Source organism: Mus musculus, chromosome 16 (genome assembly GCF_000001635.26).
Source record: "Mus musculus strain C57BL/6J chromosome 16, GRCm38.p6 C57BL/6J".
Classification (NCBI taxonomy): domain Eukaryota; kingdom Metazoa; phylum Chordata; class Mammalia; order Rodentia; family Muridae; genus Mus; species Mus musculus.
In genome coordinates, this window is record NC_000082.6 from 31,322,391 (window position 1) to 31,394,479 (window position 72,089).

Here is a 72,089-nt window from a genome sequence, read left to right on the forward strand (position 1 = left end):
GAACCATGCCTTGTTATGGTCTCCGCACATCTCTACACAAATGCACAAAGATCAACCTTAGTCACCTGCTGTAAATGCTGGTGGGTCCCCCGAAACCCTATCCCCTATACCCCCAGCCCCCCAACCTTCCCTTACCCCAGCACATTTCTTTACAAACAAGGCCTGTGGTTTTAAAGGAAAATAGTTCTCTGGTTAGGTGATCATTCGTCACACGGGTGATGTGTTCCCAGGATAAAACCCGCAGAGAAAATTATGAAATTGTATTCAGTGAGCACTTTGTGACAAGGAATAAAAAAAATCCCATCCCTCAAAAAGAATGCCTCCCTGATGGAAATATCTCCGCTTCTTAATAAGTGGGTAAGTGGCTTTCTCAGTCAGCGGAGTCTCCCTGTTTGTCCTGCTGAAGTGATTTTTCTTTCATCGGTTAAAATGTAGGCGTAGTTGTACTGTTCATGTGAAAGCCAGTCTGAGAGGTTCCTTTGTCGTCTTGGATCCCAACCTGTCCCATGCAGTGTCACTTTCTGCTTTGTGTTTCCACCACTTACCTTACTGTGGCCTCACGCCATGTCAGGCATCACCTTCATGCCCCCTCTTCCCTAAGTGTGACCTGACACATGCCCCGTGTTTGCTAAGTGTTACTGCATAGAGGATATAATGAGTAACAGAATGCTTAATTTGCAGTACTTGCAGGGTTTGTGTTTTAGGAAAGACAATGAAGTAATAAGCCAGATGTGATGATGCACTCCCAGATACTCAGGAGGATGAGGCAGGAGGATCCCTTGATTGAGATTGAGTTGAGATTGGCATGAGGAATATAGGTTTTAAGAAGATGAGGAAGCGTGAAAAGAAGAGGGGGAGGAGGAAGAAGAGGAGAAGCAAAGGAAGAGAGAAAGAGAGAAAGAAAGAAAGAAAGAAAGAAAGAAAGAAAGAAAGAAAGAAAGAAAGAAAGAAAGAAAGAAAGAAAGGGGGAAGGAAGGAAGGGAGGGAGGAAGGAAGGAAGGAAGGAAGGAAGGAAGGAGGAAGGAAGGAAGAAAAGGAGGGAGGGAGGAAAGAAACAATGGCTGTTTCCAAGTGAAGTTGGAAAGTTGGAAGATGACACTCACACTTACTGTGGTTAAACGCATTCACAAACAAAGCCAGTATCCTTTAGCTTTAACATCTCTTGGCTAGAGTGTCATCATTGCCAAGTCTAATCTACCCCCAGCCAAAATGGCAGTCCTGGTAACACTGTCCTAAATGGAAGAACTCTGCCAGAGTCAACTGAGGAATTATTACTGGGTAATCAAGCCTTAAGGTTTCTGGTTACTTGAAAAGACCGAGAGATGGCTTTTTTTTAAAGATTTATTTATTTATTATATATAAGTACACTGTAGCTGTCTTCAGACACATCTGAAGAGGGCATCAGATCTCATTACGGATGGTTGTGAGCCACCATGTGGTTGCTGGGATTTGAACTCAGGACCTCTGGAAGAGCAGTCTTAACCACCGAGTCATCTCTCCAGCCCCGGAGAGATGGCATTGGAAGTGTGATCTCAAATAAATCTTTCTTTTTGCCCATGGAGTGGTCTAGTCCAGTAGTCTTTCTATGCTATCAGTTACAATCAGTAATGAAAATGGGTTTGCAATTTAGGTCTTCACAGCCAATGAACTGCCTCCAAACCCGATGTGTGAGTCTCCTGCAAAAAAACCCAACCCCATGTTTGTCATGCTCAGCACAGTTATTCTCAGGGCTGCCCTAGCTCAGTATACTAAAACTGCAGTTTTCTGCTTCCCAGATCCCTGTTTCACTGACATTTGATCCCTGGTCTGTTGTGTTTTCCTTAGATACTTCATGATTTAATTTGTGATGTCTCTATCCTCTCCTTTATACCCTTTTTGGTCATTTCCTTTATGTGAAGGAGTTGAGACCAGTTGGTACCATGGATATCAAGTATGAGCAAAAACTCTGTGTGTGTGTGTGTGTGTGTGTGTGTGTGTGTGTGTGTGTTTCAAGGTGGGGATTCTCTGTATATCCCTGGCTGACCTGACTCATAGACCAGGCTAGCCTCAAACTCAAAGACTCTGCCTCTGCCTTCCAGTGATAGAATTAAAGCTATGAGCCACCACTGCCCAACTCAAAAACTTCTTTAAAGGATCGATGTTTGCAGAGACTGACTTAGAATCTCAGTGCTGTGCGGAGGTTGGAATGTTGCAGGTCTAGCAGGGACGTTGCCTTATCTTGGGCTAGTGTCAGCCCTCGGAACACCTGTTCCTTGCTCACCTCTGTGTCAGAATGAATGTCCCATGATGAACAGATAGAAAATCTTTGGTATTTATAACTGAGCAAACTGTTGGCTTCCACCAGCCCAAACTATCACCAGAAAGCAACTTAGACCTCTAGAAAAGCCCCCCCTTATCTGTCTCAGTGTATGTACCCAACAATGTAGTTTAAATTTGCCTTGATAGATGACATTTTTTTGTTCTGTAAAACTATAAAACAACTTCATGGATCTGATTCTACACTGGAACATGGACTTGATGACCCAAATCTGTGTTCCTAGGGCCATGGTCACTCAAAATGGCTCCAGCAGTAACTGTTTCTTATTCCCTTTAAGACAAAAACATCTCGTAAAACGTGAAGAAGCCATGCTGGCTCACAACCATCTGTAATGGGATCTGATGCCCTCTTCTGGTGTGTCTGAAGACAGCTACAGTGTACTCATATACACAAAATAAAGTTTTAAAAAGTATTTAAAACTATGAGACAGAATAAGCATGCCCTCCTACTTTATCACAGTGATTTGGAAAGTGACTAGCGTACCAACCTTGCTCAAATCCCCAAGACTGCTAGAGAAGCAGATGCGCATGCGTTCTGGTCAAGGCGGACGGCTGCTGTGAACGCATGCCCCTGGGTACAAGCAGCCGTTGGTACAAGGAGCTCTGCTCCTTGACACTGAACTAGTTAGAGCACAACCCTTGACTACAGGCCCCTGCGCCTCAGTGCTGGCTCAGTGCCTTTTCAATGTTGTCTCTAACCATGTCACATCCAGAAAGCAGGTTTGACGAGAGACGCTGCGAGGGGGCTTGATCACGTGACTTTTCTAAAGCGATGAAGTGAGAATCCAAGGCTGCGTCCACACTCACATAGCTAGCCATGTTCTGCAGGGAGAGAATTCATCACCCTCAGGTTGTATTTTTCTCCCGTTCTTTCTTTTTCTAAATACTACTTTAATACTTTGAGGGTTTCCTACAATTTTGATCATATTCACCCATCACCCCAACTCTTTCTGGAACCCCTCTCTCCATCCTCACCTCATCCTATCCATCCAACTCTGAATCCCACCCCATCAGGTCCAGTTTGTGTTACCAAACATCTCCCAGAAGTGGGGCCTGCCCTGGCATGTGGTTGACATCATTAAAGAAAACTGACTAGTCCTCTCCCAGCTGGTATCAAATATCAATAGTTCCTCAGCTCTTGGTGGGATTTTGAGCCCACTCCCTGTCTCCTGGAGTTTTGTTGGGCTTGTGGTCCCCTTTCTCAGAACAGTAAGGATGACACAAATCGCTTACTGAGCCTCCCTGCCCATTCTTTAATGGGAGCCAAGACTTCCAGCAAGCTAAATAAGTGCTCTGCCACTGAGCTATGTCTTCTGGCCCTAACCAGTTCCCAAGAGGGTTGAGCTGCCTGTGACAGACAAAGTCCACTTATTTGATGGCAGAAGTGAACCCATCCATTCAGGGCTTCCACCCTGCCCAGCATCAAGTTCCAAGACCCACGACTCCTGGAGCTAGCTACTGGTGCGCTGGCTGAATCCTCCGTTCTGCTACTACGGCTCTGAGTTTTTCCAGATGTTTTCTGGGAAATAGTACTTATCTGCTTTTGCAATTCTCTCTGAAGCAAGGTCACTGCCTGCATAAACACAGCTTCATGGTGGGTTACCGCACACCTTCCCACAGGGAAGTCTTGAAGGCTTTGCTGTGCAGGAAGTCAGGTGTGAGTTCAGTTTTGTTTTTCTGAACTTCCTAAAACAACAAACCAGTCGGTTCCTGACATGTCCAGGAGTAAGGAGATGGCTTGTTCTGGCTCTTTTACTTATCTGGGGTACCCGAGAGATGTTCTTAAGATTTCTGGGAAAGATTTTACTATTGTGTATTTATAATCTGAAACTCATGATTCCCACAGGAAGTTGGATAGAGTTTTGATCCTGTATCATCGTAGTCATTGTCGTCATTGACATCATCATCATCACAGATGCCAAACGAGTCCATGGTAGAGAAGGTACTGGAACCCTGCCAGGATCTTTAGGGTCCTGGTTGATTTGACAATTTATGATGTTCACTCCATCGTATCCTAGAAACTCAGCGGTTTGTTTGTTTTTTTAACCCAAGTCCTTCTGAGTGTGGAACTTACTTTCGTCCAAAAGCATGAACTTGACACTTGGATCCACAAGGAAAAACCAGGCCCGCCAGGCAGGAAGGTCCACTCCCTCTCTGATGGAGAGGCTCGTCCTGGAGCAGATGACCTTGGAGATTGCATTAGAATAAAAACAAAGAACACTTCCTGACCAGATGGCTCTCCTCGTGTGGTGACGGGATTGAGAGATGGGACCACCATGCAGCACCAAAGCCTTAAGAAAGACAGGCGGGATCTTACCCCACCCCAATACTTCCTCTGTTCAAGCCTAAAGCTCAAATCAGCATCCTGAAGATGACTGTAGACAGCCTTCTTCTGTTTCTTGTCTGTTTTAGCTTGTAATGGCTGCTGAATATAGGATTCTGCCCTAACACTCTGGTTACAGTGTCTCTGACTGACCAGCCAGCTGCTGGGTACTGGCTACTGTGTAGGCATGCATTTTCACACATTATATCTATTAGGGTGGTGGAGACAATTTTGGGTCGGTTATGTTATTAGCTGTGGAAGAGAGAACAGGCTCATCGAGGCTGTTGGTTGCCTTGTCCAACATGACACAGTGAATTTCTCTTGCCTTGGGATATCCTTTCTGTCCCCTCCCCAGGACTTCCAACACATGGTCACAGTACACATTGTACAGTACAGGAGTTCAGTAAATATTTGTGGAATAAACAAGTTTGCATTAGATATATGCTAGTCGAAGAAAGAATCGGAAATGAGGCCAGACTCAGTCGGTTCTTGCTAGATCCTGCAGGCCCCAAAATAATCCCAGGAAATGTCCGTTGGTGTATATCCAAGGAAGAACGAGGTTGCCCGTGAACCTGACCTTTGGAGGTCCATTCATTCTGTTTTAGGAAAAAATAATCACATGGTGTCACAGTCAGAACCACAAGGATTAGAGTCTTAGTGGCCACAGCCCCGACTGCCACTGTAAACTATCACCCTCACACAGCTGCTGCTCGACTGTGATTCAGGCTGTCTTTATGTTCCCCAAGAAGCTGTCAGTTTTGGGTCAAATGAACAAAGAAACATTCTGTCCACAAGATCATGGCTTTCAGGACTTCCCCTACATGGTACTAGAGAGGACATGCTTATTTCCAACTGTTTTGTGGGGACCAGTGGAGTCACACTTCAGTTGTGACAGTCACAGAAAGATGGAAGTGGAGCTGCCCTACTTTAATGTGAATGAAAGGGGACAGGAACAAGGAGAGATTGGCTTCAGTTAAGAACCCAGCCAATAGCACTCAAATTCGGCAGGGATCTGGGCTACTTAACGTCTTGTAGCATCCCTGAGATGAAGGTGTGGTCACTGCAGATGCTCACCTCCACCATCAGAATCCACATCCATTTATTGAGGTTCCTAAATTTCTACTTTCCCCACCCTGCTCTCCTGGTGGCAGTGCCTCAGCTCAGGCCACCATCTTGCTGGGTGTGAGTTGGACAGGTACCAATGTCACAAAGCTGGTACCAAATGTCACAACCATGGTTGGAATGGTATTTGACCTGGGTCTTGGATAGTAACTTTTTCTGATGAAACAAGGATTTTGAGACCTTCGAAGGTTCCCCTGAGGCTTCCCCTGTCTCATCAACCTCCAGGCCTATTTTCAGAATCGATGGCTACTTTAACAAGCATATCCCCTAAGAGCCAGTCATTTGCTAGACACCAGGAGGGTGTGCTGAGGTGCTCTGGCTTCCTCCTTGAAGATACACCCTCATTTCTTGCCTTCAGCATAAATAATGATCTTTCTCATCCAGTTGCCAAATACCCCTTATACCAGATGACATGGCCACCATCCAAGCTGAATCCTGAAGAGTTAGCAATTGTGCGTCTAAACCCACCCCGCCTAGAGAGCTCTGCTATCTCATCATACCTCAGCCACACAATGTCACAGTCTGGGTGGCTTGGGGCCATTGGTGAGTCTTGGTCTCCAGGAAAAAACAGAGCAAAACATAAAACCGTTTTACCTCAGGTAAGCCAGAGGCCCTTCTAATTTGGGCACATTGGGTTTTGAGCACACACAACTTACCTACATCTCCCTTGTAATGACCAATGGTCGTTTTCACTGGGACATGGTGTTTCTTTGAGTTGGACTGTTTCATTATGACAACAAACTAACTATAGGGCCAGGGGAGCTGAGGAGCCGTGGGGAGCAGGTCTGGAGCAAGAGTAAGATCAGGGTGTGTCCAAATCCCAGACATCTCATCCTGAGACCGGCCTTTGTGTCCTGGTGCACATAGATCAGTGCCTCCACCTTTGCCCCGCAGGAGGAGGTCATGTAGCCCAGTGGCCAGCTTAAACTTCCTTCCCCCTTATAAGATCACCTGTAGCAGCACCTGGAACTCTTCCTTATGTTAATGAGGCACCCCCAGCGCACCCCACCCCTCAAAGGTTTAAATAGGCTTTGTTCCCCTATTAAAAGGAGCTGAATCCTGTCTCCCAAGAGTCTGTTCTGAGGTCTCCATCCCCTCACTGTTGGCTGTTTCCTGCCTTGTTTCCCTCCACCACCACCACCCCTCGAAGGTGGTCATGTCATTATGGTTGGAGGACATGGAAGTGACAAGAATTAATTCACGGAGGCAAACACATTCAGCTTTTGGAAGAAAGCTTTGGCTCAGCAGAGCCGCTTCAACCAGGAGCATTTCAACCATGGGCAGACCAGTGGATTAAGTTAGAAGGACCAAAGAACCACCATTTTGAACCTGAGGGAGGATGGTCCAGGATGATGTGGCATAGGAGAAGGACTGGGAGGTAAATGACCATAGGGCACCTAGGAAAGCTCAGAGATAAACACGCGATCATGGACTTGGAACTCCACATGAGGAGCTGAGTGAAGAGTACAGCACAGGCTGCTCCAGGAGCCCTGGCTATCAGCTGCTAAATGAATGGATTCTACAGGTACCACGAACACCCCAGCTTGAATTACACAGCTTCACTGCTGACAATCAAATCCACGACAACCCAAGTAACTGCCAGGTTTTCCTGCCCCAGGCTTTCCCAACTGCTCTGCCTCCAACACACACAGCCTCTGGGCCCTCAGAGAGCTGACTCCATACCCTGGAGTACTCTTTTTCTCAGCATGTATAACTTTATAGTGGCACACAGCCAAGCAGGGCTAAAGACAAACAGCATTGTGAACAGCCACTGGGTGAGCAGCAGAGGAAGGAAAAGCTATAGAAATGAATAGAACCTGCCCACCAGGAGCCAGACTCTACACAGACTAGGTCATTGGTGATCTCTGCAAGATGACTAGGCTAGGCCCTGTTATGCCTTATTTTTACCTTTTGTGCTTTGGCAAGTCATTATTTACACAGAGGGTTGGTGTGATGGCTAGTTTAATGTCAACTTTAGACAAGCTAGAGTCATCTGAGAGGAGGGAGCCTCAACTGAGAAAGTGTCTCCCTAAGATCCAGCTATAGGCAAGCTTATAAGGCATTGTCTTATTTAGTGATTGATGGGGGATGGTCCAGCCCATTGTGGATGGTGCTATCCCTGGGCTGGTGGTCCTGGGTTCTATTAGAAAGCAGGCTGAGCAAGCCAAGAGAAGCAACCCAGTAAGCAGTGCCCTTCCACGGCCTCTGAATCAGCTCCTGCCTCCTCATCCATGCCCTGTTTGAGTTCCTGTCCTTTGATGATGAACACTGATATAGAAACATAAGCCAAATAAACCCTTTCCTCCCCAAGTTGCTTATTGGTCATGGTGTTTCGTTACTGCAATAGTAACTCTAAATAATAGAGTCATTGGCTCAGCTAAAGCATCTTTCTTTTAGGACTTGTAGAAGCACGCAGAGCTGTGAACCAAGACACAGTGAGTCCCAGCCAAGCATTGTTCCCACCTCGCCACTAGCCTGGGCAATGCTCCCTTCTTATACCTAATTCCTGGTGCACTCTCCTTCCATGTTGGTATCCTGAGGTATAGGAGGAACATGGTTCCTACTACAGGAGTAGGAGACAGGACCAAGCAAGGCAGGTATGACACAGGAAGCTAGAGGAGGGTCCTACCAGCTTGGGGACCATTAAACCCCTTGGGTCCCACACAGTTCAGCTGACACCGGTCAGTGCTAGGAGACCCCTGGCTGTTCCCTGCCTCCCACACTACCAGTTTCCACCAGGCCCTTGGGCCTCCTGGGGAGCAGCAGGACTCACAGGTCACCACTTCTTCTCACTGTGTGTCCCCACCACAAGGAAGGAGAGACAGAGAACCAGTGTGTGCAGCGAGGAGGGAGGGCAGGAGCCTCAGGACGCAGAGGGACCATATACTGGATGCAGGACATCAGGGACTGTCTTTAGATGAGGCCATTCATCCTGAGTTAGGAAATAGTGAACACAGCTTCTCTTCTGTGTTCTGATGGGAACAATATGAGCTGTGCTGCCCAGCGTGTGGTTATGAAATTCAAAGAAGCCAAGAAGCATGCGCTCCCCGAGGCGGGATTTGGAGCCATTTCAGAGTCCAAACAATTCCTAGTGAACTATGGTAACCCAGATCCAGGCAAAGGAGACAGTCATCCCCAACTGCATCCTGTCCTCACAGCTTGTTTTGATACAAGAAGAATTTCATCTATGTGTTGTTTGCAGGGTGTGTTCTCAAGGGCTCACCTATCACTCAGCCCAGTTTACCACTAAATAACTGGAAAACACCCCATGATTCTATGGAATGGCATAATTACCTGACCCAAGTGGTCCTATTGGCCTGATGAGCCTAACTCTAACCCTAACCCAACACAACTCTGTATGACCTGGGTCCAAGGCCTGTAAAATCCAATCATATCTCGAAAAGGAACCCATTCCTTTGAGTTCATTTAATTGTTGTTAGAGATTGGAGTCTAGCCAAGAAAGAATATGCTGAAATTGGGTCTTCTTAAGTAGACAAAAATCAAAGGTTTTAGAATTTCATTTTAAATTAACAAATAATTGTATATATTTATTGGGTATAATATAGTATTTTGATATATGTTCATGATATGAGATTATTAAATTACATTGGTTAACAAATCCATTACCCCCATATAATTATAATTTTGTGTAAAACATTTAAAAGGTGATCTTTTGGCAATTTTGAAGTATAAATTATATTATTATTTATTGTAGTCACTGTTCTATGCTGGATCATATCAACTGATTCCTCCTAATTGCGACTTCGTGTCCTTGCTCAACCTTACCATCTCCCTATATGTCCTCCCCATCTATTACTGCCCCGAATTGGTTATTGTATTGAATTGACCAAAATTCACCACTATATTTAAAGAAATCCAGTGGCTAGTCCTAAAATTATGGTAGGGTGATGTCCTGGCTAGTTTTCTGTCAACTTGACAGGAGCTAGAATCATCTGAGAGGAGGAAACCTCAACTGAAAAAATGCCTCCATAAAATCTGGCTGTAGGGGCTGGAGAGATGGCTCAGCAGTTAAGAGCACTGACTGCTCTTCCAGAGGTCCTGAGTTCAATTCCCAGCAACCACACGGTAGCTCACAACCATCTATAATGGGATCCGGTACCCTCTTCTGGTGTGTCTGAAAACAGCTACAGTGTACACATTACATGTATACAGCTACTCATATACATTAAATAAATCAATCTTTTAAAAAAGTGGCTATTTTTCATAATTAGTGGTTGATGGGAGAGGGTCCAGCCCATTATGGATGGTGACATCCCTGGGCTGGTGGTTCTGGGTTCTATAGGAAAGCAGGCTGAGCCAGGCATGGTGGCACACACCTTTAATCCCAGCACTCAGGAGGCAGAGGCAGGCGGATTTCTGAGTTCGAGGCCAACCTGGTTTACAAAGTGAGTTCCAGGACAGCCAGGGCTATACAGAGAAACCCTGTCTTGAAAAACCAAAAAAAAAAAAAAAAAAAAAAGAAGAAAGAAAGAAAGAAAGAAAGAAAGGAAGAAAGCAAGTAAGCAAGCAAGCAAGCAAGCAAGCAAGCAAGCAGGCTGAGCAAGCCATGAGGAAACAAAACAAACCAGTAGGCAGCACCCTTCACCCTTCAGTGGCCTCTGTATCAGCTCCTGCCTCCTGGTCTCCACACTGCCTGAGTTCCTGTCCTGACTTCCTTTGGTGATAAACAGAGATATGGAAGTGTAAGCCAAATAAACCCTTTTCTCCTTTTTGGTCATGGTGTTTATCACAATAGTGACTCTAACTAAGGCAGGTAGGTAGAAAACAACTGAGCAAGAAATGCTACAATTTCATTAGGTTCCTTAGAGAAACATAATGAGACATGGGCTAGCTGATTGGTGAAATAGCTTAGCACAGGTGTTTGTGGATTTGGGACTTAAAAACTCTGTAGGATCCTAACTTGGGGGTCGTGGTTCAGTTCTGGATCATGGCCCTGGTCGATCAGTCCTGGGCCGTGTGCTCACTACACTATTCCTGTCTGACTCAGATCGGCGTTTCTGTGGTTTGTGAGATGATTCCTGGACCCCAACAATAACGTTTGCTCCAATGTCACTGCAGTAATCATATTCTGAGAGAAGGAAATATGGTTTTGTTTTTGTTCCACTTTATAGCCCTGCGTATATCATATTGTATCTTCCAGAGACAGCCATAGAGTGGAGAGACACTTCTTGCTCACGGTTTCAGAATGGTTGGGAGGAGGTGGTGGAGCACCTCACACCACTATGAGCCAGAACCAGAGAAGTCACTAGCAATGGCCAGGGTAAGATGTGGTTCCCCAAAGCACTCTTAGAGACCTACCTCCTTCACCCAGGCTCTGCCCCCACACAGTTCTGCCACCCTCCCAATGGTATATTTAAACTTGGGCTCGATCAGTGGATTAAACCTTCCACTACGCTGGGACCATCACGCTCTGATCTCTGGAAATGCCCTAACGGGGCACCAGAGTGCACTTACTCATCTCCTAGGCATTCCGAGTCCAGGCAACTGATAATCAAGATTGGCCAGCCGAACCCTTTGTGCTAAATGTATAAAATTCCTCCTCACTCCATTCCCGAGATACCACACAAAAGAAACATTTTGTTCTGTCTTCTAATGGTCTCGATTAGGTTCCCCCAACTTTGAACAAGATCCATCAGTATTTACTCTATGAAGCCATGGAGTAAGGAAACATGGTTGCACCAGGCACCGTGCATCTCTGTGCTGGGAATGCAGCAATATCCCCAACAACCCTCATGGCATTCCCACATTAGGGGATGCTTAGATGAGTTGTGATCCTTGCAGTTGATCCAGTGAATCTATGTATTCACGGATGCATTCATCAAGCAGTACTGGATACCTACTGTGGTGGCTTTGCCAGTGGTCATGGTGGATGTTGTCATTGGGCTGCTGATAGGCTTTGTCGGCGTGAAACAGTGGGCTGAAGTGGCACTGGATGTAGACCACTCTGTCCAGATTTGGGCAGTCATGTCTATCATAGAGGATGCTGTGGTTTGGCTAGCTAAGCCTGTTAGCTCCTTCCCACTCTGCTCTCCTATCCCATCTTGCTGCACTGTGCTTTTCAGTTAAAATTAGGCAAGGCCACCGCAATGTACCACTGATCACGAATATTCTACTGCATGTATTCACAATGGCTGGTTTAACAATGTCCCTCTAGGCATGAACTCTGCTATGTGCTGCAGATACCATAGAGCAGCCATGGTTTCTCCCTGAATGCAGCTCACAGTCTGAAGTGGGTAGAACAGGTTAAAAAAAAAAAAACAAAAAAAACAAAAACAAAAAAAAACAAAAACAAAAACAAAGTCTGTAGGTGAATAAACCCAGAAATAAAAGCAGAATCTAAAATGCAAGAGGAATTGGGGTTCACTGGTTAAGACCACACACTGCTCTTGCAGGAAGACCTGATACCTCTGTCCTCTACAGGAGTGTGCACGCACACAAGTGCACACAAACACTTTAAAATAATAAAGAATCAACAAACAAGTGGAGCGATGTGAAATTTAAAGAGAGGTAGGGTGAGAGAATGGTAGAGCCTAGACGGATAAACTAGTCAGGAGAGGTCTTCCTTTCCAAATGCATTCTTAATTATTAGCATATTTAATGGACCCATTAAGAAGTAGTGTTTTTAGAAGAAACATTCATCTGTTTAGAAAACACTCTAGAGAATCTCTTAAAAGAAAATATGAGAAGCAGTGGAAGCTAGCAGTCCGAGAGATCTGTACTCCAGGGGAAAGAGTCAATTAGACAAGACTCAGCAAAGTGGGCCAAGGCACATGCCTGTAATCTCATACTCTCAGGAGGCTAAGACTGGGGGATTGCCTAAGCCCCGGAGCTCGGGGCCAACCTGCCCAGTGAGAATGGGAGGTGTTTGTTCTGAGGTTGAAAGGGAGATGTATAGAAATCGCCTCGTGTGAGCTTCCAGAGACTAATGAGGCATTTGAGAAGGAGCCCAGATAGTTCCATTGAAACCTTTCAGTAAGGAGCAGGAGTCAGGGACAAGTGAAAGGGTGGGTTTCCCAGTGGACCTTAGAGTTATCGGAAGAGTCTTGTTGCCTCTGTGTGTGTGTGTGTGTGTGTGTGTGTGTGTGTGTGTGTGTGTGTGTGTGTGTGTGTGTATGTGTGTTTTCAAGAGTGCACGTGGAGGACAAAGGTGAACCTTGGAAGTCATTCCTCCGGTGCTGTTCATCTTATTTTTTGAGACAGGATCTCTTTCTGATCTGGGGCTCACAGAGTAGGCTAGGTTGGCCTCCTATTATTACTACAGAGCAATAATCCTGGTTGTCTCCACCTTGCCAGTGCTGGGATTGCAAACAGGCACATGCTACTCTGTCTAGCTGTGTAAGCATGCGTGTACGAGCATGTGTGCGTGCATGCATGCAGAGGCCAGAGGAGTGTGTCCTGCACTATCACACTCTGCCTTTATGAGACAAAGTCTCTCAATGAACCTGGAGCTTATAGATTTTGGCTGAACTAACTGCTCAGTAAGCCCCTGCCATCTTCCTGTCTCCACCATTCCCTCCCTGCCCCCACAGCTCTGGGGTTATGTCACAGTCCCCCTGGCTTTTTCACACAGGTGCTAGGGAGCAAGTGCTCTCTCTTTCCCACTAACCCGACTCCCCAGCCCCATGTCTAACTTTTTATGTGCGTTCTGGGGACTGAACTTAGGCCTTCAGTTTGCAAACTAAGCACTTACCTTACTGATCTGTTTCCTGAGCCCTATTACCAGAGTTTTAAAGGCACAAGCCAGGGCTCCAGCAGCCTCCAGGGGCTAGACTCAGTTACTCATCCCCATGGCAATTAAAGAGTGAGGTAATGGTGGAAAGCAGAAGAGGAACACTTAGTCAACGTGGCCACCCTCGAAAGAGGAGAAAATAAAGAGTCCAGTGACGTCAAGTCTATCCTCGGGGTCTGACGTTAGCTGAACCTCGAAGCTCCTCTCCGTCAAGTTGTTGCCCCTGCATACATGGTTGGTCTTCCATCTGTCAATCCCTGATGTGATAGCTTCATCCTCACGGATAATTGTTCTCATGAGGGAATGGAGGATGGGACCTGTCCTGCTGGAAGTCATGGTGACTCGAGAGAAAAGATTAAAGGCAGTGACTTATCTCTGTGCTTTCAACACAGCGTAGTCACAAAATAAAGACTGAGGCACCAGCCTTCAGTCCTGCTTTTAGCTGTCTTGCCGGCTCAAGTGTGGAGTCGGTGCCTGTGTCTAATGCCTGTTTCAGAGGGTCATGCTGAACAGGGTTGGGACAAACATCTTTATGCATGGGAGAGCATGAGTGCACATATATGAGAAAAACAAAAACATTAGACTAGTCTATTTGGGGAAATAGTTGGGGCTCTGTGGATTCCATTATATGACACTGGAACCCAGGGTAAATCTACCCAGACATGCCACTTCTTGAGTATGAATTGGAACCACTCTTCCGTGATGCCAGGTCCTGATGCCAACTCTTCCTGGTCGTTGGCATCAGAATCTCTGAAAACTGTGACACCACATAGGTGGGACCCGCAGACCCATTTGCAAAGCAATAGTCACCATATTCCCAGAATCCACTTGGCTCACCTCCCACCTTTACCTGTATTATGTCATTACCTATATATATAAAGGCCCCCTGATCTCTCTCTCTCTCTCTCTCTCTTCCCTCCCTTTTCTTTCTGCCACCACCTTGTCCCTCTCTCTCCCAATAAACCTCTGTTTTGGCCTGGTGTGCCATGTTCAGAAGTGAGCTGCTATTCTAACATATCACTGGTGACATTGGAATACTCTATATCTGTCACCAGAATATGAGGACAATAGACTCATTCTTTTTGGGTCAGCTAACAGTGCCAGAAGAAGAGCTGTGCACCCAGTAAGAGACTTATGGAACCCATCTATAGAACCTTCTACTTGAGCTCACTTCAGATGCTTCTGGACTGAAACATGTCTTGGGGCAAAGACCAGACAGTAAACAGTAGCTTTTCTGATGTTTCTTAAAATGGGTCTGGCTCCATTTATTGGTCTTGGAGCTGAGGAATTAGGATCCTCAAGCTCTCTCAAGAGGAGGAATTGAAGCAGCCAGGACAGAACCAGCGAGAGGAGGGTGGCTACAGTACTGTGCAGGAGAGGAAACCATCTCCAGAACAAACACGAATACTATGTTTCAAAAAACGCCAAGTTCTTGCTATTTCACTTGATACAAAGTATCAGTTTAAAAGACCCCCCCCCACCACCACCTGTTGTCTTCTCCCGATTTCTTTAAGTCCTTTTATCCAGGTACTGTTATGTTTATAGCTTGTAAGTCAGTCACAGGAGAGAGATGCAAGTTTAACATTTTGAAAGCTTGTGACTATCTATGAGCCCTCCCTCCATGGGTCAGCAAACTCAAGAGTTCTTATGGTCCACTTCCTCCAGGAAAACTAGATTCCCCAAAACTCACAGCTTCTAATTACAAAGGATTTCACACAGTGGAACCCTGGCAAAAGGCACATTCTCTAAACTAATAGTGGTGTTGCTGAAGGACCCTCAAGGTCAGTGAAGCCTGAAACACTATTCCTCCCCTATGATAGTGTTACAATAGAGTCATCTTGGCTATTAGTGGCCTTTATTCAGCTGATAAAAAGAAGTTGCCTGTTATGAGTTGACAGAAGAAGTAACAGATTCAAACAAAAGAGAAGCAAGCAGGTGCCTGTGTGAAGGCTTAACTAAGACTACTCTGTAAAGTTCTCAGCCAGAGGCATGGTAGAATTCCATTGCAGAAGACCCTCCTAAAATCAAGCCTCCCATACTGAGATAAACCTGTAATCTGGCCTCAGTTGGTCATGGCCAGGATCTACCTGGATGGACCACACTTCTCTCTGTGTAGCAGGAGTTGAGGGAGGGTTTAGTCAGAAGCTAAAGGTTTATTGCAAAAAGCACTTTAAACTTTCTTTGTTATCTAAATCCCTTGAGAGTGGAGGGGATTAGAGAACAAGGCTTTTAGTTGCAGCTTACCTCTTAGCAATCACTCCAGCTCAGAGCTCTGAGGCTGCAGGGCTTCCTTGGTGCCTCCAAGGATGGGCCATTTAGATTTCCCAGGTGAGTTCTTCCCCTTTCGTTTCCTAAGGAGGAAATGGAAGCTCTGGGAATGAGAGGCGGCCTTCCCTGGCCCCTCTGCTGCCTTAATGGAAAGGCATTAATCTACAGTTCCAGGAACACGGCCCAGGGCTGTGAGCAGACTGGTCACTCCCCTTCTATCTTCTCACTTCAGGAGGTCACCGGGCCAGTCCCCACACCCCACAATGGCCACAGTCTTGCTTTCCAGGTGCTTGGCTTGCTGCCCAGGGATTCTGTTTTCATTTTTACTAGCTCATTTTTCCTCTTTTTCTTGCCTTTCTTCCCATCTACCTAACATAAATTCATTCTTTAGCTGCCATTCATCCATCTGTCTATCTAGTCATCTACCCAACAGCTAGCTTATCCTTGTGCTCTTTCATCCACAAGCGACCACCAAACTCTTGATTAGAAGCTGACATTAAAGATGAGCACTTCTGGGGGAAATGCCAGCGAAGTAGATTGAAATGTTATAGTTTTTTGCTGGTCTGGGTTTCCAGCCCAGAGCTTTATGCATAAAAGGCTATAATTCAGCTATATGCCCCGCTTAAATTTTTCTAACAGGTGATCAGGACCGGTGTTTTAGTCTATCTCATGTGACTGTAACAAAACACCTGAGACTGGGTAGTTAATAAAGAAAAACAATTTATTCCTCACAGATCTGTAGGTTAAGAAGTCCAAGACCATGGTGCTGCAGATATGGTTGTCTTCTAAGGACTGTTCTCCGCTTCCAAAATGATACCTGAGGGATAACCACTAGCCCTCTGTCCCAACTTGGCAGAGGGAATGGAGGACAAGAGAAAGTCTAGGTACTTTCCCTAAGTTCTTCTATAAGACAATAAACCATCTTTTCTCCTGGCTAACTCATTTTCTAAAGGTCTTGCCTCTTAAAACTGTCACACTGGGGATTAAGCCTAAGGATGCATCTGGGGCAGGGTGTGAACATCCAACCCGCAGAACAGGGCCTGCCTGAGAAAGACAACACAGGAGCAGAACTTGAAAGAGGTGAACAAATATTGCACAGGCCACTCCAGGCATCCTTGAGGCACTCGGTGTAAAGCAGATATCTGAATCTGTCCCGGGAAGGTGGGTGGACCACAGTGGTCCCTTCCAATCTCATTTTTTACTGTGACCCTTCTGCTGCCCACTTGCATCCTTAGCTCCAAAGAACTGCCCCTCCCCCACAATACTGTCTCTGCTGGAACATTCTTGTTCATTGGTTCACCTGAAAAACTGTCCTCCCCATTCGCCTCAACAGGCACGGCCCCTCCTCGCCTCGGGGATCTGTCCAGCACTCTTGGTTTTACTGTGAGCTTCTGCAACTGTTACAGCGACTGCCTTGTCTGTCTGCTGGGGAGAGAGTAGGGTCACTGGGCACAGGGTCCCTGTACTGGCTAGTTTTGTGTCAACTTGCCACAGCTGGAGTTATCACAGAGAAAGGAGCTTCAGTTGGGAAAATGCCTCCATGAGATCCAGCTGTAGGGCATTTTCTCAATTAGTGATCAAGGGGGGAGGTCCCCTTGTGGGTGGTGCCATCTCTGGGCTGGTAGTCTTGGTTCTATAAGAGAGCAGGCTGAGCAAGCCAGGGGAAGCAAGCCAGTAAGTAACATCCCTCCATGGCCTCTGCATCATCTCCTGCTCCCTGACCTGCTTGAGTTCCAGTCCTGACTTTCTTTGGTGATAACAGCAATGTGGAAATGTAAGCTGAATAAACCCTTTCCTCCCCAACTTGCTTCTTGGTCTTGATGTTTGTGCAGGAATAGAAACCCTGACTAAGACAGTCCTTGACATATTTCCAGTCTCTGACATAACGTAAGTGGCATTTAAAATATTTTAGTTTGAGTCAGGCGTGGTAGCACACAGCTTTCATCACAGAGCTCAGAAGGCAGAAACAGGCTGGACTCTGTGAATTTGAGGTGAACCCGGTCCACATTGAGAATTTCAGGCCCTGCATACACTTTTCGCTGCACGGTGTGCTTGTTCATTTTGCCAACTTGATACAAGCTAGGAGAAAACAAACAAACAAACAAAACTTACTGAAAAGCTGTCTCCATCAGGATAACCTTTGGGCCCGTGGGATGCTTTCTGGATTAATAGTGTTGTGAGAGGGCCCAGCCCACTCTGAGTGGTGCCACCCCTGGGCAGGTGGTCCAGAGTTGTATAAGAAAGCAGGCTGAGCCACTATGGGAAGCAAGCTAATAAGCAGCGTTCCTCCATGGTCTCTGCTTCAGTTCCTGCTTCCAGGCTCCTGCTTCCCGAGTTCCTGCCCTAAGTTCCCTCCATGATGGACTGTGATCAGGATGTGGAAGCCAAATAAGCCCTTTGCTCCCCCACTTGCTTTGGTCACAGGGTTTTATTACAGGCGACAGCCCTCTTTTTTCTTTCCCTTTCTATTTCCTCTTGCTTTCTTCCTCTTTCTTCTCCATTTCTCTTTCCTCCCTCTTCTCTTTATCCCTTTTCTGTCTTCCCTTTTCTTTCCTTCCTTTTTGTCCCTCTATCCTTTCATCTTTTTGTCTGCCTGTCTTATCCTTCTCTGCATCTTGGAGTCTTCCTTCTGTTTCTCGGTCTCCTCTTGCTTACACACATACTTACCCACACATGCAAGTACTCTCAAAAACACACAGAAAAGTTTCTCTTGAGCATTTGTCTTTGCAGAGCAACGGGAGGGGGCTGTGAAGAAAGTTACAGTCAGATCTCAGTAGGGCAGGGTTAGAGCCTTCACCTCAAGGAAAAAATCTAAACTCTGTAGGTGTCTCCTCACAAATTAACAACCATGCTATTATCTAGATGTCAAACAATTAAAGAACAACCAATTAAAGACACTATATTTTGAGTGTGTGTGTTGGGGAGCAGGGGGTTAGGGTCTCATTCTGTAGCCCAGGCTGGAATAGAACCTACTGTGGACTAAAGGGCTCAAATCCCCAGCAATCTTCTTGCCTCAGCCCTGCCCCCAAGTGTTAATATTAGAGGTGTAGGTGACCATGTCCACTGATGTTTTAAATAAGATCTTTAGCTGGAGAACATCCCATGTATTATAGGTTGCTGAGCAGCACCTCATGTCTCTCCCTGATAGCAGGTCCTATGGCAGAAACAACTTCTCCAGATATCCTTTTGGAAACAGGTTTTGTTAGCATTCTGTCTAAGCTCCACCCCACAATTATCTGACAACAGCCAGGTAGGCCTGGCCCACTATGAAAGGGGTTGTGTGTCCCCTCCTTGCTCTCTTGCTCTCTTGTTTCTCTCTTGACCTCTTGGGTGCTCCCCCCCATCCTCTCCCCCCTCTCTCTACATGTTCATGGCTGGCCTCTATTTCTCTACTCTCTCCCTCTCTCTGCCTTTCTCTGCCTCTACTACCCTCTTAACTCCCCTCCTCATAACCTGAACAAACTCTATTCTATATTATACGGTCATGTGGCTGGTCCCTCAGTGGGAAGGGATGCCTAGGCATGGGCCCGCTGAGACATCTCCTTCCCCCATACCTGACTACACCCCCATAGAACAAATCTCCTCTCTCTTTATCTTTTTATAAACACATCAGGTCCTCCTTTCACCCCTCCAGGATCACACTCCTGGTGGAGCCCAGTTCTCCCAGAGTCTGGAAACTCTCCATGATTTTCAGGCAGGATATCAACCCTCGTTTTGTCAGGGCACAGCAGAGCATGTCTTATGCAGCTTAATCCTGACCCTGCTCACCTTGTGCAGTCAGCCAGTCAGTAACAGTATAGGCAAGAGACTTTCAAGCATGGTATAGAAACTCTAAAGGTCATAGGAGACAGTTTTGCCATTTCTTTTTTTATTTGTTGCTGAGAAAGAGAGTATTTGAAATAGGTTTTGTATTCCAGACTCCACTTTGAAGGCCAGTGACTTCCCTAGTCCTGGTCTGACCCCCTCACCAGATTCCACACAGGATCACAGTTGTAGCTGCGGACACTGATATTAAACAATGTGAGTTACATCCATTTTATCTCCAAGAGAAAGACAGGATGTTGGCAACTTTGAAAGGCTCCAAATACCTTAAGGAAAGAATGGGCCCACTCCCTTCTTCAGTACAGGGTCCCAAGTAGGGTGATATACAAGTTTTATTAGTGACTGAAATTAAAAATAAAGCAAACACTAGGTACCAGAAGTCTTGCCGAGGGCAGTCTTTTCATGCTCACAGCACCATGCAGGCCAAGAAGGAAACAGGTTACCTCAGGTTACCTGTGATTGCAATCAGTGATGACAATGGACAAGGTAGAAAGGCTGAAGGAGACCTGTGGGAAGCTCTGTGGAGAGCCTGGGAACAGATTTCAACTGAAGATGTGTAGATGGAAAAGCCAGATAAGGGGCAAAGTGCCTGAACTCAGTCAACCGGCAGTGCACATTAGAATAACAAAGAGCTCACCCAGACAAGATCAGGAAGCAGAAGGATGCTGCATGTAGGCGGAGGGACCCAGGAATCCCCCTGAGCTGTGCTGAGATGGGGTAGCAGTGCAGGATTTTGGGGAGGATTGGGGTTTAGTGAGATCATACACCGAATGGTCCAGCAATCTGTCCTAGTATGTCGAAGCACATTTGACAGTGGTCTCTGGGGACCTGTCCACAGCATGCACTGCAGCATTCTTGGCTGGTATTGGAGGAGATCTGGTATCCATCGCTGGAGTAATGAAAGGAGGAATTACAGTAAACACACAGCTTGAAGTGGTGTGTTGTAGCTGTCCAGCAGCTTTCATAGCACTGGGTACCTGAAAGGGAGGCTGGAAATGAAAAGGGATGGTCAGGCGAGAGAAGGATGAAGCCAAGACAAAGGTTTCTGATCAAGGCTCAAAGTTTAATTTTCAGCTCTGAGTTTATACAGGGAAAGCCCACAGACCCATCCTTTGTTTCAGCTGGATTGAATTGCAAAGCAAGCTAAGCAGGCAGTCCACTCCTCAAAGCTCGGATGGGGAAATTGCAAATGTGGCAAGGCCAGGCAACTCCAGCCAGGTTGTAAAACCATCAAGGGTTTGTTTAGCCTACACAAGGCTGGGGGAAGGGCACAGTGTGTAGTGCTTAGAAACAAAAGACCAGTTCTATGAGCAAAGGTCTGGATTAGCCTTTAAAATACAGTGCTAAGTTTAAGTGTGTGTGTGTGTTTTATTTATAAAATAAGATTTATAAATAAGTTATTTATAAATTTATTTATTTAAAAACATGGTTTATTTATTTTTATTTGATGTGTATGTGTGAGTATACCATATGCATGGCTGGTGGTGTCCTAAGAACATGTCAGACCCCCAGCAACTGGAGTTACAGGCAGCTGTGAGATGCTGGGAACTGAATCTGGGTCCTTTGCAAGACCAGCGAGTGCCCTTTACCACTGAGCCAGCCTTTCTCCAGCTCCCAGTGCTGAGTTATAGGAGTAAGAAAAGGAGAGACATATAAGCCACAATGCTTTTCATGTAAAGTATGTGTCTGTCATGTAACAAAACACATTTAAAACATGTGCACACACAAAAGGACCCACATAGAACACTTTAGGGTGTTTATTTACATAGGGGAAGAAACAGGCACAAGACTTGGAATTAAAGGGAAGACGTAAACAAAGAGGAGAACTCGTATAAACCACTAGCAACTATTCTATGAACTGAAGGAATCCAGCTCTGCAGACTCCTCGATTTTATCCCCATGAGACCTATTTTAGATTACTGATCACCAGAAGTATAAGATAATAACATTATGCTGTTTCAAGCCATTAAGCTTATAGTGATTTGTTGTAATGGCAATGGAAAGCTAATATGTAGCTATAATTACTATCTCAAAGTAAACCTAAGAATGTAATGAAGCATGTAAGAAGAATTTTAACAATGAGATAAACTGTTAAAGTTATTCAATTAGAAATGTTTTGGCAATCCTCCACTCCTGTCCTTCCAACTTGGGTCTGGCAGAATGGTTCCCACAAAGAAGAGCGGCAAGAAGAAGGGGCCATTTTACCATCAACAAGGTATACCATCTACATTCACAAGCACATCCACGGAGTGGGCTTCAAGAAGTGTGCCTCTTGGGTACTGAAAGCAATCTGGAAATTTGCCATGAAGAAAATGGGGACTCCAGATGTGTGTGTTGATACCAGGCTCAATAAAACCTTCTGGACCAAAGGAACATGGAATGTTTCAGATCACATCTGAGTTCCTTTGTCCGGAAAACATAGTGAGGATGAGGATTCACCAAACAAGCTTTACACACTGGTAACTTATGACCACATTCAAAAACCTACAGACAGTCAATGTGGATGAGAACTAACCTGCTGAATGTCAAACAGAGTTGCAGAACTGCCAAAAGACGAAGAAAATCTGAGAAAGGACATAACAAATGCAGACGATTAAAGGTGACGATGGGCTTCTCATCATGGATGTTGCAGACCAGAAACAGGAAGTTGAGCCTTTAGTAATTAAAAAAAAGTCTGTCAACTGAGATTATTTACCCAACGCTGATACTTTAAAATATACATCTAGGTTTAACTGCAGTTAAATCTTCTAACTGTTTCTTATCTATTCTTCATTCTGGTCTCTCTTCCTGGCTTTCTGTTTTTTGTTGTGTTGCACCTTTAAATGTTTCTATTATTTATATACTTATTTAATCTGAATGGATAGCTCAAGCTAACCTGGAACTCACGATGTAGCACAGGCTGGCCTTAAACTCATGATTCCCTTGCCTCTGTCAGCTGAGTTCTGGGATTATAGATGTTTTTCCCCAATGCCTGGCATCTTAGGGTCTTCCTTTAGATAAAATATTTTTTAAAGTTCCATTGTATTGGCTTATCATATTGAAAGTTGCATTAAATTTAAATTGTGTAAGCACTAATTGAAATCCAAAGGTAGCAAAATTGTATTTTAGGGTTTTTCAATAATAAATTAATTATATTTATTTAATTGTATGCAGAGGTCAGAGGATGCCCAACTTTCAGGAGTTAGTTCTTTTCTTCTGCTATTTGGAGATTGAATTCAGACCCTTAGAAGTGCCTTTACCTGTTTAACCATTTAATGTTCATACTCCCTCCCCCTCTTTTCGAGACAGGGTTTCTTGCATAGTTCTGGCTGTCCTGGAACTCACTCTGTAGGCCAGGCTCGCCTCAGACTCAAAGATCTGCCTTCCAAATGTTAGGATTAAAGGCATGCACCACCACGCCTGACTTCCAGATAATGTTTTAAAAGTATAACATCTAAATGCTATCTATAAAACAATACAGTTTTCAAAAGAAAAAAAAAGATACCAAAAAATGTAGCACATTAATGATAATCAGAAGAGTCAATATAATTTATATATCAGCTCTTCTATATTAAGCTATAGGAAGAGTTATACTTTCAGGTATACTCAAGACTACCATAGACATGCTAGTAGCATAAAGGATAGCTATGCAGATCAAAGAACAAATAAATCAGGTATATATAGTTTTGACTAGATGAGTTTTGACTAAAGTTCTAAAGTTGTATAGGGAAAGGATAGCTGATGGTGGTCTTCCTCCTCCTCTTCCTCGTACTGCTTTTCATCCTCTTCTTCTTGCCAGGATTGGATTATGTAACCCACTCAAGAGGCAGAGGCAGATGGATCTCTGTGAGTTCTAGGCCAGCCTGGTCTACAGAGTGAGTTCTAGGACAGCCAGGGCTACACAGAAGAACCCTGTCTTGAAAAAAACAAAAACAAAAACAAAAACAAAAAACAAAAATGAAAAACAAAAAGCGAGAAAGAGAGAGAGAGAGAGAGAGAGAGAGAGAGAGAGAATGAAAATAAGGGCCCAGGGAGATAGTTCAGCAGTTAAGGCCACTGACTGTTCTTCCAGAGGACATGGGTTTAGTTCTCAGAAGCCACATGGTAGCTCACAACCATCTGTAACTTGGCTTCCAGGGAACCAGTGTGTCTTAGTTAGGGTTTCATTGGTGTGAACAGACACCATGACCAAAGCAACTCTTATAAAGGACAGCATTAGAAAGCATGCCACTGCTTTCCAAATCTGAAATTTCCAAATCCACATTCCTCCAAACAAAAAACATGGTCAGGCCTACTACAACAATACCCCAAGTCTTGGTAGCAACTTCTGACTTAGTGTTTCCATTGCTGTGAAGAGACACCATGACCAAGGCAATTCTTATAAAGGACAACATTTAATTGGTGCTGGCTTACAGATTCAGAGGTTCCAGGTAGGCATGACACTGGAGGTGCTCAGAGTTCTGTATCTTATTCTGAAGGCAAACAGTTGAAGACTAACTTCCAGGCAGCTAGGAGAAGGATTTCAATTTCACTCCCATAGTGGCACACTTTCTCCAACAAGGCCACACCACTCCAACAAGGCCACACCACCTAATAATGTCACTCCCTGGGCCAAGCATATTCCTACCACCACACAGGGTAAAATATCACTATTGATCCACTAACAGCTGAAGTTGGAAAAGACTGACCATTCAAAGTGCCAGTGAGAATTTATACAACAGGGGTGCTCATGGATTGTTGGTGGAAATGAAAAGTAGCTTATCAACTGTGGAAGCAGTTTAAACAATTCCTTCTAAAGTTAAGCATACATGAACTGTATAATATAGCAACTCTACTCCTTTGGTATTTGCCCAAAAGGAAAAAAAAATGTGTCTATTTAAAGATCTGTTGCACATTATTTTTATTGATCCACATGAGAAACAACTCAAATTCCATCAATCAGTGCATAGATAAACAAGTTGTGTATAATCTATACAGCAAGTGGCACACTTACTACCCAGTAGGAAACAGTTATAGGAAGCATGTAGCATAATAACAGATTAACGTTTAGAACATGAACAGCTTATGTTAAGGGAAAAGGCAAACACAGACGAGCTTATATTTTGTGATGCTGTTCTAGAACAGGCAAAATGGTAGGAATCCAATCACTTATGGTTGTAGGGTGCCCAAGGGTGGAGAGGGGACCCAAGGCAGGACGGTGACGTTTAGAATGACTGAACCACTATATTGGTCATGCTTTTGGCCCTTATGTGAATCCAGTTTGTCTTTAAAGTGGGTGGATTTTATGCTGCGTAAATAATGCCTCTGTAGAGCTGGTCGTCCACAGTTCTGTAATGACCATTGTCTATCTCAACTGTGGCTGTGCAGTTCATCTTGAAATCTGGTGAATATAAACTGGCCAGCTTGTTCTCCTTTTTCAAAATTGCTTTGATTGTCATATCTACATAAAGTCTTGTTACATATCAATTTTAACCAAAAAGTTAAACAAAACAACAAAACCTAAAAAGTAAAAACAAAACAAAGAAAAAAACCAGAAAGCCCTTAAGGATTTTGAAGTTGTGCCAACCTATAGGTGTATTTGGGGAAGAACCTCCTGATAACAGCTCATGAGACCTACTGATCTCGGTCACCGGCAAGCATCCCATGGCCTGCAGCCTGGGCCGGCATCCCCTTCCTCCCTGCTCTTGGGAAGGGTGTGCAGGACTTGCTGAGCAGCTGCTCCATATGACTGAGGGTGTTTGGATCGGGGGCTCTCACCGCCACCGTCCTACAGGGACCACACTACCCTGCTTTAGATGTCCCGAGACTGAGACTGTTCTCATTTGCCTTTCGGAACTCTCTCTTCCAAGTTATTCATGTCCTGTGACGAGAACTGATCCTTCAGCTCTCTCTCCAGCGGCTGCCTGCGCCATCTATCTGCTCCCTGCGGCTCATGGCGCCACCACATGGTATCAGCTCTTGAGGACCCTGCTTTCCTACTGAGCCCGAGCTTCTTTTATCTTCTTCCTTTCTTCCTTCCTTCCTTCCTTCCTTCCTTCCTTCCTTCCTTCCTTTCCTTCCTTCCTCCCTCCTTCCTTCTTTCTTTCGTTCTCTCTCTCTCTCCCTCTCTTCCCTCCCTCCCTTCTTTCTTTTTCTTTCTTTCGTTCTCTCTCTGTCCCTCTCTTCCCTCCCTCCCTTCTTTCTTTTTCTTTCTTTCTTTCTTTCAACTTCTTTTTTTTTTTTGAGTTGGAGAAGTGTCTCCTGAAAAAGTTTTCTTCTTCCTTAACAAAGAGCTTTCAAATTTCGAATATCTAGCAAGCACTGAGTTGAAATGATTCCCTAAGAATCCAGTCTATTCTCAGAGTCAAACTTGATTCCACACCTTTTTACAATTATATAGTTGAGAGTCTGTCCCCTGCAACCTGCCTCCTCTGTATCCTCCACACTCCACACTCTCCTTCACATTCCCCCATTCCTCCACACTCCTGCCACCCCATCCCACGTCCACATTTCCACATTTCCTCCATCCTTTCCCATTTCCCCCCAGCCCCTTCTATTGCTTCCCGGGAAAGCCGGATCTTGTGTTTGGAGTGTTAGTGTTGCTTGTGGATGGATGCTTTTTTCTAAATGTCTGAGCTCCAAAACAAAAGCTAGCACTGATTTACCCACTTGGCTTCATGCAAATTGTGAAATTCTGACTATATCTTTCTATAACACCCATTTTTGAGATTCATCCCTTCTGAGTGGTCTACAATGTGTTTATTCATACTCTGTGACAAGCATTTAGCTTGTCTCAACTTTCCCTACTGGAGACATTTTTGTCATAACTCTGTCATGTCAGGACCTATGTAGGCAATGGCTAAGTGGCTGTATTTTCCTGACATGTATACTTTCTAAGCATCTGGCTGGCGTGATGCCTGTGGCCATCTAATGTTATTTTACCCATCTATAAATAACCTCTTCCCAAGTGCCCTATTTCTAAAACACCAGTTTGTACTTATGGAATAGCTCCTACATATGGCAGGCACCATGGCTATAGAAAAACATGGCAATCCTTTTCCTTTGAGGAGCTGAAAGGTTGAAGGCAAGTCAGGGATGGAGTTGAGTCTAAATAGATTGTCCATGCTGAGCCTCCATAGTGAATCATCAATAGCCTACACGGGATGCTTGCCCTGTTACTTGCAAAAGGGGGCAGGAAGTGAGACATGAAGTCTGTATACTGCAGGCCAGATAGCATTTTCCCTTCAGTGATCACCTCCTTCAACTTGGGCATTATTTATACCTAGTGCTTCATAGCTGATTGCCTGATTTGAGCATGTGTTCTCTCTCTCTCTCTCTCTCTCTCTCTCTCTCTCTCTCTCTCTCTTCCTCCTTCTCTTCCTCCTCCTCCTCCCCCCCCCACCCTCTCCTTTTCCCTCTCTCTCACTCTTACTTTTGACTGGTATATATATGTGTGTGTATGTGTGTATGCATACATGTGCTGGTACGAGTGTACATATGTGTGCTTGCCTGTGGAGACCAGGTGTTGACATCAGGTGCTCCCTCAGCTGTTCTCTGTCACAGGTTTTTAGATAGGCTCTCTCATGAAACCTGGAGTCCATCTATTCAGCTATACTGGCTGACTAATGGGCTTCAGGAACACACCTGTCTCTGCTTACCCAGTGCTGAGACTCAGATCTTCACGCTTGCCAAGCGGGTACTTTATGAATAAGCCTTCTCCCCAGCTGCCAATTGCTTTTATACTATCTCCCATGGGAGTCAAGAAGGTGTGCCCCAGTCACCATTCTCACTGTTGGAATGAAAGACCCAAAGCTCAGAGAACTGGAAAGCATTGTACCATAGAGAGCTAAATGTGGCAGAGCCTAAGCTAGAACTCCAGCCAGGGCCTTTTCAACCTATCACTGGCTTCCTCTTTGGTGACTTCTGTGGCTCCAAGTCAAGCTGAGAGAGAGATGTGCAATCCACAAAACCTCACACCTCCCAACTGTGGCTGAGAATGTGGTCAACAGCTAAATCATTAATTTCTACAGCTGCCTCTCTCTTACTCTACAATCTTGGATCCTCACAAACCCTGTGGGAAAGAATAATTGCATCTGTGGTAAGAAACATCTATGTTCTAGAAAACAATCTCACGACATTCACAGAACAGGATGCATAGGGCGGAAGCAATGCACAGCCCCAGGAGGCATTGCCCTTCTCTGGGGAACCTGCCTGAGCAATCTAGCCACCACTTCTGCCTCACAAAGGTAAAGGTGTAGGGGTGGTGCTGATGCTACGGTCCTGTTCCCCACTTGGTTTTTGATCTGTCAGCAAAGAAAGCCATGGGCCAATTGCTGTGCAAAGGTACAGGTGGGTCTTCCGGGTCCTTGGAGAAAAAAGGGATGCAAAGGAGGAGAGAGGGAGTTTGCCATGCTTTGGAGAGAGGAGAACCAGGCAACCATGTGAGGTCTCAGGAGGATTGGATGCTGTGACTGCTCCTATAGGCGAGTGGTCAGAGATGTTTAGCAGGGACTAGACTCAACCCACCAACTAAAGTTAGGGCAGGCAAGAGGTACAGAGCTAAGAGTATTGATAAGGGCATGCTTTTCCAAGCAGGAGATAGTAGTGCCCACCAATTGTGCCAAGAAGGCAAATTGAAAATAAACAACTGTTCTTGTGGTTTTTTTTAATCCGTGGATTCAAGGGAAGCTGAGAGAAGGCTGGTAGCACGGCCTGATCCCAGAACTAAGGCAGGGTAGCAAAAAGCTACACACAACACAAAACCTTACCTGTGCCTAGAATAACCTAGAGAAAAACACCCCATGTTGGACGAGTAGGGGTGGAAATAATGGGGATAAGCTGCGCATCTCCAGCTACTGCATCAAGTCTACACTTTCTCTGCAGGCTTAATTGCCACATGTCCTTCAACCTGATAGACATGTCTTTAAAGTCATTGTGAAGGCAGCAAGAGAGTTTTTGCAAAGTAGCACCTACCTGTGTTAAGTGGTTCCAAAGACTGGAAGTGATGCTAACCGAGGCACTCGGTGCATGCTGGAAGCAAAGTGTTTACCATGTTGATCCCATGCTTGTGACCATCAAATCATCTTTCCCATACGCAGAAACCCTGGAGGAAAACGGAAAACTCTGCCAGCTCTGAAATGGAAACTGCTAACAGAAGGGGAAATAAAAGAGAGAAAGGAAAAAGAAAAGGGCAAAAGGGAAGAAAAGAAAATGTAATGGCCTTAGAGCCTGTGTCTTCCAAATTCAGCTGGTTTCCTGACTGTGCTGGTTAGTGGTTTTCAACTTGACATGACATAAACCAAGGTCATTTGAGAACAGGGAACCTCAATCAGAAAATATCTCCATCAGATTGGCCTGTAGACAAGTCTGTTGGGGTATTCTTGATTGATGATTGACATGGGAGGGTCCAGACCACTATGACAGTGCCAGTCCGGGGCAGATGTTCCTGGGTGGTATAAGAAGGCAGGCTGAGCAAGCCATGGGGAACAAGCCAGTAAGCAGCATCCCTCCATGGCCTCTGCTTCAGTTTCTGCATCCAGGTTCCCACTTGAATTCCTGTCCTGACTTCCCTTCCACCACACATACACACACTTCCTTTTGGTCATGATGTTTTATCATAGCAAATGCATCAAAACCACTGAGTTCTCCTTGTATAATTTTACTTAACTAAGTTTGTAGTCGAAGCCGATTTGTTTAATCGACTTTGACCATTTAATTAGATTAGCTGAGAAGCAATGTACTGAAGAGTTTAAAATTCAGTAGTGTAAAAAGTAGAAACATTTTAGTATTACAATTAAGTACAAAATGAAAATATAAGAGCACTGACTGCTTATTTTGGGTGGTGGTGGCCCATGCCTTTGACCCCAGTACTTGGAAGGCAAAGGCAGATGGATCTCTATAAGTTTGAGCCCAGCGTGGTCTACAGAAGGAGAACAGCTGAGGCTACACAGAGAAACCCTGTCTTGAAAAAAATAAACCAAAACAAAACAAAGGAACAATTAAGTACATGTACAATGATTTCTTTGAAAGCCTGTCTTCCCTACTGTTTTAGCTAGGGTTTTACTGCTATGAACAGACACCATGACCATGGCAAGTCTTATAAGGACAACATTTAATTGGGTTTGGCTTACAGGTTCAGAGGTTCAGTCCATTATCATCAGGGAGGGAACATGGCAGCATCCAGGCAGGAATGGTACAGAAGGAGCTGAGAGTTCTACATCTCCATCTGAAGGCAGCTAGCAGAATATTGGCTTCCAGGCAGTTAGCATGAGGGTCTTAAAGCCCACGCCCACAGTGACATACCTACTCCAATGATGCTACACCCACTCCCACAGGGCCACACCTTCTAATAGTGCCACTCCCTGGGCTGAGCATGAATAAACCATCACACCTACCCCTACTCCCACCCCTACTCTCAAGTTCTTCCCACCTCCATCCTTCTTAGGTGGGAAACCTTTCTTATTGTTTTGTTTTGTTTTGAGTCAGGATCTTAAAATGCAGCTCTAGAAGCCCACCTGCCTCTGCCTCTTGAATGCTGGATTAAAGATGTAGATCACCATACCTGGTGACTATTTTATTTATTTAACTATGTGTCTATTTGTGCTTCTATGCATAGGTATGTGCACATGAATGCAGGTTCCTGCCAAGGCCAAAGGGATCAGATGCCCCTAGGGTTAGAGCGCTGGGCAGTCACAAGCCACCCAGTACCGGGTGCTAGGAATTAGACTCCAGCCCTCTGCAACAGCAGTCCAGCCTCTTATTTGCTAAGCCGTGTCTTCAGCCCCTGGGAAGCCATTACTTATTGAGTGCTGTTAAATAAGGTATTTCATCTCACCACAGTTATCATGTGAAAGATGGGTTGTTGGTGTAGCATTTCACTGATGTGCAGACAAAGGCTCCAGAAGTGAATTTTTCAAAAGTCAGTCAGTCGCTGGATGAGGAGTTCTGTTCTCCCTTTCTCGTCACTTCCACATTGTCATCAGATCACACCAACCTGCGGTCCAGGTGGTAGAGTCGCTGCTTATCCAACATGGGACTTGTGGCTTATGCTCATAGCTTTCCTGGAAGAAGGTTTTGATAGAGATATCTGACAAGATTGAATGAGTCATTTACTAGACAGGAAGTGGCTCTAGAAGCCAGGCTAAGACTTGGCTAGGCAAGTATGCGGCAGGCATACAAAATTTAGGAGGGCTGTCTCTCTCAGGCTGGCCCTGGCCTTGCACAATGCTACCCTTAAGAAGCCAAGGTTGCAGTGGGAGTTTTAAATGTTCCTTTTCCTCCAGCAGGGGGCCTGAGAAAAGACTTGTTCTGGGCTGAGTGCAGTGGCATAGCAGAATGGAGAGAAGCCACAGGAGTGGACACAGAGCACGTCCAAGATGCTCTTGGAGTCCCCGAAATAAATAGAATGGTGGGAGACATTGGACGGGGACACCAAGATCCTGAATCTGCAGCAGGTGGGGGTGGCAGAAAATAGTGGATATGACCGGGTCCTTCTTCTTTAAGTTGCAGATTTGATAAGGAAAGGAATCTTGCTTACATTCTCCAGCAATGAACTCACTGATAACTTAAAAATGATCTTGGAGTGTTAAGGTCAGGGTGCTGGACTGCTCCCAAAGGCCAGGGCCAGAAGGCTAGTGGGTGGCTCTGTCTAAGGGACCAAGAGATGGCTTGTGCGACCAGAAGCCATGCTTGCTTTTGTTGGCCTCGCCAATCATCTTTCTGTTTCTATGACAAAATACCTGAGGTATTGCCTTAGTCACCGTTCTGTTACTGTGAAGAGACACCATGACCAAGGCAACTCTTATAAATGAAAGCACTTATTTGTGGGTTTGCTTACAGTTTTAGAGGGTTAGTCCAGGATCACCATGGCAGGAGACAGACAGGCATAGTGTGCTACTTACATTCTGATCAACAGGCAAGAGAGAGAGAGAGAGAGAGAGAGAGAGAGAGAGAGAAACCCAGAATTCAAAAATATGAGCCTATGAGAGCCATTTTAAAACCATCACAGGTATGAACTGAAAATGAAAAGGTTTATTTCCGTTCACTTCTTCTCTTTTAGGTTTCAGTCTGTGATCAGTCTGTGAGGTAAGACAAATGCAGGGATGTGTGGCAAAGGAAAACTGCTCACACCACATGCCAGGAAACAGAAAAAAAGGATACTAGGGTGCCACAATCCCTTTGGGAAGCACAGGCACAATGGCCTGAGATCTTGCACGCAAAATGCCACCCAATAGTTCCTGACAGTGTCACGGTAGGGACCTCCCTCTATCTCACCAGCCTCGGAAGGATGCTGAGTATCCAAACCAGAGCAGAGCCCATGCCCAGCTGCAATCCTCTCCCCTGACCTCCACCCCTCTCCCCACCCCCTTGACGGTTTTCTTTCCAGCCCTGAGGGTTTGCTGAGGGAAGTGGGTAGCTCTCCTGTGTGAAGCAGGCAATGTGGTCGCATGGCCACCTATGGGAGTGAGCAGCCTGACTCAGTGTACAGGGCTTATTGACTTGAGTGACTATTGGCGTTTAACCTGTAAACCTCAGCATTACTGTCTGTCCACAGAACAAAGCCCTTCCGGCTTCCTGCAGAGACAAGCGTCTGGCTAGAGAACTAAAGATTACAGTGTTATTTTCTGAAAGTACCCTTGTGTTTACACAGGCAAGGGGGCGTCCATGAGAAAAGTTTGGCCAAGGAGAAAGACTGACAGATAAGCCAGGTGCTATCAGTTTTCAAGGCTGATATGAGACCCCTGAGCCTCATTCACAGTGTTTGTGTCTGCGGAGACTATGAGGTCAGTGGAAAGTGGGTGCAGGTCTGCACAGTGCTCTTGGGCTGATGCACACATTGGTTGTGTTCTGAAGAAAGCCCGGCCTTTGCTGTTCCTCCCAGATCATCACTCTGGAAAGAATCTTGTCTCTTCCCACCTGCCTCAGACCACAGAGTCCCATGCTCTCCATGGAGGTATCTGCTTTGGGGAAGTTGGGGGGTGGGGGGGGGGGGAGGAGAGGAGATGGACCACACACACGACACGACCAACCCATCGTTGTGTCGTGTTCATCACTGCATCTTCTCAGCAGTCTAAGACCATCCTTGGAGACTGGACAACTCCACCAGCTTATCTGCCCCACAACAGCACCTGCCAAAGGTTCACCTCCCAGGTGCCTTTTGAACAGAGTACAGCTTTCCGTAGAATTTGGTCTAATGTTGGGGAAGGGCGACCCCTAGTGTCGATTCTTGGTAGTAATGTGCGCTCTTCCTCCTGCTTCTAGAAGGAGGTCCTCTGAACTGATGATCGGTGGGAACTGCTCAACTGGTCCTGGCCAGGGAGAAGTGAGGAAGTCTTGGCTTCTGTAGGTTGGAGATGAAACGCTTAGCAGAGTGTGAGCAAACTGTATACTGTACAGCATGCTGGCATCTTCATCAACACCTTCTCATGATCACCGATTTGGGTTTTGTTTTGAAGATTTGTTTTATTTTTAGTTACGTGTATGTTCGTCTGTCCTGATACATACACGTGAATGCAAGTGCTCAAGAGGCCTGAAGAACAGGTCAGATCCTGAGGATCTGGAGTTACGGGTGTCTGTGATCTCCCCAGTGTGGGTGTTAGGAACCAAACTGGGGTCCTTGGTGAAAGGAGAGAGAGACAAAGAGAGAAACACACACATACACAGACACACACACACACACACAGAGTTTGTGTGTGTGTGTGTGTGTGTGTGTGTGAGAGAGAGAGAGAGAGAGAGGGAAAGAGAGAGAGAGAGAGAGAGAGAGAGGTTGACCCTGCCCCTCTGGGTGCTGATACCTCTCCTCCTATAAGGCCACCAGACATGACCGATGCCGCTTATGAGGTCCCTGCTTTGGGAAGGGAAGCGGTCTGGGTATGCATGACAGGAGAGGGCCATGCCCTAGCCCTTTCTGGATTTGCAAATACTCTGAGAAACTTTGCAGTGTCTGTTTTTTGTAATTACAGTCTTGTCCCAGCTCTGTGCAGACACACTGAGTATAATCAGCTCTCTGAATTTCTGCAGCAACAGGGTCAAATCTCTCTGTTTGTAGACAGCCTCAGCCACACCTGTTCCAAGTCTAGGCTGGGTGCCCACACATCTTGGTTTGTCTGGGACCGTCCCAGTTTGCACCTGCCACCTTGATATGATTATTAAGTGTTCTCCTCTGAGAGGGGGAGGGTCAGCGGCACAGTCACTCTGCTCGCAAGGACTCTCCCCACGATTAGGGTTCACAGGTTAGAGAGGACGCTGCCTAGAGCCCAGGGTTGAGTTGGCTTTTAGAAACTTGTAATTAGCCCCGAGCTTCCTGGAAGTCCAGACAAAAGTAAGGATTAGAAAGTTAGTTCTGCCTGGCACAATGGCAAGTAGCTTCCTAGGGGACAGTTACCAGGACTGAATTTTAGGAATAAAGTTTCACGTAAGAGACACTAAGTAACATAAGAGGCTATGTCCCTGGCTGATGTTTCTGCAGAAGTTTCTGAATGGCCTTTTTTAAAAAAAGTGTTACGGTGTGTGTGGGTGTGTATGCATGTACATGTTCATGCATGTGCATATATGTGTATGAATTCATGTATGTGCATATCTGTGTGTGCCTGTTAGTTCATGTTTGTGCATGTTTATGTGTGCTCGTGCACGTGTGTGGAGGCCACATCCCCAGCAAGCTCCAGCATCCCCAGATAGGCTATCCATGTCCTTTGAGACAGGATCTCTTGTTGGTCTGTAGCTCACCAATTATGCCAGGCTGGCTGGCCATCGAGCCCCAGGATCTGCCTGTCGGCCTCTCTGCCACACAGCTGACATTCATATAGAGATTCTAGACATGAAACTCAGGACCTCACACACGATGGTCCGGCATTTTACTGAGTTCTTTTCCCGTCCCCACGTTTGACCTCTAAAGTGGCTGATTTCCCATTTCTTTTTCCCTGTGACAAATGAGGGTGGAGATTATTTAACAGGGACTAACAGAAATAATGTGTCCAGGAGACAGGGAAAGTATAAAGCGCAACACGACGATCATCGTTTTTTCATCACTCTTTTTTTTTTAATTACATGTTTTCCTCAATTACATTTCCAATGCTATCCCAAAAGTCCCCCATACCCTCCCTCCCACTTCCCTACCCACTCATTCCCATTTTTTTTGGCCCTGGTGTTCCCCTGTACTGGGGCATATAAAGTTTGCAAGTCCAATGGGCCTCTCTTTCCAGTGATGGCCGACTAGGCCATCTTTTGATACATATGCAGCTAGAGTCAAGAGCTCCGGGGTACTGGTTAGTTCATAATGTTGTTCCACCTATAGGGTTGCAGATCCCTTTAGCTCCTTGGGTACTTTCTCTAGCTCCTCCATTGGGAGCCCTGTGATCCATCCAATAGCTGACTGTGAGCATCCACTTCTGTGTTTGCTAGGCCCCAGCATAGTCTCACAAGAGACAGCTACATCTGGGTCCTTTCGATAAAATCTTGCTAGTGTATGCAATGGTGTCAGCGTTTGGAAGCTGATTATGGGGTGGATCCCTGGATATGGCAGTCTCTACATGGTCCATCCTTTCGTCTCAGCTCCAAACTTTGTCTCTGTAACTCCTTCCATGGGTGTTTTGTTCCCAATTCTAAGGAGGGGCACAGTGTCCACACTTTGGTCTTCATTCTTCTTGAGTTTCATGTGTTTAGCAAATTGTATCTTATATCTTGGGTATCCTAGGTTTTGGGCTAATATCCACTTATCAGTGAGTACATATTGTGTGAGTTCCTTTGTGAATGTGTTACCTCACTCAGGATGATGCCCTCCAGGTCCATCCATTTGGCTATGAATTTCATAAATTCATTCTTTTTAATAGCTGAGTAGTACTCCATTGTGGAAATGTACCACATTTTCTGTATCCATTCCTCTGTTGAGGGGCATCTGGGTTCTTTCCAGCTTCTGGCTATTATAAATAAGGTTGCTATGAACATAGTGGAGCATGTGTCTTTCTTACCGGTTGGGACATCTTCTGGATATATGCCTAGGAGAGGTATTGCTGGATCCTCCGGTAGTACTATGTCCAATTTTCTGAGGAACCGCCAGACTGATTTCCAGAGTGGTTGTACAAGCCTGCAATTCCACCAACAATGGAGGAGTGTTCCTCTTTCTCCACATCCTCGCCAGCATCTGCTGTCACCTGAATTTTTGATATTAGCCATTCTGACTGGTGTGAGGTGGAATCTCAGGGTTGTTTTGATTTGCATTTCCCTGATGATTAAGGATGTTGAACATTTTTTCAGGTGCTTCTCTGCCATTCGGTATTCCTCAGGTGAGAATTCTTTGTTCAGTTCTGAGCCCCATTTTTTAATGGGGTTATTTGATTTTCTGAAGTCCACCTTCTTGAGTTCTTTATATATGTTGGATATTAGTCCCCTATCTGATTTAGGATAGGTAAAGTTCCTTTCCCAATCTGTTGGTGGTCTTTTTGTCTTATTGACGGTGTCTTTTGCTTTGGAGTTTCATGAGGTCTCATTTGTCAATTCTCGATCTTACAGCACAAGCCATTGCTGTTCTATTCAGGAATTTTTCCCCTGTGCCCATATCTTCAAGGCTTTTCCCCACTTTCTCCTCTATAAGTTTCAGTGTCTCTGGTTTTATGTGGAGTTCCTTGATCCACTTAGATTTGACCTTAGTACAAGGAGATAGGTATGGATCGATTCACATTCTTCTACATGATAACAACCTCAGCAGACCTTGCCTTTACTGAGGAGGGAGCCAAGAGAATGGGGCGTGGCCTCGCTAGCTGCAGACAAAAGCAGGAACAAGATAAGCTCTTAGGGCTCAGTGGAACTTCAGAGACAGGCATTGACCTCTTTATGTGAGAACACTGGTTCTGTCCCATATGGTCGGGGCGCGGAGCGCTTCTGTATAATTCTCGTTGCTAATGAGAGCTGCTGTGGGCACCGGTGACGCTGGCAAAGGCCAGGGAGGTGGGAAGCTGAAGCAGGACTCAATTCAGAGGCCCGCGCCTTGGACTAGAATGCGGGAACTAGAATGCGGGAGCAGAAACCGTATCTGTAGCCGTCATCGTAAAGAGTCATTCATTAGCATAATTTTATTTTAGCAAAATACAGAGCTTCTTTTGATGTTTGTTTGAGTCACCCCTGACTGGAAAGAACAGAGTATCTGAGTTTGGGTCCCAGTCAGTTTCCAGGGACGCAGGCCTTCTGGCTAGTTGAGTTCCAAGAGGAAGGCACAACTTTCTTACAACTTTGCCTTCTCCGAGCAGGGTGGGGCGTGGCGATAGCCTGAGCTGCTCCCAGAGACTCCTTAGATAAGCAAATGCCCTGCCTGTGGGAAAGACAGTGAGTCTGTCGCTCTGAGAATGTGAGACCCCACTTTCTAGTTGTCCTTTGGGCCCCTGCCTGGCCTGGAAGAAAGACGCAAACCCAGGACTCGGTTCTCCGTGGCTTCGCCTCCCTTCCAGGGAGGCTGTCGGAATTACACTTTCTCTGAATCAAAACAAACAAACAAACAAACAAACAAACGATAAATAAAAAGGAAAGGAAAGGACATAGTTAGTCCCAGTTATGGTGGAGGAGCAAGTTTTATAGATGTGTGGGAAAGCATAAAGTCAGACACATTTAGGAGAGTCCAGAGCGGTCACGACCCTGAACCATGTGGGGAGAAGGGTAGGAGAAGGAAGCCAGGGGAACCAAGATAGGCAGCCAGGACAACAAAGGTACAAAAGCGTGTGTGTGTGTGTGTGTGTGTGTGTGTGTGTGTGTGTGTGTGTGTAGAGCAGGTAACCAGAAAGTCTGGATTATATAGGGAAGAGCCTCTGGAGGAAGAGCAGCCCAGCCCCTGGGCTGCAGAGTTCAGGTAGAGGGCATGGTGTGTCAGCCATGCCCTGTAACAGGCAGGGACTGAGGGATGCTGGGAGAACCTGGAGGCCGGTCTGCTTTGATATATTAGACACCTCAGCCACTTGTCACGGGTTTGAAACTTAAGTCTTAGCCTTGAGAGGCAGAGGCAGGAAGATTAGGCCAGCCTAGGCTATATACATATTATATACAAATGTATATATGTATATAGCCTGTTTTTTAAAAGACAGACAGACTTGCTTAAAAAGTGAAGGTGCAGCATGGCTTTAAAACAATGCATAATAATTGCAAGTATTTATGTAAATGGGGCAATAATTCAGTACATGCGCAGAATGTGGGATCACAAGTGAGAGAAACTAGCATGCCCCTCCCCTTCCACAGCAATCGTTTCTCTTCAGTGCCTCTTCTTACTCTGTCAAATATGTAATAAACTGTTGTGCACCAGTCTCCTGCTGACCTGGGAAACACAGAACTTCTGCTTCCTCGAAACTGCATTTTGGACCTGGAGAGATGGCTCAGTGCTTGAGAGCGCTGGCTGCTGCTCCAGGGGACCCGGCTCAAATCCCAGCAGCACCTGCATATCTGACAGGCACACCACTGTTTCAAAACATTGAGCCAAACAAAGCCCATTCGTGGGCCAAGAGACTTTTAGAGAACGGGGACAGTCACAGTGGGGTGTCATTCAGCCCTCAAATGCAGTTTCTTTTTCTCTGCTTTTTTTTTTTTTTTTTTTTTATGCACATTGGTGTTTTGCTTGCATGAATGTCTGTGTGAGGGTGTGGGGTCTCCTGGAACTGGAGTTACAGCCATCACCTTCCTGTGATGGTCGCGTCACTTAACATGGTGTCCTCCTGTGTTGCTCTCAAGCTTTTATATTTAGGGTTGAATAGTACCCCACCATGAATATCCAGATCCCTTCAAACTCTCCTCACCCACTGACCATGTTTCTTTCCTTTGGTTCGGCAGTGTTTCCGAAGGGTGGCGTGACTTTGTTTGTTTCTTTGCGTGGTTTGGTGGGGTTTGGTTGTTGGGGAGGTGTTGGTTTGGTTGTTGGGGAGGTGTTGGTTTGGTTTGGTTTGGTTTGAGACAGTGTAGATCCTGCGGTTCAGTTTAGCTTTAAGCTTCAGCAATCCTCTCTGCTCTGCCTCTCAAGTGCTGGGTGTACAGCCGTGAGCCCCCACCCTACTGTGGCAAGCCTTTCCTTCAGTGGCGTTCCTAGCCAGCACCAATTCTCACAATAAGAGCCACTTTTTACAAGTGCTTCATAGTGCTAGATTCTAAACCCTTTTGCCACCACAATCCCATCATCCCCTTTAGTTCGATTTTTAAAGAAAAAAAAAAAGTTCTGTGCCTATGATATCTCTGACTGTTTTCAATGGAAACAAACTAAAAGCATCCACTGGATTTTCCAAGGGTCAGTGGTCCACACCCCTCCCTGCTTTTACACCCCCCCCCCCTTCTGTGATGCTCCCTGAATCTGGGAGGGGGTGAGATTGATGTACCACTTACGGCTGAGCATTCAACAGACTTATTTTCATCAGACTGTGAGTCTCTGCAGCAACTGCCGACCAAAAGGAGCCCCTCTGACCAAACCTGACAGCAGCATTGATCTACTAGGAATCGTTCTTAGAGCCCAGTTTGGTGAGTGCATTACGTCCATTTAGCAAAACACAAGCGACTTTCCTACTAGGGCATATGACCTCCCTAGTGGGTTTTGACAGTGTCAAATGTGAATCCCACTGTGCAGCTCGTCTCAAATGCAGTGCGAGACTGGTTGGCTACCCCCCTTAGTACACTTGACACTGATGTACCCAGCATACATATTGCCTGGCTTGCTTTTTGATTTTGTTTTTTTGGTTTTTTTTTTTTTTTTTTTTCAGTTTTGTAGACGCTTACAGTTAAAAGATTACCTTGGCTCTCAGAAGAGAATTCAGACTATGTTAATATTGTTATATTAATATAGTTAATTAATCAATACAGTAGTATTAATATTGGTAAGACTATGTAGACTTTAGAGGTAGGACTGATGGATTTTGCATCATGAGATGGTGATGACACTGTGGAGGTGGGAGTGGAATGTTATAGTTTGGATGTGAAATGTCTCCAAAGGCTACAATGCTTGGTCCCTGGCTGGCGATACCTCTTTGGGATGTGAAGACACTGGCTTACTGGGGACAAGGCCTTGAGATTTGTTGCCCAGCTTCTCTTCCTGTCCCATCTCTGCTTGAAGAGCCACAGGCACCCGGCTCCACAGTTGTGAGCCATCTGTGGCACGTGCTTTCCCAGCTGCGACGACCGTACTCCCCTCCCTCCTTCAACTTGTTTCATGCAGGAAGACTAAAGTCATGTTTAACGTTTTAAATACCGTGCTTGAGAGAATTATAAAACAAAAACGCCTCTAACTTGTAAGCCCCACCTGCCCAAGGGCAGATGACTTCCTGGGATGCTGGGGAGCCGATGTTCAGGTAGGATAACAAGCCACGTAGTTTCATTTCGGTAAACAAGATCGGTTGCCCCAACTGCCAGGATGCGCTTGATCACAGGGAGTGATCACGTGGGTGAGTAGGCAGGAAGTACCTCAGGATAGATGCTGGCACCTGATGGGAAAGGCAGGAAGTGCACTCACTGCCTTATTGGCTTGCCTTTTTAAGCACCCAACTGACATAATCTCCAGCCATTCTCTGGGATCCCCTGATATGGGCCTGGCCAGTGCCCATCTTCCTGGCAACTGTCAAATAAAGCTCCCTTCAAATTTGACTCAGAAATAGTGGTGTTGGTCTAATTCTCACTGGTAGGATTAACAAAGTAATGTGTTAAGTCACAGTAAAGAGGAAAATAGCTAATATATTCCTCTTCCAAGAATCCATTTTAGCTTTTAATCTTCTTTCCCTTTCCCAGTGCTGGGAATTAGACCCAGGTAGGACATGCTACCCAACAGACATTTAAAGTATGACAACTTGGGCAAGCAAGGTGGAGCAGCAGGGAAAGGCACTTGCCACCAAGCCTGATGAACACACACACACACACACACACACACACACACACATACACACATGCACACACACACATACACACACACACATACACACATGCACACACACACATACACACACATACACACACACATACACACATACACACATACACACATGCACACGCACACATACACACACACACATGCACACGCACATACAAACGCACATGTGCACATGTGTACATGCATAAGATTTTAACAAAAATTTTTAAAGCAATTTCATTGTTAGAAATGAGTTCAGGGCCTCAAAGAAAGAGACCACCACTCCTAAGGGAATGTCTTGACAGGGCAAACACACTCAGCTCACAAACTCAGAAGAGCAAGCATACTGGGCATTGGGAAGTTCACTTGGTTTTTCCTCTAACACACCTGGTAACTGTCTTCCTCCATTGCCTGGGGACTAAACTCATAGACTTTCTCAACTGGAGTTTTAAAAGAATGAGCAAAATGAATTGAAGGTAAAGGGGAAGGTGTGGGCCAATTAAGTCACCAGTTCTGAGAATGCAGCAGGGCCTTTAGGTAAACAAAGTTTTACTGGGTGAGGAGGACTTTGAAAATTACATAAAAGTCTTATAAGGAGGGGAGCTGAAGATATTCTAAACCCTTGGCATACGCTCAAGCTACACAGTGTGTGCTACAAGGACATAGTGAACACAGGATCTGCCTTTCCGGGATGGAGAGCCTCGCTGTTGCTACTGTCCTTACGCAGGAACTGTGAGGGATAACCGCCCGGGTTTTCCAGGGTGGGGACGGGGTCTTCAGCCCCTTTGAATTTAAAATTGTTAATTTCCCTTCAAAGTTGCCAGATCCCCAAGTGGGTCCTTCCAAAGAAACCTTCAAGGAACCAAAGCTTGCTGAGTCACTGTGACAACCACAGGCATGCTCTTTTCTTAAATGACCTAGACTATATTTTGTTGCTTGTAATAGCAAATTCCCTATGCACAGAGGTTCCTACTGCCATTGGGGGGGGGGGGGTGATGTGCTACTATGAACAAAGCGTGTTCAGAGCTATACCCACCTTTACATATGGTGACCAGACTTTTCTATGGTACAATGTGACAGTTTTTCCTCAATAAAAGCCCTTTGGTCCCTCGGCTCAGAGCCGGCTCCAGCGTGTTCATTACCTGCCTGGAATAATGGACATTCCTTCACTCTGTTTCTTGGTTAAGTTTGTTATAAACCCATTACATTCAGTTATAGCGTAACAAAGCCCTCCTTTCCTAGTGACAAACCGTGCTCAGAAGGATCTGGATTTGAGTTTGTGTGCAAAGGAAAGGCCCTGATTTTGAACTTTGAAGAAGTTTGGATCTGGCAGTCAGTATATTATGCCTGAAGTTTCTTCTGTTTTCCTTTAATGTACTTCTTCTGAACTCTGAGGCTCTCTCGGGTTCAGACCTGGTTTATCAGCTGCCCCGCCTTCCACTCTTGGCAGAATCTGGAACATTATGGACTGTGAGATAACCACAGGTCTTAAGTCAAATAAGTGTCTGAGGAACCCTCAGTTCCCCGCTGCTGTCTGGAGACAAATTGTAGCTCTGGCCCAAGCTGTTTTCAGGGAAAACATGTCGTTTTCGGGGGTAGAGGGTGTGTGGTTTTAAACCTTCCAAATGTCTATTTAGCTTTTATGGTATCGTTCATAACCCTTTACTACATATCTTTCCCTAAAAGTTAGTCTTCTGTTTTCATCCGTAGACTAGATGGATTTGTTCCCTGCACACACCAGTAGAAGAGAGTCAGGAACACAGCTCTGTCATTAGGATCTCTGCCGAGTAGCTTACCCAGGAAACAGCCTGAGACAACACTTGCTTGTTAAATCTTTACTGGGGTGATGGGTTGTTCTAGGAAAGCAGAGAGGAACCACGTGGAAATGAAAATACAAGGCCTGCAGGGGCAAATAGCCTGGGATTCTTCAGCAAACACAGCTGGTTGCTTAGCTCTAGGAGGCCGGGGTGGACGGACCTGCAGCACAGACCTGGCTGAGAGAGCAGCTTCCTCGGGATGTTGGCTCTAGCACCCAGCAGGGACCACGAGGTGACTCAGTCTCTATGTTAGAGTAGAGGGTTTAGAAGCCTGGAGACAATGCCAAAAGCCTACATTTCAACTACTGAGTTTAGAAATAAAGTTTGTATTGAAAAAGAAAAAAAAAAAACAAAACTGGTTTTGTCATTGTTGTTTTGAGACAGAGTTTCTTTGTGTAACCCAGGCTGTCCTAGAACTAGCTCTGTAGACCAGGCTAGTCTTGATGTCATAGAGATCTGCCTCTCAAGTGCTGGGACTAAAGGTTGTACACCACCACTGCCTGTCAAAAATTCCATTTTTAATAAAAGAAAAAAATATGACCAAACTAAATAAATGTTGGCAATTGCTTCAGTAAAAAAAAAATTTTTTTTTAATTTTATCTTATGTGTATAAGTGTCATGCCTGTGTATTCATATGTGCACGACATGTGTGTCTGGTGTCTGTGGAAGTTAGCATAGCCTAGAATTGGAGTTATCGATTGGTGGATATATATATATATATATATATATATATATATATATAGCATTGATGTGGAGCTGAGAACCAAACTGGGATCTTTAGAAAGGGCTACAAGTGCTCTTAACAACTGAGGCATCTCAGCATCTGAGTTATGGCTCCTAATTGGCTTTTATTTCTCAGTCCTAGAATTAGATGACACCTCCTTCCATAAAAGGGAATAAGTGATAGTCTGAAAAAAGAAACTTTTCTTTTATTAAAAAATTATGTGTGTATGTGTATATGTGTGTGTGTATATACATATGTGCATATATATATATGTGTGTGTATATGTATGTATATGTGTATGTATGTATGCATGCATGTGTATGTATATATGTGTATTTATGTGTGTATGTATATATGTATGTGTATTTGTATGTATGTATGTGTATGTGTGTGTATACGTGCATATATATGTATGTGTATGTATTATGTGTGTATATGTGTGTATGTATCTTGTATGATGTATATGTATTTATATTTGTATGTATATGTGTGTGTTTATGTATGTATATGTGTGTATGTATGTATATGTATGTGTGTGTACATGCATGCCACATAACACATATGGAAGTTAGAGGACACCTTTTTGGAGTTGGCTCTCTCCTTCCACCTTTCTGTAGGTTTTGGGGTTCTCACTGAGGGTCTTAGGTTTGCCCTGGTGTCTTTACTGAGCCATCTTGCAGGCTCTTGTTCTGAGAGGTTGGTTTACCAAACAGAATGGCTGAAAACAAACCACACTCAAAGCTACTATCCTTGTAAGAAACAGGGACAGAGTCAAAACAGGAAACTGTCAGGTTATTTCCGGTTACCTCTTTCGCATAAGGAATCAGACAAAGCACATGCACTGTCACGTGACTGAAACTGGCCATAGTCTTTGTAATCTTGGTTGCAGTGAAGATCAGATGCACAGCTTAGTGTCAGGTTGGTGGTATCAATGTTAGCACAGGCCACCCTGTTTTGATGTAGTCAGATCTGTTTAGAAGCTTAGTCAGAAGCAGGGGCCTGCTGTCATTTACAAAGGTGGCAACCAGTTCCTAGTCCTGACACAGAAATGCCGACATTGCCCTGACAGATGTTACAGGAGAAATAAAAAGGTTGAAAAATTGGTCACACTGGCATAGACAGTCAAGATGGGACCAGAAGAAACCAGGAAGTATGCATGAGAGGTAGGTCAGAGGACACGTGATCCTCAAAGACCGTCAGGGGTGTTTAGGAGAGAGTGACAGTAGTATTTCTAAGCAGGAGAAATGATCACAAAGCTGGACATATTAATATTGGTCAATATTGAAGGCCACTTATGTACAGACCAGGAAAAAAATAAAAATGGACTCACACACCAGAGTTCTACATTCCCAAGCTGCTTAACTGGCCTTCCAAAAAAAGCAGAACTAGAAGTAACAGCCAAGAGTCCTGAACAGGCCAGTTTCAAGAAGCATCCTAATAAAGCCCTCTTAACCGGGCACTTTTACAAACGAGGTAGTCTAAGACTGGGGTGCAGAGCAGAGGGCTGGGAGCCAGCCCCAGGGTTTGCATGAGGCATGCATGCATGAGGCATGACCCTGATCAAGCGGGCATTTTATTGTTCTATATCCCTGTCTCTATGAGAAGTAACTTTGAAATGCCCAGTCTGAGTTCTGCTTTGTGTTTGTATTTTTAAAGCCTCTGTGTGTGAAGCCAGCTTCTGCCCAGCCTTTCTGAGCACTTATTCTTCTATGAGAGTGAGTGCTGCTCAATTCTAGAATTGGAGGGGGGGGGAGCTCAATTCAGGTCTTTAATGAGAACACAATAAGTGAGCAATTCGCTAGGATGGTTAATCTTCAGAGTTAACGTGGCTGGCTTGGGAGTTACCTGGGAGATACACCTCTGTGTGTATCTATGAGGGTGTTTTCAGAGAGCTTTACCTGAGGAGGGAAGACACACCCTGAGTACTGCCAGCTCTGTCTGGCTCCTGCCCAGAATAGAAAAGCAGAAAAGGGCACCAAAACTCTTGGCCTCTGCTTCTTGGATTTCTCAGAATTAAGAAGTCCCAGCTTCATGTTCCTGCTGCCAGGAGGTTCTCTTTTGTCCCGAGGAGGGTCAGAATGCCCTTAAACTGAGCCCAAACCAATCGTTCTTCCTTTTAAGTTGCTTCTTGTCGAGTATTTTGTCATTAGCAACAAGAAGAGTGATGAAGACTCACAGCAAAGGTACTCACTGTTTAGCTTTTACGGTAGAACACACAAGAATGGAGGAGCAGGAGGTGGGGTACCCTCAAATCAAAGTCACCATTCCTTGCTTGATACTTCAGACAGAGCCACTATTCAGATTCAGGTCACACTGACTATGAGTTAGCTACAGAACAAAGAAGCCTGTGACTGTGGCAGGAATAGAGTGGAATGAACACTCACTGCCATCCCTCCACCCCCCACGGTGTACTAGTGTGGAGCTGTGGGGAGCAGGGCTGGCTAAGCATTGGTCAAGGCATGTCCAAACCCCAGAAATCTCAGTCTGAGGTCAGCAGGAGTAGGATTACTGCCCCCTGCTCCGGGTCTGTCTGTCCTGGCACCTGTAACCCTGTGTGTGCTGCAACCTTCGTCCCACCAGAGGAGGTCATGTAGCCTGAAAGCCAGGTTAAGCTTACTTTCCCCTTATAAGGTCATGTGTAGCAGCACCTGGAAGTTCTCTTTATGCTAATGAGGCATCCCCAGTACCCTGGCTCTGGCTACCCCTTTATACTGAGTCAGGCACACCAGGCTGTTGCCAGGTAGCTGTGGGGCAGAGCCTAGACTAAATGCCAGTGAGAGGCGGAAACTGGGAGAACTGAAGCAAGAGGAATCTGCAGTCCAGACGGATTGTCTGAAAGAAGAATAAATAAAAAGAAAAGAGAAAAAAAATCAACCCATGTGCTTCTAACATACAATGAGACAAAGTATACATTCCTATTAAAAAGGGAGAACACAGGAAAATCTGGGTCAAAGAAAGACCGAAAACCCAGCATGGAGAGCAGAGAATACAGAACTCCACACGAGCATTCAGGGCATGTGGTATGGGATGGGAGCTCAAACAAGCTTGGGCAACCCCAGCCCTAAGGCCATATCATTTGCAGCCCACACAGACTCTGTTTTGGGCCAGTGCCACTTGATGCCTGTGGCAGTCCATGGTCTTGACATCTCTAACATCCTTGATTCTGTGTTGTAGCTTGAATGTCACCCTGATAGCTTTACACATCCCCTTCTTGGACGCTGCCTAAAGAGACTACTGACCCTGCCATGTATTCCTGAATGTCCAGGCCTTCCTTTGACATCATGGTTGAATCCTGCACGATTCCATAACTTTTGCATTCTGCATGCCTACAAAACCAGCTTCATGTGGACAACGCTGTCTTAGTTAAGGTTACTATTGCTGCGATGAAATACCATGACCAATAAGCAACTTGGGGAGCAAAGGGCTTATTTGAATTACACATCCATGTCTCTGCTCATCATAGAAGGAAGTCAGGACAGGAACTCAGACAGGGCAGGAGCCTGGAGGCAGGAGCTGATGCAGAGGCCATCGAGGAGTGCTGCTTACTGACTTGCTTCCCCTGGCTTGCTCCTCAGCCTTTCTTAAAGAACACAGGACCACCAGCCCAGGAATGGTACTACCCACAGCAGGCTGGGCCCTCCTTCCTCAATCACTGATTAAGAAAATGTTTACAGCTGGATCTTATAGAGGCATTTTCTCAAGTAAGGTTCCCTCTTTTCTGATGACTCTACCTTGTATCAAGTTGACATAAAGCTGCCAAGATCTGTCACCAGCTTCAGTGGTATGTAACCCCTGGGACAGAGCTCTGGCCCCTTTAACTGAGTCTGAGAAAGCACTCCCTAGGCAGCCTCGTGTGAAGCAGGGTGCTCCTGTGGCTCTTCTCAAGGAAAAGCTTAATTAAGTCGTCAATTTCCCACCCTTCAGACTATGTCAAATAGTCTGGCTAACTTCTGAAAAATCTCAAGACATGTTTCCTATTATTACAGTGAAAACCATGTGTTTCTTTTTTCCTCCAATGATGGGGACTATGATCTGGAAGTGTAAGCTGAATAAACCCTTTCTTCTCCAACTTGCTTTTTGGTCATGGTGTTTCATGGTAGCAATAGAAACCCTAACTAAGACAGATACCATGACCAAGGAAACTCTTATAAAAGAAAGCATTTAATCGGAGGCTTGCTTATAGATTTTTAAAGTTTAGTTTATAATCATCACGGCAGTAAACAGACAGGCATGGCTCTGGAGCAGTAGCTGAGAGTTATACACCAATCCTTTTCAAGTAGTTCCATTAACTGGGGACCAAAGATTCCAATATGAGCCAAAGGGGCCATTTTCACAGTAATCACCACGGAGGGTAAGTTTTATTATAATAGATAAGTAATTAGGTGGAGGAAATGTCAAAATAGTTTGGCATTCAGATTGCGGCATAGATGTTGCTCACCGTTGATAGCCAGGTTTAAAGGAACACTTAAGAGTGGGGAGATCTGAACATGTAAAGACTGGCTAGAGAAGGTGCAGATTTAAATCTCTGGACAAAGTGGACGATTGTTTAAAGAGATCAGTGACATCAAAAGAAGATAAGTGTAGCCTGGCAAGATGACTCTGTGGGTAAAAGTGCCCGTGGCACAAGCCTGACAACCTGAGGTAATAACCGATCCCACGGTGGGAGGAGAAGACTGACCTCCACAATGGGCCATGGCCTGCATGCATTTGCTCACACTGGCACATACATATAACAACACGCATGCACGCACGCACACAGACACACAGGTATACACATAACAACATGCACACACGCGCATGAGAACACACGCGCATTAGAACACACGCACATGAAGAAGGAAGAGGAGAAGAATAGAAGGAGGGGGAAGAAAGGAAAAAAAGAAGCAGGAATGCAGAAGTGCTACGAAGGCAGTTCTGCCAAACTACCTGAGAGGCATATAAGCTGTAGCACTGGGCCAGAGGGATTGGGTACAATTTACAGGGGCCATAAATATATGCTGTGAGACCTATATATACGTGAAGTTAAGAAGAGAGCCACCATATGATCAGATATACCACTCCTGGCATTGACCCAAAAACCCTATATCCTACCACAGAGATATTTGCACATCCATGTTTAGTGATGTTCTACTCACAACAACAAAGAATGGAACTAGCCTACTATCAATCAATAGATGAGTGGTAATGCAAATGTGACATATATACAAAATGGAATGTTATTCAGCTGTAAAGAAAAAATAATATCATGAAATCATTAGGAAACAGATGGACCTGGAGGTTTATTAAGTAAGGTGGCTCACATCCAGAAAGAAAAAACTGCATGCTCTCCCTCGTATGCAACACTGCCTATCCCGGATATATATAAAGAGGTGTAAGTGTGGGTATAACTAAGAGAGTTATATTAGGTGGTGAGAAACGATGGAATGCAGGCAAAAGGACCCATGAGTCATGAAAAAAAAGCTATAAAGCTATTTTTTTCTCCTTCCAACTCACAGTTGTTTCACTGTAGATATGTGAGCTCATCTTCCTGTGTATTAAACTGTGTAGCAAGAACCACTCCTGCCTTCCAAAGACAGCAATGTGCTAATCAGTTAAGCCAGTGATTATAAAAGTTGGGCTTCCCTTTTTATTCTACTAACAGTGCAGTAGGAATCAGACGTGACTAGTAATAAATACATTTGTCACATGGCCCACTTAGAAAAAGTGACTTCTTAAAAATTTGTTTTGAGGGAAGGGTCTTCAAATATATTTTTCATACTAGCATACAATTAATTTTTATTATAATTACCCTCCCCTACTCCTGGGGGAGGCATTCTGTAATTGAATTTTTCCTGGTTTTCTTCAGTTTAAAACTATATAAAGCCATTCTACTAAAGTGTTATTTTATTTAGTTTTTTTGTTTGTTTGTTTGCCTTTGAGACACGGTCTTACTATGTTTTCCTGGCTGGCCTGCAACTCACTATGTAGACTGGACTGGCTCTGAACTTGAAGAGTGCTGGATTTAAAGGCATATGCCAGCCACCACACCTGGTGATTTTAAACTACTGTACTGTTATACATTAAAAAAAACAAAAACAAAAAAACCCGTGGTCTTAAAATTGTTTAAAAAGAAAGAAGTATGTGACAAAAAGCTGGGCTCCAAAGTTCAAGGTCATTCTTTAATTTTTCTCTAACTTTTGAATACTGCTGATGACAAGTTGCTTACAGAGCGTGTATCAGCGCCTGCCTCACAAGACTGTGCACTCTCTCCTTTCCCACTCAGCCCACGATGTGTAGCAGAGGATGTCCTTGAACTTTGACCCCTCCTGCCACTAGTTCCTGAGACTACAGGCTGCACATCCATAGAAAGCTGTGTGTCTATTTTTTTCTACTTTTAGCTGTTTATGACTTTAGGAACTAAGACCTACTTTCTGAGGGCAAGCCTGGAGCCTAATGAACTCAGGAACCCTGTGAGACCAGCAAGCACTCTTAACTGTTGAGCCATCTCTTTAGCCTCTAACCTTGTTTTCTTATGATAGGGTTTCTCACTGGGACCTGGGGCTCATGATGAACTAGGTGGCTAGGCTGGCGGCCATTGAGCCCTAGGGATATTCCGGTCAGTCCTGGCCTCCCCAGCACTTGGATGAGATCACAGCTGGAACCACTGCACTCAAGTTTGTACGTTCATTCTAAGGACTGAACGCAAGCCCTCACACATGGGTCAGATGTGATAGCTAATGCTGGTTTTCAATCTAACAGGACCTAGAATCACCTAGGAGTCAAGCCTCTGGGCATGCCTGGGAGGAACTAACTCACAGCTCAACCAATGTGGGAAGAGCAGCCGGGACTGTACGAAAACAACATTCACAGCTGTCTTCCCAACTGACCCTTGTCACCATGACTTCTGTGTTGATGGACTGTACTCTAGAACTGTGGATCAAAATAAAGCCAGCCTACCTGCCTCCCTTCCTCCCTCCCTCCCTTCCTCCCTTCCTCCCTCCTCCCTTCCTCTCTTCCTCCCTCCCTCCCTGTATCCCTCCCTGTCTCCCTCCTTTCTTCCCTCCCTTCCTTCTTCCCTTCCTCTCTCCCTCCCTCCCTTCTCTCCTTCCTTCCTTCCTCCCTTCCTTCTGCTGCTTTTGTCAGGGGATTCTATCCAGCACCAGAAGGAAAGAAAGGCAGCAGGGTGCCCAGGAAGCGCTCTGCCAAGGCACTTGGCTCCCAGACCCTGCCCACATGGCGCTTTCCCTCTAGCTGACTGTTTCACTTTTCTATTTCTGTTTGAGATTGCGAAGATTGTAAGTTATAGAAAAAATTATGACTGATATAATACTGCTTACTTCAAATAAGACAGTAAAGAAAAGCAGAAAAAACATTTAAAACACTAGCTTCCAACTTAAATCTTGTAAAGGAAAATAATTACACGTGTTTCAGTAGTTTTCTAACATTTAGCTTAAGAAGTTATTTATTCTCAGAGTAGCCTGTTATTTTGTCTGCTTTCTTTCTTTTTTTCAATTTTGCCCTTTGATGCAATCACCCTTTCTGACCATTCCTGAGTTGCTTGAAGCAACATTCTTTTCTTTTCTTTTCTTTTTTTTTTTTTTTTTTTTTACAGACTAGTGTCTGCTTTTCATATTGAAGGTGCCTGAGATCACTCTATCTTCCCATCAGGTCAAATGACTCTCTTTTACCCCATTCTCTTACTCATTCTCCTGAAAGATATCAGAGCATTAATGGTAGCGTCTGATAAAAAGGCACTACTTACGTGGTAAAGTATAATCCTTGAACGACTCAATCCCAGTACTTTCAATGCAAACTTAGCTTCTCCATGTCCACAGAGATCATCTTGAATTCATTCAACTGTCCAGAGTTCAGACTTCTAGCTATTCTCTCAGGGCAAGTGCTTAAGGCACAATGGAAGCAGGAATCCAGAGAAACACTGCAAACCTCTCATTTGGGCAGTGTGCACTGCCCTTACACAAATGATTCCAGTAAGGCAGCTATTAGAAGGTTTGCTAAGGTCAGTGTACTCATTTCTGCCGCATTCGTAGGGGCTAACCCTCCCCAGATAGTCAGTCCTAAATACCAGAGATCCTTATATGTGGGGACCTGCTCTCTCATAGTAATACTGAACTCTGAGCTCTTGAGTCATGGCAGCCTTGTACACCAATATTCACATCAACATTATTCACGACAGTCAGAAAATCTAAACAACCCAAATGACTGAGGGGATGAGTGAGAAAATGAAACGGGCTGCCTGGATGCAACAGAATTCTTTTTCAGCCTCTTCAAAAAAAAAAAATATATATATATATATATAATTTTAAAGACTGGATCTTGCTACATATACATAGCTCTGGCTGGCCTGGAACCTGAAAGGAATGTAATCCTGATTCATGGTACATCATAGATAGACAAAACTAAGTGAAGCGGGCCTGATGACAAACGACAGACACTGCATGGCTCTGTCTGCACGGGTCCCTGAGAACAGTCCAAGGCAGGCTCACAGAGACCTTTGGTACAATGGTTCCTGGAAACTGGGGCAGAAGCAGAAGGGAATCAAAAGGATTTGTTTGGTGGATAAAATTGTTTCACTTTAGGATGACAAAATTCTGGGGATAGACATAGAGGTGACAACTTGTGTAACAATGTATACTTAAAACTAGTTAATGATAATGAATGTAGCTATGTGTAGCCTCCCCTCCCCCAGCCTGAAACCTGCTTGCTCAGGGGTGGAGCTTCCTGCTCATTCGTTCTGCCACGCCCACTGCTGGAACCTGCCGCTTTGCTGTTGGTGCCACCACGTGCTCACCCTACTACTGGACCCAAGATTATTCAGAGGGAAACGGGTCCCCTCCCCCTTCCTTCATAACTAGTGTCGCAACAATAAAATTTGAGCTTTGATCAGAATGAATTTGTCTTAGCTCTGTTTCTTCTATCGCCCTGTCTAGTTCCTCTCTTGCAGCTCGGGTGGCCTTCTCAGTTGAACCGTTCACGTTGCGAGCTGCTGGCCAGCCACAACATTTTGGCGCCCGAACAGGGACCTGAAGAATGGCAGAGGGATGCTAAGAGAAACGCTGCTGCTGTGGAGCTCCACAGGAAAGGATCTTCGTATCGGGCATCAGAGCAACGGACAGGTACACATGCTAGCGCTAGCTTAAAATTTCAGTTTTGTAAAGTGTTGCTGAGGATGCGGGAGGATACGAATTAAGCTTGAATCAGTGCTAACCCAATGCTGGTTCTGCTTGGGTCAGCAGCATGTTAATCAGAACTAGAAACGGAAACAGGCAGGTCGGCCACAGCTTTTTAGGAAGCTGCTTAGGTGGAAGAAGAAAGGGTTTAAAGTTATGAATCAGGCGGTTGCCCTTAGTTTTCAGGAGTTGTTTCAGGCCGGAGGAGTAAGGCTTAAAGTACAATTAGTAAGAATTTTTTTTAGGTAAGATAGATAGCTGTTGCCCATGGTTCAAGGAAGAAGAAACAGCCTCTTAGTTTCAGAGTGAAAAAGCTGATAAATGGTTCATGATTAATGTGTTTGACAATGGTAAAGTGTTTTTTATTCTATAATTGTAGCTACAAAAATTAATATTCTCTGATTGGTCTAAAATTAACTGCTTCATTTGGTTCCTTTTTATTGATAATGTGCTCTGCATGTCTTCACATTCAGCTCATAAGTTGTTGGTTAAGATTAATAATTGTTACATTGCTACAGATGGTTAGTATTAAATTTGATAACTCAAGTTTAGAGTCCTTCCGACACGTGGCATAAGGCAGCCCAAGAGGCTGGGTCTCTAAAAATATTTCTAGTTTAAATAATAATTAATGTGGTTCCTATCCTAAATAGTAAAATTTAAAATAAGATTTAAAACAATGCCTCTTTATTAAAGCAGTAAAGCTTGCTTTAATAGGTATTCATAGGTATTAATTGACATCCAAACTTCGTAATATGATAGTAATGCTTCTAATATTGATTTTAAAGATAATAAATTGTTTTAAACTTGAGTTTTGCTTTCCCAAGGTTGTAGGTATTATCCTAACATTACACAAGAAACTTAAAAATTATGGTTAAAATTGCCATTGTTCCATTGACTGCAGCTTGCAGTTTGATTTCAAATTTAAGATCTTTAATTCACCTGTATACTGTAATTAAGATAATTACAAGAGTAATCATCTTATGAGAGCGCTCATACAGCTCACTTCATACAAAACTGTCACAGAGTTATCTAGTTATGTTTGTTTTTGTGAATAGATTAGACAAACAGTTTGGCTATAGTTGCTGCCTGGCAGGAAACTGCAGTACGGGCAATTTTTTCACAACACTAAAGTTGTGAAGAACGTTTTAACTGTAAGTCATCTTAAGAAAGAGTATCAAAATTTAGAGGCGTAGACATTTATATTGTTTCTCTAAAATCGGTCCTTATTACAGGAGGGCCAGGATGCTCAGATTAAAAGGTATTTTACGTTTGAGTCAATGCAGAGCTCTGGGCAGCCCCAGAGCAGCTTGTGGCCTTTCTTTTGTTTTGCAAACAGTGCCTGAGAAAGATTTTTCCCTGTGTTCAAGAGAAATTCTTTTTAACAGTGTTACAGATCTATTCAGATGCTTAATAATGCTTAAATTCAAAGAGTTTTGCTTCTAGTGAACTGTAATCACGATACAGGAGTGGATGCTCTCTGGAACATTCTAACTCCACTGCAGAGGCTCAGAACAGAGTAACGATCACTGGTGTGCACAATGTATCTAAGGCTTAAACTGGTGAGTCACACCCTCAACACCTGCTTCTCAGGTCACCTCACAAACCAGGCTTTATTAGTATGCCATAAAAGAAACAGGGGTCAGGAGTGGACCTGCCTGGCTTCCCATTTACAGTAATGCAGAGTAGCTTCAATGACAAGTGGCCCCATGGACATCAATTTATTTCTCCATTGCTCCCACTCTACAGCTCAGTTGGACACTGCTCAACTGAGCTGCACATATGTTCTCCCTCTACAACTCACGATACAGGAGTGGATGCTCTCTGGAACATTCTAACTCCACTGCAGAGGCTCAGAACAGAGTAACGATCACTGGTGTGCACAATGTATCTAAGGCTTAAACTGGTGAGTCACACCCTCAACACCTGCTTCTCAGGTCACCTCACAAACCAGGCTTTATTAGTATGCCATAAAAGAAACAGGAGACACCAGATCTTGTGAAATGTTTAAATAACTTTAAACTTTATTAAGTAAAAATTGCATAAACACAGTCATAAGATAATGAATAGAAAAGTTAAATACAAAGTGTCACATGTAAAATAGATTATTATATAACTGGCAGTTTCAACCGTAAATACTAAATGCCCAATTTTCCACAATGGGAATATTAATCTAATGAGAAAAAAAATCTCAATTTCATCTTAATATATACCAAAACTTTTTAAGAAAAAAATTAAATTGAATTGAACTTTAAAAAACAAACAAACAATTCAATACAGCAATAGATGGGTTTGTAGTCAATGAGACCTGAGATAGAAATGGACTTTTGCCATTATGGTTACTTCAAGTCAACTTCCCAAACTAAGGCAGGTCTGGGAAAGGATGAGTCTTTAAGTGACCATGGTGCTTTCCTTACTAGTCCTGGAGCCCAGTCAGTAGTCTGGCTGCAGTTCCACATCCTGTCCAGGTCCAGCAGAGTACGGTGGTGCAGAACAGCACCGGTCTGTGCACCTCATTTCCATTTCTCATACGATTTTCAAACTTTAAAAAAATTATAACAAAACAAAAACACCACCACTATCCCCTGCTTCAATTTAACAGCATACAAGTCCAGCATTAGAGATGCCAGTGAAGAGCTTTGGCCTCTTCCTGCTCATGTCCCTCCTGGCACTGTGATGAGCCTTCATTTCAGAAATAGACACTTCAAACAAGGACTGGAGGGTGGGAAATGACAATGGCCAAGGTTTGCAAGTGAGTTCACGAAAACAATCAGTGGAGTGGGGTCAGGAAGACAAAAACAAAACAAAACAAAACAAAACAAAAACAACAAAAAACAAAACAAACAACAAAACCAAAAAACACGTGGTCTCCTGTGGGTTGGGCAGCAGCAGTAGTTTCTAAGCTTGCAATAGTTGCATGCATCCTAGAGATGGCATTAGGGCATCAGTCCCACATCCCCTGTGAGGACTATATTGAAGAGAGTGGGCTTCATCCAGTGAGACAGCTCAGTACCTGTCTTATATCTCTTCAACTCATCCTCCCTGAGGTATATTAGAAACAGCGATGGAAAAGAACAGGGATGGAAAAGTACAGGGATGGGGACCATAGAAACCAGGTGGATGTTGTTACAGTAATTGACTGTGTAGGATTTCCCAGACCATCCTCTTCCTGAAGGTGGGCATGTGTTGCTGAGAAAAGGTCACAGGCTGGTCCCTAGCGATGTAATCTGCATATTTACAGGTAAACATTCCACAGTCACTCCCATTCAGTTGCAGAGGAATCTCCTCTGATGTCACACTGTACTGCTTCCACTCCAAAGGGTTCAGTTCAATGTTCCTGCGTGTCTTGCTCTCGTTTTGTAAATATTGGAAGATGGTCTCACAGAAAGACTTCCCTGTCTGTCCCATGGAATCGAGGTATACAATACTTTTCTTACATCGATTACCACCAGGCTCCAATGTACCCTCTGGTGAATAGGCACCAAGATGAGTTCTTTTTCAAAGAGACTGATGCCTCGAGTCCATCTTTTCACAGAACTGTAACCGCTATGCTTTAGCTTGACGTAAAAGAAAGTGCTAAAGACATGCAGAGCCGGGTAGCCTTGGTTTTCATTTCTCTCAACCAGAAGGTTCATGTAGAAATTGATGACCTCATCATTGAGCCACTGACCGTTCTCCAGGGTCTGGATGTCTCCTCTGGTGATTTGCAACTTGAATCTGGAACTTAGGATTTCTTCTTGGGGTCCTGGACCCAGCGCATTCTCAATTTCCTTCTCCATGTCCTCTGTAATATCAAGGATTTGATCCATTTCTCTGCCCTTTTCTTGGTCTGTGAGAGGCTTTTTCTCTGCCGCAAGTACTGCCACCTTGTTGGGGAGTAAGCTATTGCCTCTGTCGCTATCCAGGATGATCTGAGCCCGTGTTCCCGGTAAATCAGGCTCCAAGCTGTCCCCCCTTCTTCCTTCACCCTTTATACAACCTTTCTTCTCTGTAACACATTTCTCCTCAAAACAGCACTTCTCTCTCTCCTCTGGTGAAAGATATTCTTTTAGAGCAACAACAGTAGATGGTTCTCGATTGCTCTGAGTTGTTTCTGATCCATGACTGCCTCCTGACTCGCCCCCTTTGATCTTCCAGGTTTTTGTAAGGATTGGCTGAGACCTGTGTGGGTCTGACCTCACATCTTGGTCGCATTGAAGGTGTTGAAGCAACCTTCCATACTTTTCCTTTTGGGGGCTTTGTTCGTTTTCCTCCATGGCAGAATAGGGCCGCTTGCGACCCTTGCCACCATCAGCAGGCTTCCTCTCAGTTACAGCCTGCTCTGGAGGACCTTCGGTCAACTCTAGGGGTTTTAGTTGTTTTGGAGTCTCTCCCTGGGGTTTCCGTATCTGACCCTTGCTAGGCTGTTCTCTTGGGAGCTCTAGGTCTTGAGGCTCCTGAGGGGTCTTCTGAGCCTTGATGGGCTCTTTAAATACCATCTCTGTTCCATCCTGGCATTTTCTTTTTGGACCTTGTCCCAAAGCTTCAGACTCTATCTCTGTCCCACTTTCATGCTGGTATGTACGTTTTTGCCCTTTTCCTGAAGCTTCAGGCTTCATCTCCAACCCAGGCGGTTTAGGTTGCCACATGGACAACTGCTTGGACTGCCGAGGGTGTTGACTCCGGTATAGTAGTGCTTTTCTAACTTCCAAGCGAAAGCAACCTTATGCCTGGCTCTGGGTGGGTACTCTTGGGTCGTTCACCCTGATGTCCGAAGAATCACTTCTTCCAGTAGATGGTTGGTCCAAGGTCACGAACCTATGAGGCTCCTTTATAAACAGTTGACTTTGCAGGTCAGGGTCAGTCAAAGAATGGAGATAATTAAGCAGACCAATTGGTGAATAGTCAGAGCTTGGAAGTTCACCAGGGGTCTGCTCTGGAAAACTCGGAGGAGTTCTAAGGATACTTCATCAGAAGTATCCTTCTTGGGTGCCGTAACCAGCTAAACAGCAAAAATTTCAAAATCGGACTAATCGTCCTAGTTAACCACTAGTAAGACACTGGGCCTAAACCTAGCAGTTAACACATCGGAGGCAACCTCACAAATGATGTTGAACTCAGAGGGTTGCCCCTAGACACAGCCTTCAAGGTTCCATAGCTGGTTGTGATGTCACCTGAAAGAACGCTAAGCAATGTTTTTTTTGGGGTGGAAGCCCTCCCCAACTCCAACTTGGTCCAGGGTTTCAAAGCACTCCTTTGCCCGAGTGGCAAGTTTGAATGTATTGATATATATCACAGTTCTTCGGCACAACACAGGGTTACTTACCTAAATGCTCTCAGCATAGTTCAGCTGGTCCTGACTAGTACGTTTGTCTTTTAGGAAGCTGTCCCATCATGGTCAATTACAGAAATTTAAGTGCCCTTCAAAATATCTTCTCACACATAATATGCTTGCTAATACCTGCTTGCTCAGGGGTGGAGCTTCCTGCTCATTCGTTCTGCCACGCCCACTGCTGGAACCTGCGGAGCCACACACATGCACCTTTCTACTGGACCAGAGATTATTCGGCGGGAATCGGGTCCCCTCCCCCTTCCTTCATAACTAGTGTCGCAACAATAAAATTTGAGCCTTGATCAGAGTAACTGTCTTGGCTACATTCTTTTCTCTCGCCACCTAGCCCCTCTTCTCTTCCAGGTTTCCAAAATGCCTTTCCAGGCTAGAACCCAGGTTGTGGTCTGCTGGCCGGACACAACAATTGGCGAACCAACGTGGGACTGAGAAACGGCAAAGGATTTTTGGAAGAGATGCTGCTGGTTCGGAGCTCCATAAAATAAAGGATAAGGGAAATTCATACCGGAGAAGGTATGGGCTAAGCTGAGACAGCGTTAAACCCGAGCGCTGGTTCACTTAGGTTCAGCAGTGAGGAGCTGGGTAATAGGCGGTAGGCCGTAGCTCTCCGAAGCTACATGAGGTGTGAGAAAAGAAAGGGTTTATTAAAAGGAATAGGCGGATTGCCCCAGTTAATAAAAAATGCATCATAAGGGAGGAAAGTGTCCCCAAAAGCAGAGAGAAATTTCTCTCTGGGCCTTATAGCAGGAGTACTCTGTTCCCTTTTGTGTCTTGTCTAATGTCCGGTGCACCAATCTGTTCTCGTGTTCAATTCATGTATGTTCGTGTCCAGTCTGTATGAATGAATGTTCTATGTTTTGTGTTGGATAATAAAGATGGTATAAAAAACTTTATCTGCAAAGCCGAGAGCTGCCACGTGTTTCAGCCAGGAATCAGACACGTGGCGAGAGGGCCCCTGCTGGAAAAACTGTTCGTTTTAGGAAATAAGGGCGAGTGCACAGCCTCTAAGTTTCAGAGTAAAAAAGCTAATAAATGGTTCATGATTAATGTGTTTGACAATGGTAAAGTGTTTTTTATTTTTATGGTTGTAGCTACAAAAATTATTATTCTCTGATTGGTCTAAATGTAACTGCTTCATTTGGTTCTTTTTTATTGGTAATGTGCTCTGAGTGTTTTCACAATCAGCTCATAAGTTGTTGGTTAAGATTAATAATTGTTACATTGCTACAGATGGTTAGTGTTAAATTTGATAACTCAAGTTTAGAGTCCTTCCGACACATGGCATAAGGCAGCCCAAGAGGCTGGGTCTCTAAAGATATTTCTAGTTTAGGTAATAATTAATGTGGTTCGTATCCTATATAGTAAAATTTAAAATAAGATTTAGAGCAATGTCTCTTTATTAAAGCATTAAAGCTTGCTTTAATAGGTATTCATAGGTATTAATTGACATCCAAACTTCATAATATGATAGTAATGCTTCTAATATTGATTTTAAAGATAATAAATTGTTTTAAACTTGGGTTTTGCTTTCCCAAGGTTACAGGTATTATCCTAACCTTGCACAAAAAACTTAAAAATTATGGTTAAAACTGCTATTGTTCCATTGACTGCAGCTTGCAGTTTGATTTCAAATTTAAGATCTTTAATTCACCTGTATACTGTAATTAAGATAATTACAAGAGTAATCATCTTATGAGAGCGCTCATACAGCTCACTTCATACAAAACTGTGACAGAGTTATCTAGTTATGTTTGTCTTTGTAAATAGATTAGACAAACAGTTTGGTTATAGTTGCTGCCTGGCAGGAAACTGCAGTACGGGCAATTTTTTCACAACACTAAAGTTGTGAAGAACGTTTTAACTGTAAGTCATCTTAAGAAAGAGTATCATAATTTAGAGGCGTAGACAGTTATATTGTTTCTCTAGAATCGGTCCTTATTACAGGAGGGCCAAGATGCTCAGATTAAAAGGTATTTTACGTTTGAGTCAATGCAGAGCTCTGGGCAGCCCCAGAGCAGCTTGTGGCCTTTCTTTTGTTTTGCAAACAGTGCCTGAGAAAGATTTTTCCCTGTGTTCAAGAGAAATTCTTTTTAACAGTGTTACAGATCTATTCAGATGTTTAAAATAATGCTTAAATTCAAAGAGTTTTGCTTCTAGTGAACTGTAATCACTAGAAAATTTTGCCTCTAGGTATGGCTAATGTAACTTTACATTATGTAAGAAAAATTTTTATTGTTTCTGCTTCTATACAAGAAGCCAAGAGTTTTAATCTTTCAGTGTATATTGTTTCTTAAGTGAAAAGTATTTTATTAACTAATGCTTCTTAAAGTTTACCTTAAATCCTTGCTCTCACCCAAAAGATTCAGAGACAATATCCTTTTATTACTTAGGGTTTTAGTTTACTACAAAAGTTTCTACAAAAAATAAAGCTTTTATAATTGTTATTAATTGGTAATTAAAAATTGGTTGTGCCCAAAACAATTCTTTGGCCAAAAAGAAAACATTATTGTAAAGTCATTTTTCTCATCCTCCCAGCCAATCGTTGGCCCATGTGGGCCCAACTAGCTTCTGTGGAGCGGAGTCTTAAGACACAGTTTCCCCTGTTCCAGCACAGATGATCTAGTTGTGTGCTGTAGATGGTGTTTTAAAATGCTGAACAATCAAACCTTAATTTGTATATTAATAGTCAATGCCATATCTCTGAGCTCGCAATTGCTTAAATTGTTCATCCCTCAGATACTATTAATTCTCAAATTTACAATTGCTTATGCATATTTCTAGTTAATAAATAAATTATGCACATGTGACTCTTAATAACTTTGCAAGCCTTCTAGTTACAACTGCTCCTTAAGAAAATTGATTAAAAGTGCAATTAGTCACTGCCCCTTTACAGCCATGTATTTAAAATATTTTGTCAACTAGTTATTAATTCAAAAGTTTAGGTATTATAAAATTTTAAAACTTTAACTTCTTAAAAGACAAAAAAGAGAGAAATTGTATCCCCGTGCATACTATTTAGTGCATTCCCATGCATACTATTAAAGTCTTACCTTTATTTTCAAAATCTAATATTTTAATGTCAAAGAGTTTAATAAATGCTTTATAGTATCTTAAAGGGATCTACTTATTGGCTTATAGATTAATCCTAAAACAACTACCTTATTAGAAAAGGGAAAAACAGGTTTTCTCCACAGAACGCTGCAGAAGCATATTAGTAAATTCGTGTGACGAGCTGGTAGGTAAGTTGACTCATGTCCTGATTGAATTGACTAAAAAACTAAATTAAATTCATGTTTTAGATCCATCCTTACTTGTCATTTTTCCAGTTTAGACTAGCTTCTAGCCTTTTAACTTTATGGCAATAGTACATCAGAGACTGTATATTCAGACTTAGTAAAATTAGTCATTTAATAGAGTCATAATGATTTTTCTCCTTTCTTCAGTGTGACCAGCCATTCTAACTCAATCTTAGACTGGTCCTAATATTCAGTCCAATGTTAGAGATTCCTATATTCTAAATTACCTAGCAAGTTAATTCAGAGCACATCCCCCACTTCCCCTAGATCCCTAACCTCAGAAGGATTGCTGGCCTTACAGCTAGTGGAAAAAGCTATTAAAGAGCAATTGGTCACTTAATACATTGGTAAAATAGAAGGACCCCCTGACTAACGAATAGAAGGGTCCAGATCCAGTTCTAATTTGGGGTAGGGACTCAGTTTGTGTTTTTTCACGAGATGAAGATAGAGCGCAGTGGCTGCCAGATAAATTAATTTGTTAGATGAACACAGATTCTAAATCTTCTAAAGTATCACCTTGAGGACTAAAATTCCTCTTTTGCTTAAAAGTCGGCTTGAGGACTCAGGCTCCGAAAAAAGCTACTCTCTGAGCCAGCTCCCGACAGGAGGCTGGAGACTAGCCTCAGCTTTACAATTTGCATTTAAATAAAGTACCTAGAGTTCCCCAAAAGAAGTTCTGCTTTCCTACTTTCTCACTGTCCGAGATTTTGTCTTTCAAGCAGGTAAATCAACATTCTCGAGGCGGACCAGCGGATGTGCATCCCTGCGCCCCTAGAGCACACAGGTGGCTGCTGTTATCTCCTTTCCAAGGACATTTCCAGCATGTGGCTTTCAGTCTGAGTTAAAAATTAGGTTTACCAAGAGGGCTAGAAAAGTAGATATTTCTATATTAATAAAGATTGGTTTTTATTTTGATAGACAGGCTTAGTCCCTTAGCTGACCTCTGGCTTTTCACCCTTGCTGTTACTGCAAGGTGTCCTTAGGCTGTGGAAAAAACAGGGATGAGGAGAAACGACTTCCAGCTCCTATTTTAGCCACAAATCGTGGTGTTACTAACGACATAATTCTTGCTTAGGCTTTGCTAATTCTGAGGTTGATAATTCTCCTTTAGGAGCTGCACAGCACTCAGAACTGTGCATACTGGTTTGTGATTGTACAAATTCAGTATGGGCATCGCTTGGTGCAGAGGTACTGCAAGGGAAGGTCCGGCTTGACCATTTCTGAGTTTCCTGTGAGATAAACCCGGTTTAAAAGAGGTTGGTATCATATTTTGGTTAAAAATCAAAAATATTTTCCGGCTCTGCCTCGCCTCCCCAAAAGATACCCAGAGCCACATGTGTGGATCTTATCAATACCCACGGGAGGAATCGGGTCCATGTCCACCCAAGCCAAGGTTAAAAGCCCACTCATCTACGGATGAGAAAATCATTTGATCACCTCAGTTAAGCGTTGCCTTATTTAACTTAATTAATAGGGGGGAGAGAGATTGGAGACGTACTATTGAAAGGGCAAGCCCTTCACTGCCTCCCACCCAAATAAAAAAGCCAATTGGCCTTGTACTACAAGAGCCGGTCGAACTCCTTCTCCCTGTTTCCCACCTATCATCCAAAAAAGCGGAGAAATATCAACTTAGTGTTATTATAGTGTATTTCACATTTGTTCAGTCAAACTTAGCCAGAGTTCCAACGCCCTACTTAAAATTCAACTAGAAAGTTACCTACCAAGTACTAATTAGCATTATAAAGTCAGAGCCTACAGCTCCAGGCTTTTCAGTTAGTTGTTCACTAAGATAAGAAAGGACAGTCTTAGCCTTATACAGTTTACCATAAGAAAAGTTAAGGAGGGGCTGGTGAGATGGCTCAGTGGGTAAGAGCATCCGACTGTTCTTCTGAAGGTCCAGAGTTCAAATCCCAGCAACCACATGGTGGCTCACAACCATCTGTAACAAGATCTGACGCCCTCTTCTGGAGTGTCTGAAGACAGCTACAGTGTACTTACATATAATAAATAAATAAATAAATAAATAAATAAATAAATAAATAAATAAATAAATAAAAAAAAGAAAAGTTAAGGAGGGCTGGAGAGATGGCTCAGTGGCTAAGAGCATCTAGTGCTCTTCCGAAGGTCCTGAGTTCAATTCCCAGCAACCACATGGTGGCTCACAACCATCCGTAACAAGATCTGACGCCCTCTTCTGGTGTGTCTGAAGACAGCTACAGTGTACTTACATACTTACATATAATAAATAAATCTTAAAAAAAAAAAAAAAAAAAAAAAGAAAAGTTAAGGAATCCCATGAAAGCAAGTTTTTTCTTTAGCCCTAGATTCCAGGCAGAACTATTGAGCATAGATAATTTTTCCCCCCTCAGGCCAGCTTTTTCTTTTTTTTAATTTTGTTAATAAAAGGGAGGAGATGTAGTCTCCCCTCCCCTAGCCTGAAACCTGCTTGCTCAGGGGTGGAGCTTCCTGCTCATTCGTTCTGCCACGCCTACTGCTGGAACCTGCGGAGCCACACACGTGCACCTTTCTACTGGACCAGAGATTATTCGGCGGGAATCGGGTCCCCTCCCCCTTCCTTCATAACTAGTGTCGCAACAATAAAATTTGAGCCTTGATCAGAGTAACTGTCTTGGCTACATTCTTTTCTCTCGCCACCTAGCCCCTCTTCTCTTCCAGGTTTCCAAAATGCCTTTCCAGGCTAGAACCCAGGTTGTGGTCTGCTGGCCGGACACAACAGCTAATTACAAAGAATAAATAGAATTTTACAGTTATAAAACCTAGTAGGTAGTGTTGTGTGATAAAATTTGTTTCTCTTCTGCATAAGGAGCCCAGGACAGACCAAAGTGCCCATACCACCAAAGTCCTACTTGGTGAACCAATAAGTTTTATTGGGGTTACTTATAGGAATATGGGTGAGGGGTTACTTACAGGAGCAGAAATGACTCAAAGACAGCTGCATCGCCAAAGCCTACCCAGTGTAGGTGACAGCTCACAAAAGCTGGGAGCCTGGAGGAACTGCACGGCATGTAGATGGATCAAAGGGCTGGAGAATGTCCATTCCAGGTGCCTCAGTTGGTCTAAACTTCTTGCAGACAGCTGGTATGAGGGTGGCTCTTTTGAGAGTCTTCTTTGCAGCTCAGCTTCCTTTCATCTGAGAGGGACTCTCACTTTTATTGATCTCTGGCAGGGAAGGAGCCTAGTGAATCTGATCATTTTGAGATCTTTTGTTGCCTTCCTGCCTGAGGGGCTTCCTTTCAGACCGAATGAAGGGTAGAATGGTTCAGTGGTTCAATATTGGAGGAAACTTGCGAAACTGGTACCGATTTACCAAGGATCAATCCCAAAGAGAATAAATAAAATCTCACCATTGTCAATAGGATCCATTGAGAAAGATACATCACTACTTCAGTTACAATCCTACCAATAACACAAGCCCTGAACTGCTCCCTAGAAAACAGTAGGAAGAATTCAACTGTAGCTGTAGTTACAGAGGTGGGTGTTTTCTGTGGGTCCTGGAATCTGAACTCCAGCCACCGAGATTAAACAGCAAGCACTTTACCACTTATCAGTGAGTACATATCATGTGAGTTCTTTTGTGATTGGGTTACCTCACTCAGGATGATGTCCTCCAGGTCCATCCATTTGCCTATGAATTTCATAAATTCATTCTTTTTAATAGCTGAGTAGTACTCCATTGTGGAAATGTACCGCATTTTCTGTATCCATTCCTATGTTGAGGGACATCTGGGTTCTTTCCAGCTTCAGGCTATTATAAATAAGGCTGCTATGAACATAGTGGAGCATGTGTCCTTCTTACCAGTTGGGACATCTTCTGGATATATGCCCAGGAGAGGTATTGCAGGATCCTCTGGTAGTACTATGTCCAATTTTCTGAGGAACGGCCAGACTGATTTCCAGAGTGGTTCTACAAGCTTGCAATTCCACCAGCAATGGAGGAGTATTCCTCTTTCTCCAAACCTGAATTTTTGATCTTAGCCATTCTGACTGGTGTGAGATGGAATCTCAGGGTTGTTTTGATTTGCATTTCTCTGATGATTAAGGATGCTGAACATTTTTTCAGGTGAGAATTCTGTTTAGCTCTGAGCCCCATTTTTAATGGGGTTATTTGATTTTCTGGAGTCCACCTTCTTGAGTTCTTCATATATATTGGATATTAGTCTCCTATCTGATTTAGGATAGGTAAAGATCCTTTCCCAATCTGTTGGTGGTCTTTTTGTCTTATTGACGGTGTCTTTTGCCTTACAGAAGCTTTGCAATTTTATGAGGTCCCATTTGTCGATTCTCGATCTTACAGCACAAGCCATTGCTGTTCTATTCAGGAATTTTTCCCCTGTGCCCATATCTTCAAGGCTTTTCCCCACTTTCTCCTCTATAAGTTTCAGTGTCTCTGGTTTTATGTGGAGTTCCTTAATCCACTTAGATTTGATCTTAGTACAAGGAGATAGGAATGGATCAATTCGCATTCTCCTACATGATAACTACTAGTTGTGCCAGCACCATTTGTTGAAAATGCTGTCTTTTTTCCACTGGATGGTTCTAGCTCCCTTGTCAAAGATCAAGTGACCATAGGTGTGTGGGTCCATTTCTGGGTCTTCAATTCTATTCCATTGGTCTACTTGTCTGTCGCTATTCCAGTACCATGCAGTCTTTATCACAATTGCTCTGTAGTACAGCTTTAGGTCAGGCATGGTGATTCCACCAGCGGTTCTTTTATCCTTGAGAAGTGTTTTTGCTATCTTAGGCTTTTTGTTATTTCAGATGAATTTGCATATTGCCCTGTTGTGTCTGGCCAGCAGATCACAACATGGGTTCTAGCCTGGAAAGGCATTTTGGAAACCTGGAAGAGAAGAGGGGCTAGGTGGCGAGAGAAAGAAATGTAGCTAAGACAGTCATTCTGATCAAAGCTCAATTTTACTGTTCCACACGCAATTATAAAGCAGGGAAAGGGGGCCCGATTCCCACCAATTAATCTTGGGGTCCAATAGCAGGATGACCACGTGCACGGCTCCGAACAGCAAAGCAGCAGGTTCCAGCAGTGGGCATGGCAGAACAATTGAGCGGGAAGCTCCACCCCTGAGCAAGCAGGTTTCAGGCTGGGGGAGGGGAGACTACATCTCCTCCCTTTTGTTAACAAAAAAATAAAAAAAAAGAAAAAGCTGGCCTGAGGCAAAAAAATTATTTATGCTCAATAGTTCTGCCTGAATTCTAGGGCTAAAGAAAAAAACCTGTCTCCGTGGGATTCCCTAACTTTTCTTATGGTAAACTGTATCTGGCTAAGACTGTCTTTTCTATCCTAGTAAACAACAGAAAAGCCTGGAGCTGCAGGCTCTGACTTTATAATGTTAATTAGTACTGAATAGGTAACTTCCTAGTTGAATTTTAAGTAGGGCGTTGGAACCCTGGCTAAGTTTGGCTGAACAAATTTGAAATACACTTTATTAAGAATAACACTAAGTTGATATTCCTCCACATTTTTGGATGACAGGTGGGAAACAGGGAGGAGGGGTATGACCGGCTCCGTAGTACAAGGCCAATTGGCTTTTTATATTGGGGTGGGAGGCAGTGAAGACAGTATGGTCTCCAACCTCTCTCCCCCCTATTAATTAAGTTAAATAAGGCAACGCTTAACTGAGGTGATCAAATGATTTTCTCATCCGTAGATGAGTGGGCTTTTAACCTTGGCTTGGGTGGACATTGATCCGATTCCTCTTGTGGGTGCTGTGATACCTGTGGCTCTTGGTATATTTTGGGGAGGGGAGGCAGAGCCGTAGATATTTTTGGTTTTTAGCCAAAATTAGATACCAACTCCTTTTTAAACTGGGTATAACCCACAGGAAACTCAGAAATGGTCAAGCTGGACCTTCCCCTGTAGTAGTTCTCTGCACCAAGCGATACCCATACTGTATTCGTATGATTACAAACTAGTATGTACAGTTTTGAGTATTGTGTAGCTCCTAAAGGAGAATTATCAACCTCAGATTTAGCAAGGCCTAGGCAAGAATTATGTCATTAGTAACACCTTGATTTGTGGCTAAAGGAGCTGGAAGTCGTTTCTCCTTATCTCTGTATTTCCCACAGCCTGAGGAACTAAGGACACCTTGCAGTAACAGCAAAGGTGAAAAGCCAGAGGCCAGCTAAGGGACTAAGCCCGTCTATAAAAACCAATCTCTATTAATATTAGAAATATCTACTTTTGTAGCCCTCTTGGTAAACCTAATTTTTAATTCAGACTGAAAGCCACGTGCTGAAATGTCCTGGGACTGAAGATAACAGCTGCCACCTGTGCACTATAGGGGGCGGGGATACACATCTGCTGATCTGGTTGGAGAATGTTGATTAACCTGCTTGAAAAACAAAATCTCGACAGTGAGAAAGTAGGAAAGCAGAAATTCTTTTGGGGAAGTCCGGGTACTTTATTTAAATGTAAATAGTAAAGCTGAGGTTAATCTCTAGCCTCCTGTCGGGTAGCAGGCCCAGAGAGTAGCAGGAAAACAGCGTTTCTGGGAGCTTTCATTCCCAGCTGAATTCTAAGCACAAGAGGAATTTTAGTCTTCAGAATGATACTTACAAGAAGAGTCAGAATCTGTGTTCATCTGACGAATTAATCTCTCTGGCAGCCACCGTGCTCTATCTTTATCTCGTGAAAAAACACAAACCGAGCCCCTTTTTCAGATTAGAACCGGATCTGGACCCTTCTATTCACTAGTCAGTGGGTCCTTCTATTTTACCAATGCATAAGAATTAGAAGTAACTGGATGCCAGTAGCGATCCACTGCAGACTGACCTTTAATATCAGTTTGCAAAATATTTAGAACAAATAAGGTAAAGGCAAGATGAGCCTTTGGTGACCTTGGGGGATATAGCTGTCTATAGTTCCCTTAAAAGGCTGAACAATGATATCTGGCTCTTTTTTGAAATGAGTTAATGCCTGCCTTCTTCTAGTGATAATCATCTGAGCCACTGCTTTGTGATATGGCAAGATATTACATTTAGGAGAAATCCTTGAGTGTATCTACATTATAGGAAATTTTTGCTACAGCAGTTCCATAGGCACATGAGTCGTATTAAAAATTAACAGATGCAGGGGCAATGAGTAATCTATATAAGTGACAAATTGCTCTTCAATAGCTTTTTCCACTAGCTGTAAGGCCAGCAATCCTTCTGAGGTTAGGGATCTAGGGGAAGTGGGGGATGTGCTCTGAATTAACTTTGCTAGGTAATTTAGAATATAGGAATCTCTAACATTGGACTGAATATTAGACCAGTCTAAGATTGAGTTAGTAGTCACACTGAAGAAAAGAGAAAAATCATTATGACTCTATTAAATGACTAATTTTACTAAGTCAGAATATACAGTCTCTGATGTACTATCGCCATAAAGTTAAAAGGCTAGAAGCTAGTCTAAACTGGAAAAATGACAAGCAAGGATGGATCTAAAACATGAATTTAATTTAGTTTTTTAGTCATTTTAATCAGGACACTGAGTCAACTTACCTGCTAGCTCGTCACACGAATTAATATGTTTCTGCAGCATTCTGTGGAGAAAACCTGTTTTTCCCTTTTCTAATAAGGTAGCTGTTTTAGGATCAATCAATAAGCCAATAAGTAGATCCCTTTAAGATACTATAAAGCATTTATTAAATTCTTTGACATTTAAATATTAAATTTTGAAAATAAAGGTAAGATTTAAATAGTGTGCATGGGAATGTACTAAATAGTATGTACAGGGATACAATTTCTCTCTTTTTTGTCTTTTAAGAAGTTAAAGTTTTAAAATTTCACAATACCTAACCTTTTGAATTAACTTGTTGACAAAATATTTTAAATACTTGGCTGTAAAGGGGCAGTGACTAATTGCACTTTCAATCATTTTTCTTAAGAAGTGGTTGTAACTAGAAAGCTTGAAAAGTTATTAAGAGTCACATATGCATAATTTATTTATTAATTAGAAATATGTATAAGCAATTGTAAATTTGAGAATTAATAGTATCTGAGGGATGAATAATTTAAGCAATTGTGAGCTCAGAGATATGGCATTGACTGTTAATATATAAATTAAGGTTTGATTGTTCAGCATTTTAAAACAACATCTACAGCACACAACTAGATTATTTGTGCTGAAACAGGGGAAACTGTGTGTCTTAAGACTCAGCCCCATAGTAGCTAGTTGGGCCCACGTGGGCTAACGATCGGCTGGGAGGATGAGAAAAATGACTTTACAATAATGTTTTTTCTGGCCAAAGAATTGTCTTGGGCACAACTAATATTTAATTACCAATAAATATAATTAATATCAATTATAAAAGTTTTCTTTATTTTTTGTAAAATCTTTTGTAGTAAGCTAAAACCCTAAGTAATAAAAGTATATTGTCTCTGAATCCTTTGGGTGGGAGCAAGGATTTAAGGTAAACTTTTTTTGAGAAGCATTAGTTAATACTTTTTACTTAGGAAACAATATACACTGAAAGATTAAAACTCTTGGCTTCTTGTATAGAAGCAGAAACAGTAAAAATTTTTCTTACATAAGGTAAAGTTACATTAGTCATACCTAGAGGCAAAATTTTCTAGTGATTACAGTTCACTAGAAGCAAAACTCTTTGAATTTAAGTATTATTAAACATCTGAATAGATCTGTAACACTGTTAAAAAGAAATTTTTTTGAACACAGGGAAAAACTTTCTCAGGCACTGTTTGCAAAACACAAGAAGGCCACAAGCCACTCTGGGGCTGCCTAGAGCCCTGTATTGACTCAAACATAAAATACTTTTTAATCTGAGCATCTTGGCCCTCCTGTAATAAGGACCGATTCTAGGGGAACAATTTAACTGTCTACACCTCTAATTTTTGATACTCTATCTTAAGATGACTTACAGTTAAAACGTTTTTCACAACTTTAGTGTTGTGAAAAAATTGTCCATACTGTAGTTTTCTGCCAGGCTGTAACTATAGTCAAACTGTTTGTCTAATCTATTTACAAAGACAAACATAACTAGATAACTCTGTCACAGTTTTGTATGAAGTGAGCTGTATTAGTGCTTTCAAAAGATGATTACTCTTGTAATAATCTTAATTAACAATATATGGGTGAGTAGAAAATCTTAAATTTGCAATCAAACTGCAAGCTATAGTCAATGGAACACTGGCAGTTTTAACCATAATTTTTAAGTTTCTTGTGCAAGGTTAGGATAATACCTACAACCTTGGGAAAGCAAAACCCAAGTTTAAAACAATTTATCATCTTTAAAATCAATATTAGAAGCATTACTATCATATTACGAAGTTCGGATGTCAATTAATACCTATGAATACCTATTAAAGCAAGCTTTAATGCTTTAATAAATAGGCATTGTTTTAAATCTTATTTTAAATTTTACTATTTAGGATAGGAACCACATTAATTATTATCTAAACTAGAAATATCTTTAGAGACCCAGCCTCTTGGCCTGCTTTATGCAATGTGTCAGAAGGACTCTAAACTTGAGTTATCAAATTTAACACTAACCATCTGTAGCAATGTAACAATTATTAATCTTAACCAACAACTTATGAGCTGAATGTGAAAATATGCAGAGCACATTTTCAATAAAAAAGGAACCAAATGAAGCAGTTACATTTAGACCAATCAGAGAATATTAATTTTTTGTAGCTACAATCATAGAATAAAAGGCACTTTACCATTGTCAAACACATTAGTCAAACCTACGTGGTCAGGATGGATGATTGTTTTGATGTGTTCTTGGATTCCGTTACCGAGAATTTTATTGAGGATTTTTACATCGATATTCATAAGGGAAATTGGTCTGAAGTTCTCTATCTTTGTTGGGTCTTTTTGTGGTTTAGGTATCAGAGTAATTGTGGCTTCATAGAATGAGTTGGGTAGAGTACCTTCCATTTCTATTTTGTGAAATAGTTTGTGAAGAACTGGAATTAGGTCTTCTTTGAAGGTCTGATAGAACTCTGCACTAAACCGTCTGGTCCTGGGCTTTTTTTGGCTGGGAGACTATTAATAACTGCTTCTATTTCTTTAGGGTATATAGGACTGTTTAGATCATTAACCTGATCCTGATTTAACTTTGGTACCCGGTATCTGTCTAGAAATTTGTCCATTTCATCCACGTTTTGTTGGGAATAGCCTTTTGTAGAAGGATCTGATGGTGTTTTGGATTTCTTCAGGATCTGTTGTTATATCTCCCTTTTCATTTCTGATTTTGTTAATTAGGATGCTCTCCCTGTACCTTTTAGTGAGTCTGGCTAAAGGTTTATCTATTTTGTTGATTTTCTCAAAGAACCAGCTCCTCATTTGGTTAATTCTTTGAATAGTTCTTGTTTCCACTTGGTTGATTTCACCCTTGAGTTTGATTGTTTCCTGCCGTCTACTCCTCTTGGGTGAATTTGCTTCCTTTTTTTTCTAGAGCTTTTAGATGTGTTGTCAAGCTGCTAGTGTGTGCTCTCTCTAGTTTCTTTTGGGAGGCACTTAGAGCTATGAGTTTCCCTCTTAGAAATGCTTTCATTGTGTCCCATAGGTTTGGGTATGTTGTGGCTTCATTTTCATTAAACTCTAAAAAGTCTTTAATTTCTTTCTTTATTCCTTCCTTGACCAAGGTATCATTGAGAAGAGTGTTGCTCAGTTTCCATGTGAATGTTGGCTTTCCATTATTTATGTTGTTGTTGAAGATCAGCCTTAGTCCATGGTGGTCTGATAGAATGCATGGGACAATTTCAATATTTTTGTATCTGTTGAGGCCTGTTTTGTGACCAATTATATGGTCAATTTTAGAGAAGGTACCATGAGGTGCCGAGAAGAAGGTATATCCTTTTGTTTTAGGATAAAATGTTCTGTAGATATCTGTGAGATCCATTTGTTTCATAACTTCTGTTAGTTTCACTGTGTCCCTATTTAGTTTCTGATTCCATGATCTGACCATTGATGAAAGTGGTGTGTTCAAGTCTCCCACTATTTTTGTGTGAGGTGCAATGTTTGCTTTGAGCTTTACTAAAGTTACTTTAATGAATGTGGCTGCCCTTGTATTTGGAGCATAGATATTCAGAATTGAGAGTTCTTTTTGGAAGATTTTACCTTTGATGAGTATGAAGTGCTCCTCCTTGTCTTTTTTGATGACTTTGGGTTGGAAGTCGATTTTATTAGATATTAGAATGGCTACTCCAGCTTGTTTCTTCAGACCATTTGCTTGGAAAATTGTTTTCCAGCCTTTCATTCTGAGGTAGTATCTGTCTTTTTCCCTGAGATGGGTTTCCTGTAAGCAGCAAAATGTTGGGTCCTGTTTGTGTAGCCAGTCTGTTAGACTATGTCTTTTTATTGGGGAATTG

General features: G+C 43.5%; 2 long non-coding RNA genes and 1 pseudogene across 2 annotated transcripts; 1 reads left to right on the forward strand and 2 right to left on the reverse strand.

The window, feature by feature from the left end:
• Positions 1-2,899: 2,899 nt before the first annotated feature.
• On the forward strand, positions 2,900-4,544 carry AV205837 (expressed sequence AV205837). Its single transcript, NR_155301.1, has 2 exons — positions 2,900-3,166; positions 4,163-4,544. It is a non-coding gene; the product is annotated as an expressed sequence AV205837 (long non-coding RNA).
• Positions 4,545-19,922: 15,378 nt separating this feature from the next.
• On the reverse strand, positions 19,923-28,869 carry Gm41443. The gene is made up of 3 exons (XR_876013.1): positions 28,533-28,869; positions 22,117-22,254; positions 19,923-20,590 (listed from the first exon to the last, which is right to left on the reverse strand). It is a non-coding gene; the product is annotated as a predicted gene, 41443 (long non-coding RNA).
• Positions 28,870-54,119: 25,250 nt separating this feature from the next.
• On the reverse strand, positions 54,120-57,566 carry 1700007E05Rik (annotated as a pseudogene).
• Positions 57,567-72,089: the final 14,523 nt, after the last annotated feature.